General features: G+C 45.9%; 3 protein-coding genes across 9 annotated transcripts; 2 read left to right on the forward strand and 1 right to left on the reverse strand.

Moving 5' to 3' along the window:
• The first annotated feature begins 24,315 nt into the window (after positions 1–24,315).
• LOC119960247 (zinc finger protein 229-like) lies at positions 24,316–28,464 on the forward strand. Its single transcript, XM_038787999.1, has 3 exons — positions 24,316–24,401; positions 25,546–26,810; positions 28,457–28,464. Exons 2-3 carry the CDS (start codon positions 25,664–25,666, stop codon positions 28,462–28,464), a joined length of 1,155 nt encoding a protein of 384 aa, XP_038643927.1. The 5' UTR covers positions 24,316–24,401; positions 25,546–25,663.
• LOC119960241 (zinc finger protein 239-like) lies at positions 24,685–37,133 on the forward strand. Of its 5 annotated transcripts, none has more exons than XM_038787995.1 (2): positions 24,685–24,906; positions 35,895–37,133. In XM_038787995.1, exon 2 carries the CDS (start codon positions 35,964–35,966, stop codon positions 36,990–36,992), a length of 1,029 nt encoding a protein of 342 aa, XP_038643923.1. In that variant the 5' UTR covers positions 24,685–24,906; positions 35,895–35,963; the 3' UTR covers positions 36,993–37,133. The 5 variants fall into 5 exon arrangements, with proteins under 5 accessions (XP_038643923.1, XP_038643924.1, XP_038643920.1 ...); XM_038787996.1 differs by lacking the exon at positions 24,685–24,906 and adding an exon at positions 27,349–27,889; XM_038787992.1 differs by lacking the exon at positions 24,685–24,906 and adding an exon at positions 33,063–33,417.
• Positions 37,134–47,829: 10,696 nt separating this feature from the next.
• Positions 47,830–50,609, reverse strand: LOC119960252 (gastrula zinc finger protein XlCGF7.1-like). 3 transcript variants are annotated; one of them, XM_038788003.1, is made up of 2 exons: positions 50,146–50,609; positions 47,830–49,320 (listed from the first exon to the last, which is right to left on the reverse strand). In XM_038788003.1, exon 2 carries the CDS (start codon positions 49,024–49,026, stop codon positions 48,268–48,270), a length of 759 nt encoding a protein of 252 aa, XP_038643931.1. In that variant the 5' UTR covers positions 49,027–49,320; positions 50,146–50,609; the 3' UTR covers positions 47,830–48,267. The 3 variants fall into 3 exon arrangements, with proteins under 3 accessions (XP_038643931.1, XP_038643929.1, XP_038643930.1); XM_038788001.1 differs by having other exon boundaries at positions 50,010–50,609; XM_038788002.1 differs by having other exon boundaries at positions 49,931–50,609.
• Between the last annotated feature and the right edge of the window lie 21,480 nt (positions 50,610–72,089).

Below are 72,089 nucleotides of genomic sequence, written 5' to 3' on the forward strand. Positions count from 1 at the left end.
AAAATCGCCTATTGTTACAAGTAGGCTTCAAATTAAGTTACTGTGAAACGCCCTAGTCGCCACATTCCGGTGCCTGTTCGGGGAGGCTGGTACAGGAATTGAACCGTGCTGTTGGCCTGCCTTGGTCTGCTTTCAAAGCCAGCGATTCAGCCCTGTGCTAAACCAGCCCCTGGTCCAGCTGTGTCCAGAGAGTTACAGGAAGGCTGTTGACTATATTCAGCCATGCAAGACTTCAATGTTTAAAATACACAGAGTGAAGACATTGTTATATCATCACTCAGAGCGAACAAGAAACCCTTCTCTTAAAATATATATAGATAAGAACTGGGAGCAGGAATAGGCCATCTGGCCCCTCGAGCCTGCTCCGCCATTCAATGAGATCATGGCTGATCTTTTGTGGACTCAGCTCCACTTTCCTGCCCGAACACCATGACCCTTTATTCTTCAACAACTATATCTTTATCTTGAAAACATTTAATGAAGGAGCCTCAACTGCTTCACTGGGCAGGTAATTCCATAGATAGAGGGTGGAGGCTGCAATTAAACCTGTCCCTCTTAACCTACACAAAAGCAGGAGGCTCAGACTCACCATCATCCCCTGTTATCTCTCTGAAAGGACTCTCTGATTCAGCCAACTGCTCTGCTCTTCCCCCACAGCCCTGCAAATTCTTCCATTTCAAGTATTTACCCTTTGGAAAGATACTATTGAATCTGCTTTCAGGCAGATCAGAACAACTCACTGTGAAAAAAAAATAAATCTCTTCTACCCCTCTGGCTCAATTGTCAATGACCTTTGAGGGACTGACTTTCTGTTTAAGAGCCTGCCAACCCCTCTCACAAACTTTCCCTAAATGCATAAATCTAATCATGAAAAGTCCACCAAAACCAAATATATTTTAATGTCATTAATTAAATGTTTGAATTTATTATTATAATCAATGGAGAAAGATTGGTCAGAGTACGGCCAACTCTTGGAACGACAGGACACCTGTAGTGGTAGAAAAAGACTATTTTCCTGTGTTACAGATACCGGACCAGCCCCCAATTTATGTTAGGAAACCAGAGGAGACCCCAAGAATTTCTCAGTTTGTAAAACTGTGAGGAAAGGATACTTCACCCCAGGAGTGATTCCACTGACTAACAGCGATCTTTTTATTAAAACAAACTTTATTAGGAACACAGTACCAACTATACTGACATTGCAGAAAATAATTTACAATTAACAGTTAAACAATTTGTAATTACTACCTTATATCTTCTTATTCGCCAACTAAGCAAAGCCCATGACAGGTGAAAAGCCACTTGTAAATAAAGTTAGCAAACACAGGGATAATTGCTGTCCTCTGTGTAAAGAGTTGTTTCACCAAAGGCGAGAGACCCCTTCAGGCACAACCTGCAAGTCCTTCTGTCTTTGGCAGACTTAAAGCTAAACTGCTTGGCTCCAACCATTAATTACATCATCTCACCCCCACTAACTGTCTTATGACCATCTTACTGAGGCTAAACACCCTCAGTTATCTAAACCCCAGGGAACCTTCTTTCTACAAACAAAATTCCATTTGCCCTCTATAGGGAGACAATAAATGGTTGGAATCAATGATTCTCCCACTTACACAACATCCTAATCGCAACTTTTGCAGACACACCTGCCTGTAAAACCAGGAATTTTAAAATATTACTAACTGCAACAGATAAATTATCAGGGCCAAGTGCAAATTGGCATAGAAATGAGAAAATTAGGGAAGTAAACACGTGGCTAAAGGAGGGGTGTGGGAATGAGGGGTTCCATTTCATGGTCAATATAGTTACAAAAACAAGTAGCAGGGCAGAGATGAAAAGAAATAGTCAGGAAGCAACTTCATGAGCTGTAGCTTAACGGCAAAACTACAAGAAGTATATTGGTTAAACCAGAAGAGATAAATATAAACAAATAAAGCATCAGTGCTGAGAGACAGGTTGGGGAAAAGCCCAAGTCAGAGTTTATAAACTAATGCACGGAGTGTGAGGAATAAACTAGATGAGATGAAGGCACGAATGCAAATAGACCAGAAGACCTAAAGACAGAGGAGCAGAATTAGGCCATTCAGCCCATCGAGTCTGCTCCACCATTCAATCATGGCTGATATGATTCTCATCCCCATTCTCCTGCCTTCTCCCCATAACGCTGATCCTCTTACTACTGTATTCATGAACCTATCTTTTTTTTTTTTTAGAGTACCCAATTATTTTTTTTTCCAATTAAGGGGCAATTTAGCGTGGCCAATCCACCTAATCAGCACATCTTTGGGTTGTGGGGGCGAAACCCATGCAAACACGGGGAGAATGTGCGAACTCCACACAGACAGTGACCCAGAGCCGAGATTGAATCTGGGACCTCGGCGCCGTGAGGCAGCAATGCTAACCATTGTGCCACCGTGCTGCCCAGTTCTAACTCTGTCTTAAAGACACTCAGTGATTTGACCTCCACAGCAGTAGCTATTATGGAGACATGGCTTCCGGGTGGTCAGGACTGGGAACTAAATACACCTGGTCATAAAGTTTACAGGAGGGACAGGGAAGATGGCCAAGGGTGTGTAGTAGCCTTACTGAATAGAAATCCTATCACCTCAGCACGGTGGCACAGTGGTTAGCACTGCTGCCTCACACGTTGATGACACAGGTTCAATCCCGGCTGTGGGTTACTGTCCATGTTTGCGAATTCTACCCGTGTTTGCATGGGTTTTGTCCCCACAACCCAAAGATGTGCTGGGTAGGTGGATTGGCCATGCTAAATTGCCCCTTAATTGGAAAAAAAAATTGGGTTCTCTTAATTTAAAAAAAAAAGAAATACTACCATGTCAATGATGAGGGCGGATAAAATGAGGGGAAAATATAATGTGGAGACCATATGGGTGGAACTGAGGAACAGAAAATGTTCGAAAACTGTAATGGGTGTTGTGTATCGACACCCAGATAGCAGTCCTGAGGTGTTGGATTATATAAATGCAGAAATTAGGCATTTTGTAACAAAGGCAGAGTCGTATTAATTGGGGATTTTAACCGACACATAGATTGGGAGAGGCAGACAAGCAGCTGTCAGAAAGGTAGGGAATTTCTGGAATGTGTCCAGGATAGTTTCCTACAGCAATATGTTCCAGATGTAACAAGGGGACAGGAAATATTAGATTTAGATCTGATTAATGAATCAAATTTAATTAGTAGACTTAAGTGTGCGCGAGCATTTATCAAATAGTGATCATAACATGACTGAATTCAATGTAGCGTTTGAAAGTGAAAAGCATGATTCAGATACGAGAATTTTAGACTTGGGTGAGGCTGACTTTAACGGAATGAAACAGAGACCATCCACGGTAAACTGGGAACATCTCATTAACAACTGAAGATCAGTGGAGAATATTTTAAAAAACATTTCATGAGATATAGAGTGAGTATATATCCCTCAGAGGAAAAGGCTCCTCTTCACACAAAGAAAATAGTCCCGAACAACTAAAGATGTTAGGGGCAGCATAAAACTAAAAGTGAGGGCGTACAAAAATGCACAACATGATGCAAAACACACAGATCAGGACAAATGGGATAGATACAAAACCAGTAAAGCAGCTTATAAGAGCTTCTAAACAGGATTATGAAAGGAGGCACAATAAAAGCTGAAAATGGGGATATTGTCAGTGATAATGGGGAAATGGCAGACATGTTGAACAATTACTTTGCCTCAGTGTTTACAGTTGAAAAGAGCGATAACTTGCCGGAAGTCCCGAAAAAGTTAATAGTCGATAGAGGACAGGGACTGAATACAATTAACACAAGTATAGCATCAGTAACTAGGAAATTAATGGCACTAAAGAGTGACAAATCCCCAGGACCTGACGGGTTCCATCCGAGGGTGTTAAAGGAAGTCGGGAGGCACATAGTAGATGCCCGAACTATAAACTTTCAGAGTTCCCTAGATTCAAAGGGGGAAACCAGGGAATTACAGACTGGTTAGCCTAACATCTATGGTGGGAAATCTCCGGATTCTATACTCAGGGAGAGGGGTAACTAAACAGCTCGAAGGATTTTGATCGATCAGGGAGAGTCAACATGGATTGGTGAAGGGAAGGTTATGCTGACAAATCTCAGTGAATATTTTGAAGAGGTGAATGAGCCAGTGGACAGGAGAATGTCTATTGATGTTATTAACTTGGACTGCCAGAGGCATTTGACCAAGTCCCACATAAGAGTCTGTTAACTGAAGTGAAAGCCCATGGAGTTGTGGGAAAATTATTAACATGGTTAGGAATTGGTTGAGTGGCAGGTGACAGAGGGGGATAATGGGAAGTACTCTAATTGGTAGGATGTGACGAGTGGTGTATCACAGGGATATGTGTTGGGACCTCAATTAGTCACATTATTCATGAACGACTTGGATGATGGCATAGAAAGTCATATATCGAAATCTGCAGATGATACAAAGTTAGGTGGCATTGTAGACAGTCTAGACCAGCAGTTCTCAACCTTTTTTAACCCATGGACCCCTTTTCCTCTTAATCTTTTTTTGTGGAGCCCCATAGCCATTCCACAGAAAGAAAAGCTTCTTATATGCGTGGTAAACTAATCCTAAAGTCCATCTACCTTACCGTGAGGGTTGGAAACGGATTAGCGGTATTTTCGCACGTTGCCAAACTTATTCTAATATGAAAAATAATGAAAAAATCTTTTAACTTACTAAATTGAATTAAATTACTCTTAAAATAACCAATTCATATCAAATATACACAGTTTCTAGTGATTACTGTGTTAAGAGAGAGAGAGAGAGAGAAAGGTGAATATTCATCATGAAAACAAACATTTTTTTCATCTACTTGATTCTCAGTAATAACAATTGTTTGAAGTAGAATTGCTCCATGGACCACTAAAATATCACCGTGGACCCCCAATTCGGTATTTTTTTTGTGGACCCCCAGTAATGTTACATGGACCCCACATGTTCCATGTGGACCCCGGTTGAGAACCACTGGTCTAGACGATAGCATAAAATTGCAAGAAGATTTTGACAGACTAGGAGAATGGGCAAAATTGTGGCAGATGGAATTCAATGTTAGCAAGTGGGAGGTTGTTCATTTTGAACCAAAAAAAGGTTCGAATCATAGGATCCCTACAGTGCAGAAGGAAGCCATTCAGTCTATCGAGTCTGCACCATCCCCACTCCCCTGTCCCAATAACTCCTTACCTAACCTACACATCTTGGTACATCGAGTATGCACCGAACCTCCAAAAAGCAGCCCACCGAGGCCCACTCCCCCACCCGATTCCCATAACCCTACCTAACTGTTGGACAGGAAGGGGTAATTTAGAATGGCAAATCCACCTAACCTGCACCTCTGCCGACTGGTAGGAAATCAGAGCACCCGGAGGAAACCCACGCAGTCATGGGGCGAGCGTACAAAATCCACATAATCTGTCACCCAAGATCGGAATCAAATCCGGGTCCCTGGCGCTGTGATGCAGCAGTGCTAACCACTGTGCCGCCCCGAGCAGGGTACTTTCTGAATGGGAAGAGGCTAAGTACAGTGGATGTCCAAAGGGACTTTGGAGCTCAGGTGCACAATCTGTGAAATACCACAAACAAGTGCAGAAAATAATCAAAAAGGCTAACGGAGGGCAGCACGGTGGCCTAGTGGTTAGCACAACCGCCTCACGGCGCTGAGGTCCCAGGTTCGATCCCGGCTCTGGGTCACTGTCCGTGTGGAGTTTGCACATTCTCCCCGTGTCTGCGTGGGTTTCGCCCCCACAACCCAAAAACGTGCAGAGTAGGTGGATTGGCCACGCTAAATTGCCCCTTAATTGGAAAAATGATTGGGTACACTAAATTTATTTAAAAAAAGGCTAACGGAATGCTAGCATTCATATCTCGAGGATTATATCATAACGACACAGAGGTTATGCTGCAGCTATACAATACGCTGGTTTAAAAACCCTGGTTAGACCCCACTTGGATTCACTATGAGCGGTTCTGGGCCTCACACTTTAGAAAGGATATATGGACCTTGGAGGGAGTGCAACAGGGATTTACAAAAATGATACCTTGACTATAAGGGTTAAGGTGCAAAGAGGGATTACACAAATTAAACCTGTTTTCACTGAAATTTAGAAGGTTAAGGGATGATCTGATCAAAGTCTCGCAGGTATTAACAGAAGATAAGGTTGATAAAGGTTAACTATTTTCATTGGTTGGAGACTCTAAAACTAGGGGCATACTCTGAAAATTAAGGCCAGACCTTTCAGGAGAGACGTTAGGAAGCACTTCTTCATAAAAAGGAAGGACTTCTTCATAAAAAGGATGGGAGAGGTTTGGAACTCTCCCACAGACTGAAGTTGAAGCTAGAACAGTTGTTCATTTTAAATCAGAGATAGATAGATTTGTGTTAAGCAAAGGTATTCAGGGACATGGGCCAAAGGCAGGTACATGAGGATAGGCCACAGATCAGCCATGATCTCATTGAATGGCGGGAAAGGTTTGAGGGGCTGAATGGCCTACTCCGGTTCCTATGTCCCTACAATACAATATATTTAATATAATAAACATTCATCACAACTGTGCAAGATAAAATTACATTACATCTGCTTCTGTGAACCATTTCAGTGAAAATGTGCCCTCACTCAGAGATTCAGTCACTGGAATGAAAATTCAGACACCAGCCAGTGCAACAGAAACAAACCCTCCGACTCTAACAGCACTAACTGTCAGAATGAACATGGGTCAGTCTGGATGTGATTAACAGCAGCAACAACAGCAGAATCCAACTCCTGTAATGACTTGTGAACTCGCTGGTTGTATCTGAAGGTGGGCTGTACGTTTAAATCCTTTCCCACACATGGAGCAGATAAACGGCTTCTCATCAGTGTGAAGTCGCTGGTGTGTTAGCAAGTTGGATGAATTGGTAAATCTCTTCCCAACAACAGAGCAGATGAATGGTCTTTCCCCAGTGTGAACTCGCTGGTGTTTTTGCAGGTTGGATAACTGAATGAATCCCTTCCCACACAAGGAGCAGGTGAATGGCTTCTCCCCAGTGTGGACTCGCCAGTGTCTGACTAGACTGGATGGATCTCCAAATCCCTTCCCACACACAGTGCAGGTGAATGGTCTCTCCCCAGTGTGAACTCGCTGGTGTCTCTGCAGGCTGGATAACTGAGTGAATCCCTTCCCACAGTCAGAACAGGGTGAATGGCCTCTCCCCAGTGTGAACACGCAAGTGTGCAAGCAGGCTGGATGAGTCAACGAATCGCTTCCCACACACGGAGCAAGTGAATGGTCTCTCCCCAGTGTGAACTTGCTGGTGTCTCTGCAGGTTGTATTGACATCGAATGCCTTCAAACACATGGAGCAGGTAAACGGTTTCTCCCCAGTGTGAACTTGCTGGTGTTTGCGTAGGCCGGGTGAAGTAGTAAATCCTTTCCACACTCGGAGCAGATGAACGGTGTCACCTCGCTGTGAACTCGCTGGTGTGTCCGCAGGTTGGATAAAGTTCTAAATCCCTTCTCGCACTGAGAACAGATGAACGGTCTCTCCCCGGTGTGAGTGCGTCGATGGGTTTCCAGCCGAGATGGGAAAGTGAATTCCTTCCCACAATCCCACATTTCCACGGATTCCCCATGGTGCGGGTCACACTGATGGTAAATGGCCGATGGTTTTCCTGTCCTAACGAATCGATTGACTGTCAGATCTTGATGTGAAGTTTGGTTTGAGATTTCATTGCAGCAAATCGTCTCCTTTTGATATCCTGTTGAAGAGTTTATAAATGTCATCACTTAGTACAGCTCAGAAATTCAGAACAGAGAATTTAGTTTCTGTGGAACTTGCTTTCTCATTCGCCCAAACCTCTGAATTTCCCATCCCCTGCTCCCTCCCTACCTCACCCCACCCTCGCCCCCCACACACTGGCTCCCTCCATACACACTCCCCACCCCCACACATACACTCACTCCGCCACCCCCCAAACACACACTCACTCCCCACCCCACACATATACTCACTCCCCCACCCCCACACATATACTCACTCCCCCACCCCCCACACATATACTCACTCCCCCACCCCCACACATATACTCACTCCCCCACCCCCACACATATACTCACTCCCTCCATTCTCACTCTGCTGCATCGAAGATACACCCTCCCTATTCTCCTGAAGGAGCTAACTCATGCTGATGGACAGATCTGCACAGCATTTCCTGTTCTCGACGGAGAGATCTTAAGAACATCAGGAGCAGGAGTCGGCCATTCGGCCCATCAATCCTGCTCTTCTATTTAATAAGATCATGGCTGATCGGATTGTGACCTTAAACTTCATTTTCTTCCTGTCACCCATAACCCTCAACTCCCTTTTGTATCTAACTGAGCCTTGAATATATTAATGAAGCAGCTTCCACTGCTGTCTGGGAATTTCCTTCCTTGCCAGAGATCAGAGTCCTCATTGATCTGAGCTCCGCAGCTGCAACCAGGGAGCTGACAATGATGGTGAAGGGTTTGCGGATCCACAAAGTGTTTCCAAATCCTCCCACCCACCGCCTGACGCTGACTCCGCTTCTCCGGCTCCTTCCGCCAAAGGCCTCGGCCCCGCACATGCGCAATAATGTTCAGCCCTAGCAGCTGCACCACGCATGCTCCAGCTCCCTGGGAATGATTGACGGCGGATCGCGACCAATAGAAAGTGAGGGACGGGGCTGGAGGACCGTGTGGACAAGGCCGGTCCTCCAGCAATCAGAGACAATGAGACAAGAGGACAATCAGAGAGAGCTGAGCTGTCTCGGGTCCGCGGTCGGTGCCGGGGGAGTTGGCGGTGCTCCGGGAGGACAGATCTGCCAGGTTGGTGGAAAGGCATCAAACATGCTTTTCAGCTGAAACCATGAGAATAACTTCTCAGTCCCCATATTTGCACCGAACAGAGCCACAACTTCTCGTGATAGGCTCTTAGTTGACGCCCACCTTTCTGGTGGGTGGAGATGCCGCCTCTGGGCTGGGGTGAGCCCAGGGTGAAGTCTCACAAACCCAGGGTAAAGTCCAACAGGTTTATTGGAAATCACAAGCTTTCGGAGCGCTGCTCCTTCCTCAGGTGAAGTGGAGGCAGGTTCACAGGCACAGCGTAGATAGGCAGAGACACAATTGCCAGATAATTACAGCTGGAATGTGAGTCTATACTATAGGAACGCAGTGAGTGGAGTGAGGGATAATCACAGTAATCGAGGTGGTGAATTGTCTCAAACCAGGACAGTGAGTAGATTATGTAAACCCAGGCAGTATGGTAGGGGTTACATGTAATGTGATATGAACCCGAGATCCGGTTCAGGCAGGCCTCACGCGAGCAGAGTTTGACGACCAGTTTCTGCTTGGCAATTCTGGGTTGTCTGTGTCTTTTAAAAAGAAATTTAGAGTATCCAATTTTTTTTTTCAATTAAGGGGCAATTTAGTGTGGCCAATCCACCTAACCTGCACATCTTTGGGTTGTGGGGGGAACCCACGCAAACTGCACACCGACAGTGACTCAGCGCCAGGATTCAAACCCGGGTCCTCAGCGCCAAGGTCCCAGTGCTAACCACTGTGCCACATGCGTCCTTGTTGTCGTGTGTTTTGAAGGCCGCCTTGGAGAATGTTTACCCGAAGACTGGAAGCTCAATCTTTCTGGTGGGCAAGATGCAGCAAGGCGCATTTCCGGCCCGCCATCAGTGTAAGGGGCAAAATTTGAATGACTGGGAGGAGGTTGTTCCCTATTGTTCAGAATGGAGACAACATGTCCATCAAACAGCATTAGCCTTTGATCTGGGGAATTTGACCCTCCATTTCCCTTGTTTGCAGGGACCCAGATGATAAGTAGAGAAGTAAAGGAAAATAAGTGAATTCTGCTCTCTGGATCTCTCTCCCTCCTGGGACAGCGTGCTCCAAGCCTCCAAAGATTTGTGGGTCTGTTCTTTACTCTGGGCCTGAATCCATCTCCATCTGCTTCACCCCTGCTCTCCCTGATCACCTTCCACCATTGTTCTCTGTCTCCAGTAATGAATGAGTTTAACATTTTAAATATATTTAGCATGGTTCCATTGATCAGAAACTGAACTGGACTAGCCACATTAATACTGTGGCTACCAGGGCAGGTCAAAGGCTAGGAATCCTACAGTGAGTAACTCACCACCTGACTCCCCTAAAAGCCTGTCCATCACCTGTCGGGCACAAGTCAGGACTGTAATAGAACATAGAACATAGAACGATACAGCGCAGTACAGGCCCTTCGGCCCTCAATGTTGCACCGACATGGAAAAAAACTAAAGGCCATCTAACCTACACTATGCCCTTATCATCCATATGCTTATCCAATAAACTTTTAAATGCCCTCAATGTTGGCGAGTTCACTACTGTTGCAGGTAGGGCATTCCACGGCCTCACCACTCTTTGCGTAAAAAACCCACCTCTGACCTCTGTCCTATATCTATTACCCTTCAATTTAAGGCTATGTCCCCTCGTGATAGCCACCTCCATCCGCGGGAGAAGGCTCTCGCTGTCCACCCTATCTAACCCTCTGATCATTTTGTATGCCTCTATTAGGTCACCTCTTAACCTTCTTCTCTCTAACGAAAACAACCTCAAGTCCATCAGCCTTTCCTCATAAGATTTCCCTCCATACCAGGCAACATCCTGGTAAATCTCCTCTGCACCCGTTCCAAAGCTTCTACGTCCTTCCTATAATGGGGCGACCAGAACTGTACGCAATACTCCAAATGCGGCCGTACTAGAGTTTTGTACAACTGCAACATGACCTCATGGCTCCGGAACTCAATCCCTCTACCAATAAAGGCCATCACACCATAGGCCTTCTTCACAACCCTATCAACCTGGGTGGCAACTTTCAGGGATCTATGTACATGGACACCGAGATCCCTCTGCTCATTCACACTACCAAGAATTTTACCATTAGCCAAATATTCCGCATTCCTGTTATTCTTTCCAAAGTGAATCACCTCACACTTCTCCACATTAAACTCCATTTGCCACCTCTCAGCCCAGCTCTGCAGCTTATCTATGTCCCTCTGTAACCTGCAACATCCTTCCGCACTGTCTACAACTCCACCGACTTTAGTGTCGTCTGCAAATTTACTTACCCATCCTTCTGCTCCCTCCTCTAGGTCATTTATAAAAATGACAAACAGCAACGGCCCCAGAACAGATCCTTGTGGTACGCCACTCGTAACTGAACTCCATTCTGAACATTTCCCATCAACCACCACTCTCTGTCTTCTTTCAACTAGCCAATTTCTGATCCACATCTCTAAATCACCCTCAATCCCCAGCCTCCGTATTTTCTGCAATAGCCGACCGTGGGGAACCTTATCAAACGCTTTACTGAAATCCATATACACCACATCAACTGCTTTACCCTCGTCCACCTGTTCAGTCACCTTCTCAAAGAACTCGATAAGATTTGTGAGGCATGACCTACCCTTCACAAACCATGCTGACTATCCCTAATCATATTATTCCTATCTAGATGATTATAAATCGTATCTTTTATAATCCTCTCCAAGACTTTACCCACCACAGATGTTAGGCTCACCGGCCTATAGTTACCGGGGTTATCTCTACTCCCCTTCTTGAACAAAGGGACCACATTTGCTATCCTCCAGTCCTCTGGCACTATTCCTGTAGCCAATGATGACCTAAAAATCAAAGCCAAAGGCTCAGCAATCTCTTCCCTGGCTTCCCAGAGAATCCTAGGATAAATCCCATCAGGCCCCGGGGACTTATCTATTTTCACCTTGTCCAGAATTGCCAACACTTCTTCCTACTCACCTCAATGCCATCTATTCTAATAGCCTGGGTCTCAGCATTCTCCTCCACAATATTATCTTTTTCCTGAGTGAATACTGACAAAAAGTATTCATTTAGTATCTCGCTTATCTCCTCAGCCTCCACACACAACTTCCCACCACTGTCCTTGACTGGCCCTACTCTTACCCTAGTCATTCTTTTATTCCTGACATACCTATAGAAAGCTTTTGGGTTTTCCTTGATCCTACCTGCCAAAGACTTCTCATGTCCCCTCCTTGCTCGTCTTAGCTCTCTCTTTAGATCCTTCCTCGCTTCCCTGTAACTATCAAGCGCCCCCAACTGAAACTTCACGCCTCATATTCACATAGGCCTCCTTTTTCCTCTTAACAAGAGATTCCACTTCTTTGGTAAACCACGGTTCCCTCGCTCTACCCTTTCCTCCCTGTCTGACTGGTACGTACTGATCAAGAACACGCAATAGCTGTCCCTTGAACAAGCTCCACATATCCAGTGTGCCCAACCCTTGCAGCCTGCTTCTCCAACCTACACATCCTAAGTCATGTCTAATGGCATCATAATTGCCCTTCCCCCAGCTATAACTCTTGCCCTGCGGGGTATACTTATCCCTTTCCATCACTAATGTAAAGGTCACCGAATTGTGGTCACTGTCTCCAAAGTGTTCACTTACCTCCAGATCTAACACCTGGCCTGGTTCATTACCCAAAACCAAATCCAAAGTGGCCTCACCTCTTGTTGGCCTGTCAACATATTGTGTCAGAAAACCCTCCTGCACACATTGTACAAAGAACGACCCATCCAATGTACTCGAACTATATCTTTTCCAGTCAATATTAGGAAAGTTAAAGTCTCCCATAACAACTACCCTGTTACTTTCGCTCTTTTCCAGAATCATCTTCGCCATCCTTTCCTCTACATCTCTAGAACTATTAGGTGGCCTATAGAAAACTCCCAGCAGGGTGACCTCTCCTTTCCTGTTTCTAACCTCAGCCCATACTACCTCGGAAGAAGAGTCCCCATCTTGCACCCTTTCTGCCACCGTAATACTGTCCTTGACTAGCAGCGCCACACCTCCCCCTCTTTTGCCCCCTTCTCTGACTTTACTAAAGCACCTAAACCCCGGAACCTGCAACAACCATTCCTGTCCCTGCTCTATCCATGTCTCTGAAATGGCCACAACATCGAAGTCCCAGGTACCAACCCATGCTGCCAGTTCCCCTACCTTATTTCGTATACTCCTGGCATTGAAATAGACACACTTCAAACCACCTACCTGAACACTGCCGCTTTCCTGCGAAGTCAAATCTGTGCTCCTGACCTCTCTACTCTCAATCTCTCGCACCCCAAAACTACAATCCAGGTTCCCATGCCCCTGCTGAATTAGTTTAAACCCCCCCAAAGAGTACTAACAAATCTCCCCCCCAGGATATTGGTGCCCCTTGGGTTCAGATGTAGACCATCCTGTCTATAGAGGTCCCACCTTCCCCAGAAAGAGCCCCAGTTATCCAGAAATCTGAATCCCTCCCGCCTGCACCATCCCTGTAGCCACGTGTTTAATTGCTCTCTCTCCCTATTCCTCGTCTCACTATCACGTGGCACGGGCAACAACCCAGAGATAACAACTCTGTTTGTTCTCGCTCTGAGCTTCCATCCTAGCTCCCTAAAGGCCTGCCTGACATCCTTGTCCCCTTTCCTACCTATGTCGTTAGTGCCAATGTGGACTACGACTTGGGGCTGCTCCCCCTCCCCCTTAAGGACCCGAAAAACACGATCCGAGACATCACTTACCCTTGCACCTGGGAGGCAACATACCAAACGTGAGTCTCTCTCGCTCCCACAAAATCTCCTATCTGTGCCCCTGACTATTGAGTCCCCAATTACTAATGCTCTGCTCCTCTCCCCCCTTCCCTTCTGAGCAACAGGGACAGACTCCGTGCTAGAGTTCCGCACCCCATGGAATACTCTCCACTTGCCTGGCTGAGTGCAGTTCTAAAAACACTAAAGAAGGTCTACACCATCCAGGACAAAGCAGCCCCGCTTGATTCCCCCCCCCCCCCCTTCCACAAACATTGAAACCCTCCACCACCGACTAACAGTGGCAGCCATGTGTACCATCTACAAGATGCACTGCAGTAACTCACCAAGGTTCTTTAGACAACACATTCCAAACCCACGACCGCTACCATCTAGAAGGACAAGAGTAGCAGTTACCTGGGAACCTCACCACCTGGGGGCTTCCCTCCAAGTCACTCACCACCCTGAGCTGGAAATATAACGCCGCTCCTCCTGTCGCTGGGGCAACATCCTGGAACCACCTCCCTAACAGCACAGTGAATGTACCTACATGCCCGACCTGCAACGGTTCAAGAAGGCAACTCAGCACCATCTTCTGAAGGGCATCTTAGGATGGACAATAAATGCTGGCCTAACCAGCATCCTGTAAATTATTACTTTTTTTAATGTTATTGTACTTCCACTGACCAATCCTAATTGAGGTTTCCATCACTGCTTATCCTCCGACCATCTCACTGCACCTTTCAGAGTCAGGAATTGTTTTTTCCTGAGGCGTAATGCATTTCTCTTCCACTTCTGAGCTTATATTGACGATTTTTATTACCTGGAGTTCATTCTGCACAAAATGAAAATGTGAAATCTGTTTCCCTCCCCACAGATCCTGCTGAGTGTTTCCAGCATTTCCTCTTTTTATTTCAGCTTTCCAGCAGCTGCAGTATTTTGATTTTTTATTGCAAACGTTGCTCATGGAAACACAGACAGACCAATTAAGAGCCAGTTTATAGCAGGGTGGGTCTGGAGGCAGAATCTGGTCCATGGCCTCCAGTGTAAGTCTTTTTTCATTGTATCATTGAGTGATTACAATACAGACAGGGGCCGGGGCCATTCAGGCTGTCTTGCCTGTGCTAGCTCTCTACAAGAGCAAGACAAGAGCAGGGAGGAGACAAGAGAGAGAGAGTGAATCAAGGGCAGGGAGGAGATGAGAGAGAGAGAGTAAGTCAAGGGCAGGGAGGAGATGAGAGAGAGAGAGTAAGTCAAGGGCAGGGAGGAGATGAGAGTGAGTCAAGGGCAGGGAGGAGATTACACAGCGAGAGAGAGACAACCACTGAGGTGGAAATAAACGGTCTTGGTTATGATGTGGTTGGAAACCCATATTTAGGTGAAAGATGACACTGAGGTTGTGAACCGTCTGATTCAGACAGTTCCCAGGGAGAGGGATGGAGCCACTGGTGAGGGAGTGGAGTTTATAGCTGGGACTGAAGACAAGGCTTCAGTTTTGTCAATAATTAAATTGAGAGGAAATTTCTGCTTATCTAGTGCTGGATATCTGATTAGTCAGGACGGTATGTTACTTGGAGGGGAACCAGAAGATGATGATGTTCAACATGGAAGATTATTATTATTAATATATACCTGCTATCCCAGTCCTTTTGGTGGTACATGTTGAGGGTTGGCAGACTTTTGTCGAGTTGTAGCTATATAAACTTCATCCCCTTCAACCCTGCTGCTCCACGTCGCTCTCTCTCTTTGTGTTTTTGTGGGTTCTCTCTCACTCCCTTTTTTCTGTTTTAAATCAGTTACACAGGACATTGGAAAAGTCGGCAATTTATCATCACCTGAATATCATCAGATTTTGAACATGGAAGAGAAAAGCACTGTTCACAGTGAGGAGAAACCGTTCACATGTTCTGTGTGTGGACGAGGATTCAGACAATCATCTGACCTGTTAAAACATCAGCGCAGTCACACTGGGGAGAGACCGTTCACCTGCTCTCAGTGTGGGAAAGGATTCATTCAGTCATCCAACCTGCTGAGACACCAGCGGATTCACACTGATGAGAGACCGTTTCAATGCCCAGAGTGCGGGAAGTGCTATAAAAGTTCTGGGGATCTCAAGTCCCATCAACGTGTTCACACTGACGAGAGACCGTTCAGATGCTCTCACTGCGGGACTGGGTTCAGGCGATCATTTAACCTCACTCAACACCAGCGAGTTCACACCGGGGAGAGACCATTCACCTGCTCTAACTGTATGAAAGGATTTATTACCCCATCCCAACTGCGGATACACCAACGCATTCACACTGGGGAGAGGCCATTCACTTGCTCCAAGTGTGGGAAGGGGTTCACTTGTGCATCAGCTATGCTGGTTCACCAGAGAATTCACACCAGAGAGAAGCCATTCACCTGCCCTCATTGTGGGAAAGGATTCACTCAGTCATCCAACCTGCTGAGACACCAGCGGATTCACACTGATGAGAGACCGTTAAATGCCTGGGCTGTGAGAAGTACTGTTGAAGCTCCTGGGAACTGAAGTCCCGTCAATGTATTCACACTGATGAAGGATCATTCAGCTGCTCTCCCATTGGGACTGGCTTCAAACGATCATCTGACCTTACTGTACATCAGGGCACTCACACTGAGAGAGGCCGTTCACCTGCTCTGAGTGTGGGAAGGGATTCATTTGTTCATCACACTTGCTGACACACCAGAAGGTTCACACTGATGAGACCTTTTAAATGTCCAGATTGTGGGAATTCTTTAATAATCCTTATTGTCACAAGTGGGCTTACATTAACACTGCAATGAAGTTACTGTGTAAAGCCCCTAGTCGCTACATTCCAGCGCCTGGTCGGGTATAATGAGGGAAAATTCAGACAGTCCAAAGTACCTAATGGGACTTGTGGGAGGAAACCGGAGCACCCTGAGGAAACCCACGCAGACACGGAGAGAACGTGCAGACGCCGCACAGACAGTGACCCGAGCTGGGAATCGAACCTGGGATCCTGGCGCTGTGAAGCTGTAGTGGTAGCCATTATGCTACTGTGCTGCCCACTGGAGCCCTGATATCCCACCAACTTGTTCACACTGCTGAGAGACGGTTCAAGTGCTCTCACTGTGACAGTAGGTTTAGGCATTCATCTGACCTCACTGTACATCACAGTCACACTGCCGAGAGTCCATTCACTTACTCTGAATGTGGGAAAGGATTCAGTATCGCATCGTGCCTTCAGACACCAGAGAATTCTGACTGGGCAGAGGCCATTCACCTGCTCTGAATGTGGGAAAGGATTCAGTATTGCATCCCGCCTTCAGACACCAGAGAATTCAGACTGGGGAGACGCCATTCACCTGCTCTGAATGTGGGAAGAGATTTAGTCAGTCATCCCAACTGCGGATACATCGGTGCATTCACACTGCGGAGAGGCCATTCTCTTGCCCGGAGTGTGGGAAGGGATTTATTCAGTCATTCCAACTGTGGATACACCAGCGAGTTCACACTGGGGAGAAACCAGTCAGTTGATCTGTGTGTGGAAAACAATTCACTCATTCATCCTACCTACTGATCCACCAGCGACTTCACACTGGGGAGAGGCCATTCACCTGTTCCAAGTGTAGGATGGGATTTACTCACTTGTCCAACCTGGTGAGACATCAGGCAGTTCACACTGATGAGTGACCTATTAAATGCCCAGACTGCGGGAAGTGCTGTAAACTTTACGAGGACCTTTATCTCCCATTGACGTGTTCACTGATGTGAGTGAGTTCAGGCGCTCTCACTGTGGGACTGGATTCAGGCAAACATCTCACCTCACAGTTCACCATTGCACTCACTCTGGGAAGAGGCCATCTCATGCTCAGAGTGTGGGAGGAGAGTCAATTAGACATACACCCTTCTGAGACAGCAGTGTATTCATACTGGGGAGAGGCCAACCATCTGCTCTCTGTGTGTGTGTGTGTCGGGAGTATCACAGTCACACAGTCTGCTGTTGGACAGTCATTCACTTGCTGTGTGTGTGTGTGTAGGGATTCACTGTCACACAGTCTGCTGTTGGACAGTCATTTACTTTCTCCATGTGTGGAAATGTTTCAACTGACCTGATGAAAGTTTGCACTGGGCTGAGACTGTTCACTGCTCTGAGTGGGAAGGGATTCACTCAGTCGTTTAAACCTTTAACTCATCAGTAAGTTCACACTGCACAGAGGGTGTGTGTGTGCTGCCTGGAAACACTGTTTCTGATAATGGAATTCATATTGATCAGAGATCCTGGAATTCATTACAAATTGGTAGTGTTGCTCCCTAAAAACTAAATATACCATGTGTTTTTTTTTCTTTTTTATAAATTTAGATTAGCCAATTATTTTTTCCAATTAAGGGGCAATTTAGTGTGGCCAATCCGCCTACTCTGCACATTTTTGGTCGTGGGGACGAAACCCACGCAAACACGGGGAGAATGTGCAAACTCCACACGGACAGTGACCCAGAGCCGGGATCGAACCTGGGACCTCAGCGCCATGAGGCGGTTGTGCTAACCACTAGGCCACCGTGCTGCCCTACCATGTGTTTTTACCGAATTATCCATATCACTTAATACAAGCTCGGAAAATAAGAAACAATGAGCCATTGGTTTAATGTTTTTATTTCTATCACATAACCCATTCCAGAGACCGTGAGATTACTGGATACTGACGGGAGGTCTCATCAGAAAGATCAGTGAGCACGTTATTCTATTCTGATCAATCTGCTCGAAGGTAGATCTGGTCAGGAACACCGAGCTTTTGTGTATTGATTCTTTTTGACTTTAGTAACGTGTTCTTAACTTATCAACAGATTCTGGTTATTTATTTATCAAAGTGGAACACATGAACCCATTAATTCATTTGGTAAATGATGTCATGCTCTTTAGTCAGTCTGTGTGATATGGTCACCGTGTTTCTCATGGTTTATAACTGAATATCTCATCTCTTCCTTAAAAACTTAATGTCTTTGTATTAAGTCCATCTTAATAGCCTTAGGGGCTGGTTAGCTCACTGGGCTAAATCGCTGGCTTTTAAAGCAGACCAAGCAGGCCAGCAGCACGGTTCAATTCCCGTAACAGCCTCCCCGGACAGGTGCCGGAATGTGGCGACTAGGGGCTTTTCACAGTAACTTCATTGAAGCCTACTCGTGACAATGAGCGATTTTCATTTTTCATTTCATCTCCTGACCCTCTGGCTCAGTGTTGAGAATATACACGGTCTGTCCTTTCAGATTATTTATCTCTCCATGTCTAATCTTATCCTCAGTCTGACCTCTGAGAACCTGTTTGTATTGTAGGTCCTTCGTTTTAATGTAAGTGTCATTACTGTTGAATAAAGTTTATTAATGTTATTCAGATCTTCTCTGTGTTGCCTCCATCTGTCTACATTCCCCATCATGAGAATCAAGAACGTTCTTACTTTTGTAGCCTTAGAGTTTTCTCTTGCTCAGTGCAAACATTTCCATTATATTCTTTCCCCTTGTAACCTGTTTACTTGAATTTCTGTAACATTGTGACCTTTACACACACTTCCCCGAGGGGCACTCCGGGATTTTCTATATGTAAACCGTGATCTCCAAAACCCCCCATTAGTTGGAGATCCATTTCCCAGTCAGGCCTCCAGCATCTTCCCCTCTCTATTCGTGCACAGGTTCCTTTACTCTCAGCTAAATTCAGCCCTCAGCTCCATCACCTGGCTGTCAGTGACACAGACAATAGAGACAGAAAGGTGCACATTGGAAGCAATTTGTGGCTTAGGACCTCCATAAAGGTCAGCAAATTATTTTTTTAAAATTGAATTCCCAGTCAAAAAATTAAAGAATCACACGGCGGGACTTCACGTGTTATGACTTTTAATACAACAAACAAACTAAAAGGTACTTTAACCTACACATAGAACTTTGCTCTTTTTTAATAATAATAATCTTTATTATTGTCACAAGTAGGCTGACATTAACACTGCAATGAAGATACTGTGAAAAGCCCCTAGTTGCCACAGTACGGCACCTGTTTGAGTACACAGAGGGAGAATTCCGGATGCCAAATTCATCTAACAAGGACACTTTTCGGGACTTGTGGGAGGAAACCGGAGCATCCGGAGGAAACCCACACAGACACAGGGAGAACGTGCAGACTCTGTAGAACAGTGGCTCAACTGGGAATTTAACCTGGCGCTATGAAGCACCAGTGCTAACCACTGTGCTACCATAACCACAGTTACGCAATCTAAATTCGAACTGCACGATTATAGTTACTCTGCCCAGCAAGTCAAACTGAATTTCAGAACCAGTCCGAAGTAGTGAGTCATTCCCCAGGATTTACTTGCGTTCTTTTCACAGTCAGGCAGCCGTGAATCCCAGAACTGTCTTTCACAGTGAAAGATTAGCCAGCTGCCAGAAAAAAATGAAGAGTAGGCACAAATAGGCCATTTTCTGGTGGGCAAGATGTAATGAGTGATGTGTCACAGGGGTCAGTGCTGGAGCCTCAGTGCTTTACAATTTATATCAATGACTTTGATGACAGTACCAAAGGTATGCTCACTTAGTTTGCTGATGATTTAGTTTGGGGCCTCACGGTAGCATGGTGGTTAGCATCAATGCTTCACAGCTCCAGGGTCCCAGGTTCGATTCCCGGCTGGGTCACTGTCTGTGTGGAGTCTGCACGTCCTCCCTGTGTGTGCGTGGGTTTCCTCCGGGTGCTCCGGTTTCCTCCCACAGTCCAAAGATGTGCGGGTTAGGTGGATTGGCCATGCTAAATTGCCCGTAGTGTAAGGTTAATGGGGGGATTGTTGGGATACGGGTTACGGGGGTTTAAGTGGGGTGATCATTGCTCGGCACAACATCGAGGGCCGAAGGGCCTGTTCTGTGCTGTACTGTTCTATGTTCTATGATGCAGGCAAAAAGGAAAGGGAGGTGGTGTTGCTTGGATAATAAGGGACGACATCAGAACATCAGTAAGGGTGGATCTCAGATCAGGAATACAAAACGTGGAATATGTTTGGGTGGAGGCAAGAAGCAGCATGGGTCAGGAAACATTGGTAAGTGCTGTTATAGGCCACCAAACAGTAGGGGCTGTGTGGGACATGGTATTAATCGGAGATTAGAGAAGCATGTAGCATGGGTAAAACAGGAATGGGTGACTTCAATCTGCATATAGACTGGGTTAACCTAATGGGCACTGATGCTGTGGAGGACAAGTTTTTGGAGTGTGTTAGGGACAGTTATCTACAGCAGTAAGTTGAGGAACTGACTCGAGAACAGGCTTTGTAGATCTAATATTATGCAATGATAAAGGGCTAATTGATAATCGCGCTGAAAACAACCTTTAGGATGAGTGACCAGAATATTGAATCTGAGGTATTCCAATCTGAAGCCAGGGTATTAAGTTTGAAGGAAATTATGAAGGTTGAAGGGACAAATTAGCTGAGGTGGATTGGGGTAAATACATTAAAATGTATGACAGTCCACATCCAATGGATAGACTTTCAATAACTATTACACAGTTTACATTCCTTCAGAGCACAAGAACCCCAAAAGGTCAGAGAACTAACTACCAGAGGAAGTGAAGTTTTGTAAAAGATTGAAAGAAAAGGCCGATAAAGTTATCAGAAATAGGAATAAACCTGAGGATTGGGACAATTTTATAATAGAGCAAAGGACCAAGACACTGAGAAAGCGAGGGAGAATAGAATATGAATGTGAAACAGCAAATTACATAAAAATGGACGGTGGTAAAGGTTTCTATAGGTACGTAAAAAGGAAACGTTTGTCCGTTCCAGATAGAGTCAGGAGAATTTAGAATGCGGAATAGAGATCTCTGCAGCCACCTCGTTCAACACTCTAGGATGTAGATCATCAGCATTTGGGGATTTATTCACTTTCAACCCCATGTCTCCAGGACTACTTTTTCACCAATACAAATCTCTGCTAGTCCCTTGGTTCTCTGGTGTTTTGGGGACAATTTCTGTATCTTCCTCTGTGAAGACAGACACACATTGTTCAGTTTCTCTGCCATTTCCTTACTCCCCATTATAAACTCTCCCGTCTCTGTCTGGAATAGACCCACATTGGTCTTTGCTAATCTTTTCCTTTTCACATTCCTGTAGAGCTTTTCCAGTTGGTTTTCATGTTTCTCGCCAGTTTGCTCTCATCAGTTTCTTGATCCTCCTTTGCTGAATTCTAATGGCTCTCATGAATCTTTAACTTTTCTTGTTAGCCAAGGTTGGATCACTTTTCCTGTTGGATTTTTATTCTTTAAAGGAATCTATATTTGTTGTATTTATGTGAAATAAAAGTTGCAAAAATCCCAGAGGACCATAGGATGCTCTCCCCTTTGACAGAGAGAGAGCTGACTGGAGGTGATTTAACCCGAGGGTCAGTACACCTCAGGCGAGGGGCCTGGTTGAGAAGTTTATTCATGAATAAACTCAGCCAGTACGGGAGTTGAATCCTCACTGTTGGCCTTGCTGTGCATCACCAACCAGCCATCCAGCCAACTGAGCTAACCGACACCCTGATAAATATGAAATAATTCCTTAAATATTAGGTATTCCCTGTGCCAATCAGTTTCCCAGTTCACCTCAGACAACTTGCCCCTCATACCCTGATAGTTTTCTTCTGTGAGCAACACCCAGATAAATTATACAAAAGAACCATGTAACCACCAGGGCCCATCTCCATGGCAACGTGGCAGGCTTTGGGGGTTCCAAACAGAAATGGAAACGAAATATCTTCAAACTTCCAAACACCCTTTCACTCTGTGATCCTTGTGCAATTTGAAGCCAGTTATTAGCAACAAGGCTCAAAGAGCATCAACCCACTGGAGGCAAAGTGGTGAGACCGGTCAGTCCAGCAGAAAGAAACCCTCCAACTATCCCCACTGACCACCAGTCAGTAGAGCAGAAACAATAACAGCAGAATCCAACCCCTGTAATCGATTGTGAAATTGTTGATGTCACAGGAGGTGCGATGAAACATGTAATCCTGTCTCACATGGAGAGGTGGACGGCGTCTCCCCAGTGTGAACTCGCTGGTGTCTCCGCAGGGTGAATAAACGAGTAAATCCTTTCCCCCACTGAGAGCAGATCAATGGCCTCTCCCCAGTGTGAACTCGCTGGTGTGTGCGCAGGTTGGATAATTGTCATATTATTGTCTGTATTTCAGAATTACAGAAATACACATAGGGACAGGAGTAGGCCATTCAGCCCCTCAAGTCTGTCCTGCCATTTAGTGAGATCATGGCTGATCTGTGATCTAACTCCATATCCATTAATATCTTTGCTTAACAAAACTCTACCTCAGATTTAAACTTAACAACTGATGCAACTTCACCTGCTGTTTGTGGGAAAGAGTTTCAAACTTCTCCCACCCTGTGTGTGAAGAAGTTCTTCCGAACATCTCTCCTGAACGGTCAAGCCCTAATTTTTAGACAATGATCCCTACTTTTGGAATCTCCAACCAGTGGAAATAGTTTATCTTTATCTACCCTGTCTTTCCCTGTTAATATCTTAAATACTTCAATCAGATCACACCTTAACCTTCTAAATTCTATGGATCACAGGCCGAATTTATGGTTAAATCTTTGGGTAAGAGCCACTGCAATCTCTCCCTCACCTCCCACAGCATCCTGGGACACAATTCATCCAGAATTAGTAATCTAATAATCTTCTGGACGGCACGGTAGCATAGTGGTTAGCACTGTTGCTTCACAGCAACAGGGACTTGGGGTCGATTCCCGGCTTCGGCGTCTGCACTTTCTCCCCATGTCTGCGTGGGTTTCCTCCAAGTGCTCCGATTTCTTCCAACAAGTCCGGAAAGATGAGCTTGTTAGATGAATTGGACATTTTGAATTCTTCCTCTGCGTACCTGAACAGGCGAGTGGGGGATTTTCACAGCAACTTCATTGCAGTGTTAATGTCAGCCTACTTGTGACACTAATATTAAAGATTATTATGAATGGGCCAAAGGGCCTCTATCTGTGCTGTAAAGAGAGGGAATGAATGAGAAGGACTTTACAGAGAAACTGGCAAAGCCACAACATTCACCAGCTCTAAGGACACACCTTAGGTCCCTTTCCGATCTGAAAGCAGACTGAGCTGGATTTTCATTCCCCTTAATTCATCATTGCTGGGTGATAATCCTGTACTTCCTTACCTCACACCACTGTGACAGCACCTTCACTACACAGACTGCAGCAACTGACCAAACATCACCTTCCCAGTTATTCCTGAAGGCACCGCCTTCCCAACCTGGCCCCTTGCCTGAGGTGTGGTGATCCTCAGGTCACATGACCGCCGGTCAGCTCTCTCTCCCGGGACCAGGCCCTGCGTCACAGCCGCCATCTTGGATCACCGGGGAAGCAGAGCGCATGCGCTGGCGTCTTGGTGAAGCAGCAGCTGGTGGGCGGGGCCTGAAGGTTTCTGTTCCCATCCGGGTCCTAGTGCCCGGGGTAAATACAGGCCAACAGATTTTTAAGATCTTTCACCCACTCCCAGGCTGCAGCTGATGTTTGTAGCCTGGGCCCCTGGACAAATATTCTGCCCCATAAATAGGAATTTGTAACTCAGAGTGAAGCAGTTTGCTGGACACTCTGTCATGAAGAAACGTTTCAAAAATGTTGCCCCAACAATGACGACGACTGAGCATGCGCTCTGCTGTTCGCGCCCCCAATAAAGATGTTGGGTACGCATGCGCACCGCTGCCACAACTAAAGATGGCGGCCGCATAGTCTCGTCTGTAACAAAGCTGCGGCCTCCGCTCAGATCCCCAAGCACCGGTAGGTTATTTTTCCGGATTTTCGGTGCAAATAACATGTTCACGAAGTGTGTCTAACTTGTCTAAGTGTGCCTGATTCATCTCTCCCTCCTTCCCGCCATTCCCACCTTCACGAATTGTGGATCCGAGAACGAACGTCGCCATTAATCACACTGCGCATGCTTCACTCAGCCCAGTCCCGCCCCGTCGTTCACGCTGATTGGTTGGAGGACCAGTCACTCACGACCGGTCCCCCGGACCAGCCCCCTCTCGTCCGATTGGTCCGGCGCTGCCGTCAATCATTGCCCGGGCATTGTGAGGTGTCAGGTGAGAGGTCAGTGTCGGGGTTTAGAATCCCCAGAGCCGAATGTGAAACATTGAACATTCTCCCCGGATTGGCACTAACCTCCCTGCCGACTAGGCCGTGAATCCCCGGGATGAGTTATTTATACTGACTGTCCCGAAGCTGCTCTTCCCTGGATTCGCGCCAACTCCGCTCCCTGCCGACTAGGCCGTGAATCTCCGAGGTAAGTTATTTATACTGACTGTCCCGAAGCGCTTCCTCCCCGGATTCGCACCAACTCTCCTCCCTGCCGACTAGACTTTCAGTGAATTAAAATTTTACCTTTTGCGTTGATGAGATTCATACCTCGGTCTCTGGAAAATTGTTAAGACTTAATCATTAAATCATTAAGCGAGGCTATTTAGCACAGGGCTAAATTGCTGGCTTTGAAAGCAGGCCAGCAGCACGATTCAATTCCTGTACCAGTCTCCCTGAACAGGCGCCGGAATGTGGTGACTAGGGGCTTTTCACAGTAACTTAATTTGAAGCCTACTCGTGACAATAAGCAATTTTCATGTCAAGACAGTAAACAAGATTGTTTTGAACATTTATCTTCAGCAGATAGAAAAATATTGAAAATGGGATAAGGGTTGTTTGGCTGACAGTCAATCACTGTCCTGTAGGGTAAGGAGTTCTTTTGCTTCCCAATTGGCCGAGGAAGGCAGTGTGTCACAAGGATGGATTTGTTGACCGATTAATGGCTGGAGGATGGGGCCAGGTCATGTGATCAAACCTCCAGGAATACATTTGATCAAAGTTGGCGAGGAGAGAATGTTGTGAATTTATATCCTAAACTGACAGTGAGGTTTCTGTAAATTTACAGGATACTGGAAGTGGAGGTTTAACAGACGGGAAACACAAACCAAACGTCACATCGCGATCTGACAGAGTCACTCGATTCATCAGAACCTATCGTTGCTGAATATCATGAGATTTTGAACATGGAAGGAAAAAACGTCATTCACAGTGGGGAGAAACTATACACGTGTTGTGTGTGTGGACGAGGATTCGGTCGACCATCAGGCCTCACAAGACACAAATGCAATCTCACTGAGGAGAAACCGTGGAAATGTGCGGACTGTGGGAAAGGATTCACTTATCCATCCAAGCTGGAAACTCATCGACGCAGTCACACTGGGGAGAAACCATTCACCTGCTCCGAGTGTGGGAAGGGATTCACTCAGCCATCTGGTCTGTCCACACACCAGCGATTTCACTCCAGGGAAAGGCCATTCACCTGCTCAGAGTGTGGGAAGGGATTTACTCTTTCAGCCCACTTGCTGAGCCACCAACGAGTACACACAGATGAGAAACCGTTTCAATGTCCAGACTGCGGGAAGTGCTATAAAAGATCTGGAGAACTGATGTGCCATCAACGTGTTCACACTGACGAGAGACCATTTAGGTGCTCTCACTGTGGGACTGGGTTCAGACGATCATCTCACCTCACTGTACATCAGCGAATTCACACAGTTGAGAGGCCATTCGTCTGTGCCAAGTGTGGGAAGGGATTCACTCAGGCATCTGACCTGCAGAAGCACCAGCGAATTCACACTGGAGAGAGACCCTTTCAATGTCCAGACTGTGAGAAGTGCTATAAACGTTTTGGGGAACTGTTGCAACATCAACGTGTTCACACTGACGAGAGACCATTCAGGTGCTCTCACTGCGGGACTGGGTTCAGACGATCATCTCACCTCAATGTACATCAGCGAATTCACACCGGGGAGAGACCATTCATCTGCTCCGAGTGTGGGAAAGGATTCATTCAGTCATCCGAACTTCTGAATCACCAGCGAATTCACAGTGACGAGAGGCCGTTTCAATGTCCAGACTGTGGGAACTCCTATAAACGTTCTGGGGAACTGGTGCGTCATCAACGTGTTCACACTGACAAGAGACCGTTTACGTGCTCTCACTGTGGGACTGGGTTCAGACAATCGTCTCACCTCACTGCACATCGGCGAATTCACACTGGGGAGAGACCATTCGCCTGTTCCAAGTGTGGAAAGGGATTCACTCAGGCATCCACCCTACAGAAGCACCAGCGAATTCACACTGGGGAGAGGCCATTCACCTGCTCCCAGTGTGGGAAGGGATTCACCACTTCATCCTACCTGCTGAGACACCAACGAGGCCACAAGTAACAACAGTGATTGGGTTTTGCTGTTCCTCACATTCAGGACTGAACCATGTTCATTTGGGTCTCTTTCTGCTGATAACAAACTCCAGCCCATTTACAGGGGCTAATATTCTGGCTAAAAGTCAAATAAATTAGATTTGTGTGAAATACGCAGTGTGTTGAAACATTTAATATCTCTGACACAAGTTAGTTCCTTTTGAAGTTCTCTCGCTCTCCCCTGTCTCTTCCATCCTGACCTCCAACAAGAAGTGTGGGGAGTTTGTGGAGCTTCTTTGTGACTGAGATTGAGTAAATCGATCAGCTGCCTCTGCTGCTTCCCTCCCTTCCACGAGCCCACCGGACCAAACTGTCTCTAAATTTCATCCTTTCCCGAGCCCTGAACCCACATCATTCTCTAGTTTCTCTCCCATCTCCCCTCATGCCCTCTCAGAGCTCATCTTGTCCATGAGACTCAGCTCCTGCTCCATCGACCCTATTCCCACTGGACTACTGATCAGCCAACTACCCTGTGTCCACGGATATTGTCAACATTTCTCACTCTTCAGGTACTGTCTCTCTGTCCTTCAAATCTGCCATCATCACCCCCTCTTCAATAAAACCCCCTGCCATCCTTCCAAATTTGTGCCCCATCTTCAACCTCCTTCTCCTCTCCAAACTCCTTGAACATGTTGTCACCTCCCAAATCCTTGACTATCTTTCCTAGAATTCCCATGTTTGAATCCTTCAATCAGGTCTCCGCCCTGTCACAGTGAAATACAAGAGACAAACAGAACCTCAATCGGAGAGAAAGACAGACAATCCGGGAGCTTGGATCCAACACGGATATGTCCACAAGACGAGAAGACAAGGGTAGCAGCACAGTCATTATTGAGGGACAACAATACCTGCTGGAGACAGACAGACAACTAAACAGCATGAATCACAACACCAAGCCACCTGGACCCATATACCCGAGACAGGAAGGAGCATTGGAGACAGACTGGAAGAACTCAAAGACTCCAGACACATTAACCAAAGACAACAGGTAGAGCCAAGGAAGTTCTACCTGCTCCCTAAAATACCCAAACATTCAAATACATGGACAGTACCAGGGATATACCACCAGACAGACCCACCAGGTCAGACTGTGGGAAAGAAATTCCAACAGAATCGTAGAATGTACAGTGCAGAAGGAGGCCATTAGGCCCATCAAGCCTGCACAGGCCCTCAGAAACAGTACCCTACTTAAGCCCATCCCTGTAACCCAGTAACCTCACCTAACCTTTGTTTGGACACAAAGGGACAATTTACCATGGTCAATCGAGCCCCCCACCCAGGTGCATTTCCCCCAACCTCTCCCCATACACCCACTTCATCTTTGAACACTAAGGGGCTATTTAGCATAGCCAATCCACCAATCCTGCACATTCTCGTGAGAGAAAACTGGAGCACCCGTAGGGACCCACGCAGACACGAGAAGAATGTGCAAACTCAATACAGTCATCCAAGGCCAGAATTGAACCCTGGTTGCTGGCGCTGTGAGGCAGTAGTGCTAACTACCGTGCCATCTGTGGCGAGAGAAACAGTAAACATTTGTTGTTCCTTGTAACAGTTCTGTAGAAGGGTCAATGGATTCTAAAAAAAGTCAATTGAAGTGGAAAGAAAATGTTTTAATCAGATGTTTGACACAGGAAGATGTTTCAGTCTGTGTGAAGTTTCATTTTCATTCACACAAAGCCGGCAGGTCTGATTGCCTGGAGGACCAGACTGCGTCCGGTCCTCCAATTCCTCCCATTGGTCAACATCTCTCAGACAGGAAATGTGGTTTTGGAACCTGCGCCCACATGGCTAATGGGAAGAACTCAAAATGATGCAGAGTCTCAACCAATCAGGGAGATCTGAGAGCAGCCACGCCCCTCATTCTCTCCGATTAGTTGGAGGACCAGCTGCTGTCATTCGGTCCTGCAGTCCCACCTCCTCTTCCTATTGGTGCAAAACTGCCGTCAATCACTCGCTGGGCATTGTGATGTGGAGCATGCGCAGTGCGGCTCATGCCCAGGGACAGATGCTTTTTTGTCTCATCTTCCGGCCATGATGTGGAGATGCCGGCGTTGGACCGGGGTGAGCACAGTAAGCAATCTTACAACACCAGGTTAAAGTCCAACAGGTTTATTTTGAATCAGTAGCTTTTGGAGCACAGCTGAGGAAGGAGCTATGCTCTGAAAGCTCGTCATTCAAAACAAATCTGTTGGACTTTAACCTGGTGTTGTAAGACTTCTCACTCTGCCTGCCCCCCCCCCCAGTGTAACGCCGGCATCTCCACATCCTGGTATTTAGTAAATTACAGTGTGGTTTAATCAAAGACGGAGAGGAATGATTTCTGCTGACTGGGGAGTAAGGACTTGGGACATTGCCTAAAAATTGTAGCCAGGTCACAGAAGTCAGTGTGAAATGAGGAAACACTTGTTGACACAAAATCTGGGACACATTTGGAATTCTCTCTCCCACAAATGACAATTCCTGTGGTAATCACTGGTGAATCCACCATTTGTTGCCGATCCCGAATTGCCCTTGATCTGAATGGCTTGCTGGGCCATTTCAGAGGGCAGATTTACTGCCGTGGCTCTGGAGTTACATGTAGGCCAGACCAGGTAAGGTTGGCAGATTTCCTAAAGGCCATTAGTGAATCAGATCAGTTTATACACAACCAGTGATAGCTGCATGGTCACCATTACTGACACCAGTTTTCACTATGTTTTATGAATTGAGTTTAGTTGTTTGGTAATCAAGAATATTCCACTCGGTCCTCAGACCATTACCCTGGAGGACTCACTAATACCCACCCAGGGACATTCCCACTCCACCAACATCTCATCCCTGGTGCCCAACTTCCCGCTTTGTTCTAAATATTCTCCCCCCGGATACACTTCTCACCCTTTGTGACCTCAACCCGACCGCCGCCTTCCGGCTCTGGGGCTCGTACTGCGCATGCTTCAGTCAGTGCTGTGACCCCACCCCCATTCACTCTGATTAGTGGGAGGACCAGCCGCTGCCTCTCGGTCCTCCAGCCCAATCCCCTCTTGCTATTGGTCCGGAGCTGCCGTCAATCACTCACCGGGCATTGTGACGTTGAGCATGCGCAGTGCGGGCGGTGTCCAGGGACAGAAGCTTGTTTGGCAGATCAACAGGGGGTGAGGGGAATGGAGGGATAGGCAGAGCCGGGGGGGGGGGGGGGGGGGGGGGGTCCATGAGTCCCCGGATGCGGCTCTGAACCCGGAATAACAGTAAGAAGTCTTACAACACTAGGTTAAAGTCCAACAGGTTTGTTTCAAACATGCAAAAAAGCAGACAAGATCCCGAAAGGGCTACCGATCACAAACCCACTCAAGTCGACCTACAACACAGACTACGCTGAAAGACTCTGCCGCCGCACCTCTGTCACACGCCTCAAACACCTCGTACACCAGCTCTACAGCAGTCGACGCAACCTGGAAACCAAGATAGAGGCCATATTCTCAAATTGTGCTCAGGACACAGCAGACCAGCTGCGTAACAGTGCCAAACAGATGAGACAACGATACTATGCCACCTATATACACACCAAGAACAGGAAACTTGAGAAACTCGGCATCACCACCAGCAGCAACCAAGCCTCCCCCAGTATCACAGTCGAAAACAATACAGGGAAATCTATTGTCAACTTGTCAGACTACACCCTTCAACCAGATGAAATCGATGAAATCGAAGTCCTCAGCAGAGGGCTCAATTTCTGCACCACCACCAAAATGGACCCCATCAGTCTCGTGGCAGACACGGAGGAATTCATCAGGCGAATGAGGCTCCGGGAATTCTTCCACAGACCCCAAGAGGCCGACAGCGAACCCAAGGGGACGACCAATGAACCGGAACAGCAGACCGCGAGATCTGCGGTGCAGCAAACGAAAAGGAAAGAGTCGAATTGGACCCCTCCGGAAGGCCGCTGCCCGAGACTCAACATGTATGCTCAAGCCGTCCGAAGTCGTGTCAATGCCAGATTCACCAGTCGCATTCACAAGGCAGCCCCGAACGTCACCCAAGTACAACGCAACGCCATCTACGCTCTCAAAACCAACCGCACCATCGTCATCAAACCAGCAGACAAAGGAGGGGCCACCGTCATACTGAACAGAACCGACTACTGCAAAGACGTTTACTGACAACTCAACAACCAGGAACACTACAGACAGTTACCCGCAGATCCAACCAAGGAACACATCCGCCAACTCAACAGACTGATCAGGACCTTGGATCCAGACCTTCAGAGCACCCTACGTGCTCTCATCCCACGTAATCTCCGCATTGGAGATCTCTACTGCCTCCCGAAAATAAACAAGGCCAACACACCAGGCCGTCCTATCGTTTCAGGCAATGGGACCCTGTGTGAGAACCTCTCTGGCCACATCGAGGGTACCTTGAAACCCATCGTACAAGGTACACCCAGCTTCTGTCGCGACACGACGGACTTCCGACGGACTCAGCACCCATGGACCAGTTGAACCAGGAACATTCCTCGTCACAGTGGATGTCTCGGCACTCTACACCAGCATTCCCCATGACGACAGCACTGCTGCAACAGCCTCAGTACTCAACACCGACAACTGCCAATCTCCAGACGCAATTCTGCAACTCATCCGCTTCATTCTAGATCACAACGTCTTCACCTTCGACAACAAATTCTTCATCCAGATGCATGGAACAGCCATGGGGACCAAATTTGCACCTCAATATGCCAACATCTTCATGCACAAGTTTGAACAAGACTTCCTCACCTCACAGGACCTGCAACCGATGTTATACACCAGATACATCGATGACATTTTTTTCCTTTGGACCCACAGCGAAGAATCACTGAAACGACTACACGATGAGATCAATAAATTCCATCCCACCATCAGACTCACCATGGACTATTCGCCAAATTCTGTTGCATTCTTGGACACACTCATCTCCATCAAGGACGGTCACCTTAGCACTTCGCTTTACCGTAAGCCCACAGACAACCTCACGATGCTCCACTTCTCCAGCTTTCACCCGAAACACATTAAAGAAGCCATCCCCTATGGACAAGCCCTCCGTATACACAGGATCTGCTCAGATGAGGAGGAGCATAACAGACACCTACAGATGCTGAAAGATGCTCTCGTACGAATGGGATATGGCGCTCGACTCATCAATGGACAGTTCCAACGCGCCACAGCAAAAAACCGCACCGACCTCCTCAGAAGACAGACACGGGACACCACTGACAGAGTACCCTTCGTCGTCCAGTACTTTCCTGGGGCGGAGAAACTACGACATCTTCTTCGCAGCCTTCAACACATCATCAATAAAGATGAACATCTTGCCAAGGTCATCCCCACACCCCCACTACTGGCCTTCAAACAACCGCGCAACCTCAAACAAACCAATGTTTGCAGCAAATTACCCAGCCTTCAGAACAGCGACCACGACACCACACAACCCTGCCAGAGCAATCTCTGCAAGACATGCCAGATCATTGACTTGGATACCACCATTACACGTGGAAACACCACCCACCAGGTACGCGGCACATACTCGTGCGACTCGACCAATGTAGTCTACCTCATACGCTGCAGGAAAGGATGTCCCGAAGCGTGGTACATTGGCGAGACCATGCAGACACTGCGACAACGAATGACCGGGCATCGTGCGACAATCACCAGGCAGGAATGTTCCCTTCCAGTCGGGGAACACTTCAGCAGTCAAGGGCATTCAGCCTCTGATCTCCGGGTAAGCGTTCTCCAAGGCGGTCTTCAGGACACGCGACAACGCAGAATTGCCGAGCAAAAACTTATAGCTATGTTCCGCACGTATGAGTGTGGCCTCAACAGGGATCTTGGATTTATGTCGCATTACATCCACCCCCCACCATCTGGCCTGGACTTGCAAAATCCCACCAACTGTTCTGGTTTGAGACAATTCACACCTCTTTAACCTGTGATTATCCCTCTCCCTGGATCTGTAATGATTTGATTATCTGTAAATGCTCACGTTCCAAGCATTGTCCAGCATCTCTGACTTTGTCTATATAAATGTTTCTGGAACATACCTCTCCATTCACCTGAGGAAGGAGCAGCGCTCCGAAAGCTTGTGGTTGAAACAAACCTGTTGGACTTTAACCTGGTGTTGTAAGACTTCTTACTGTGCTCACCCCAGTCCAACACCGGCATCTCCACATCCTGATAATAAGTGACAGTGTAACACACACCAGAAATGGATTATATTATGTTGTCAACAAACCATGTCTAACTCACTATTATATGAAAACAAAATGTAGTTATGGTTCTCCAGATACTGACTGTGGCAGCTCTCACTATCTGAGACTGTCACAATGTCCGGGTGATTGACAGCGGCACCGGACCAATAGGATCAGGTGGGTCGGGAGTGGAGGAGCGACCGGGAGCGGCTGGTCCTCCAACCAATCGGAGTGAAAGGGAGGCGGGGCCTGCTATGATTGAAGCATGCGCAGTATGCGTAATGGCGACGGAGAGCAGCTGCTTTCTTACGTCCGTAGTAAGTCAGCTGTGGTGAACAATATGTAGAGAGCGAGAGATCGCGGGGAAGGGCGGAAACGCTGCGTAAGCACCTTGTGTGAGTCAGTAACCTTGGAAAAGAGTTAGCCGGACCCAGATTGTACCGAGCAAGACTGCAGCTCCTCATTTTCGGCTTGGATTAATGGCCTCCATCTTTAGTGGAAACAGTGTGCACCATGGCGCATGCGTGACCGCCATCTGTGTCGGGGCGATGTTTCAATGAGTGGGAGGAGCTTGTTCCCCATTGTTCAGAATGGAGACAACTTGTCCATCAAACTGGATTAGTCTTTCAGTCCCAATGTCTGAATGATGGGGCGGTGGATCGATGGAAAGAAAGGGAAATACATCCTGCTCTCCTGATTCCAATATCTCATGGTCTCAAGATCTGTGGTTCTGTCCACCCATGGCAGAAACGCAAGACTCTGAGTAGATGTCATCCTCAAATTGAGGGACTGCTGATGACGATGAGGGGCAAAGTATAGCTGGGGGCAAAGTACAGCAGGGAGCATGATCGGTCATTCTGGATGAGGGAGCCAGAGAAGAAATGTTTGGCATTTCTATCCTAGACTGACATTCATAGAATCCTGACAGTGCACAAGGAGGCCATTCGGCCCCTCAAGTCTGCACAATCTTCAGACTCAGGCAGTTTCTGAGGAGATGGACGGATTGAATGGTTAGGAAGTGGAATTTGTAGCAGTGAGTGAAGCCAATAGCTTCAGTCTTCCCAAGAATAAAATGGGGGAACTTTCTAACCCAGAGATGGAGAGATGTTTCAGGGAATCAAAGGATTTGAGGAGGACGGGAAGTTGGAGATTAAACCAAGATCAGCCATGATCATCGTGAATGTTGACGCAGCTCAATGGGGTTTATAAGAACTAGGAGCAGGAGTAGGCCATCTGGCCCCTTGAGCCTGCTCCGCCATTCAATGAGATCATGGCTGATCTTTTGTGGACTCAGCTCCACTTCCGGCCCGAACACCATAACTCTTAATCCCTTTTTTCTTCAAAAAACTATCTATCTTTACCTTAAAAACATTTAATGAAGGAGCCTCAACTGCTTCACTGGGCAAGGAATTCCATAGATTCACAACCCTTTGGGTGAAGAAGTTTCTCCGAAATTCAGTCCTAAATCTACTTCCCCTTATTTTGAGGCTATGCCCCCTACTTCTGCTTTCACCCGCCAGTGGAAACAACGTGCCCGCATCTATACTATCTATTCCCTTCATAATTTTAAATGTTTCGATAAGATCCCCCCTCATCCTTCTAAATTCCAACGAGTACAGTCCCAGTCTACTCAACCTCTCCTCGTAATCCAACCCCTTCAGCTCTGGGATTAACCTCGGGAATCTCCTCTGCACACCCTCCAGTGCCAGTACGTCCTTTCTCAAGTAAGGAGACCAAAACTGAACACAATACTCCAGGTGTGGCCTCACTAACACTTTATAGAATTGCAGCATAACCTCCCTAGTCTTAAACTCCATCCCTCTAGCAATGAAGGACAAAATTCCATTTGCCTTCTTAATCACCTGTAAACCAACTTTCTGTGACTCATGCACTAGCACACCCAGGTCTCTGCACAGCAGCATGCTTTAATATTTTATTGTTTAAATAATCCCGTTTGCTGTTATTCCTACCAAAATGGATAACCTCACATTTGTCAACATTGTATTCCATTTGCCAGACACTAGCCCATTCACTTAACCTATCCAAATCCCTCTGCAAACTTCCAGTATCCTCTGCACTTTTTGCTTTACCACTCATCTTAGTGTCATCTGCAAACTTGGACACATTGCCCTCGGTCCCCAACTCCAAATCATCTATGTAGATTGTGAACAATTGTGGGCCCAACACGGATCCCTGAGGGACACCACTAGCTACTGATTGCCAACCAGAGAAGCACCCATTAATCCCCACTCTTTGCTTTCTATTAATTAACCAATCCTCTATCCATGCTACTACTTTACCCTTAATGCCATGCATCTTTATCTTATGCAGCAGCCTTTTGTGTGGCACCTTGTCAAAAGCTTTCTGGAAATCCAGATATACCACACCCATTGGCTCCCCGTTATCTACTGCACTGGTAATGTCCTCAAAAAATTCCACTAAATTGGTTAGGCACGACCTGCCCTTCATGAACCCATGCTGAGTCTGCCCAATCGGACAATTTCTATCCAGATGCCTCGCTATTTCTTCCTGATGATAGGTTTACTCCTGCTCCTATTTCATATGTTCGTATAGAGGCCAGAATCCTGTGTAGGCCCAGACCGGATGGTAGGTTCCCTTCCCTGAGGACATTACTGAAACAGTTGTTTTTTCGTGGCAACCCAGCAATTTCCATGGTCACTTTTTTCCAGTGCCGGCCCCACAAATGACAAGATTCATTCAGCTCAGTTTCACAACCTGTGTTTTTTGGGTTCTCTCTCACTCCCTATTTTTCTGTTTTAAATCAATTTCACAGGATGTTAGAAGGGGCGGATTTGCAGTTGGAAAACAGACATCAGGATCTGAATATCATCGGATTTTAAACATGCAAGAAAATAGCAATGCTGGCAGTGCGGAGAAATGTGGGGACTGTGAGCAGGGATTCAGATCCCTGTCTGAGCTGGAAGCCCATCAGCCCAGTCACACTGGAGAGAGACTGTTCACCTGCCCAGAGTGTGGGAAGGGATTTACCTGGTCATTCAACCTGCTGAGACACCAGCGAGTTCATAGTGGGGAGACACCATTCACCTGCCCAGAGTGTGGGAAGGGGTTCACTCGATCATCAGGGCTGCAACAACACCAGCGAGTTCACACTGGGGAGAGGCCATTCACCTGCTCCAAGTGTGGAAAGGGATTTACTGATTCTTCCACTCTGTTGAAACACCAGCAGGTTCACACGGACGAGAGACCTTTTAAATGTGTAGACTGTGAGAGGTGCTATAAAAGTTCCCTCAACCTAATGCGTCATCAGCGAGCTCACACTGATGAGAGACCGTTCAGGTGCTCGGACTGTGGAACTGGGTTCAGGCAGTCATCTGAACTCATTGTACACCAGCGAATTCACACTGGGGAGAGGCCGTTCACCTGCCCCGAATGTGGTAAGGGATTCACTCAATCATCAGGACTGCTACAACACCAGCGAGTTCACACCGGGGAGAGGCCATTCACCTGCTCCAAATGTGGAAAGGGATTCAGCGATTCATCCACCCTGCTGAAACACAAGCAGGTTCACACTGAAGCGCGACCATTTGAATGCACTGACTGTGAGAAGTGCTATAAAAGTCCTGTGGACCTGATGCGCCATCAGCTTGTTCACACTGATGAGAGACCATTCAGGTGCTCTCACTGTGGGACAGGGTTCAGGCAATCATCTCAACTGACTGTACATCAGCGAATTCACACTAGAGAGAGGCCATTCATCTGCGCCAAGTGTGGGAAGGGATTCACTCAGTCATCCACTCTGCAAAGACACCAGAGAGTTCACACTGGGGAGAGACCGTTCCCCTGCTTCGTGTGTGGGAAGAGATTCACTCGGATGTCCATCCTGACAAGTCACCAGCGTGTTTGCAAATAATTAGTGATTATATTTTACTGTTAATCACACCCAGGAATGAACCTTGTTCATAAATTTCTACTGATGTTTTATCAAGAAAATTTGTCAGAAGAATCTAAGAAATTGAACTATTTTCTATGTGTAATACATTTTTTGTAACTAGTGAAGTGTGAGAGTGGTCCTTACAGTGGGAGAAAGAGTAACTGTGTGAATTTAAACTGTGAGTTTGATGTGTTAATGAGCCCAGCTCGACTTCAAACCAGATATTTACCGAAAAAATCTAGTTAAGTTGGGTAGAGAACAGAAACAGATGTGAATGGGTGTTGCGATTCAAAAGATGCAAGGTGTGAAAGAAAGGTGTCATGAATGAAGTATGGATAAAGTAAATTCAATTTTTAAAATTATGAATGTTAAAGTAAAGAGATTATTTTAAGCAATTCTGGGAGAGATTAGTTCGAACGAAATTGGGTAAAATGATGGAGAGATCAAAGGGAAAGAACGTAGTTAAGGGGATAGTGAAACTTGTGAAGATACTGTTTAAATCGCAGCCCAGAAAGCTGTGTGAAGGAAGCCAGATTTGAAAAGCCAGTTAACTGCTGGTTAACCTCAGGAGCAAATTGGAGCAAAGGCACAGTTTGGGACAAGGTTTCTGCATTTTATAGATCTTAAAATCTAAAAGGCATTGCTGGACAGATTGGGGAAGGTTAGCTCTGAGGTAGTTAAATTAAGATTGTTTGGAACTGTTTCAAGTATTGGGATGTGTGAAGCCATTGCCTTATTTTAAGTGTCCTTCTATTTCATTTTATTTATTTTCCGATTCCATCATGAACATTTACTTAAGAAACCATCACAAATAGTTGGGGACATCATTTCTGGAGCTCACAACCTCTCCTTCTCCTATACAAATTGCAAAGGCAAACTGTGGGGACAAATGTCTCAAATTTCCTTTCTGGCTGTGCCCTTAACAATAAATATACTCCAGCTCAGTTATAGGGGTTAATATTCCAGGTAAAGGTCAAATAAATCAGCATTGCGTGAAACAATGTGCGTTAAGTATTTTAAAATATTTCTAACAAAAGGTCTTCTTTTTGAAATGTTCTTCGCCCCCCCCCCCCCCCCTTTCATCTATCCTCACCTCTGACAACAAGTGTGTGGAGTTCATGGGGTTCCTTTGTCACTGAGATTGAGACAATCCGATCAGCTACCTCTGCTGCTTCCCTCCCTTCCACTAACCCACCAGGCCAAACTGTGTCTGAAGTTCCTCCTCGTCTGAGCCCTGAACTCGGATCTTTCTCCAGTTTCTCTCCTATCTTCTCTCTCCCTCTGAGCTTATATTGTCCATCAGACCCAACTTCTGTTCCCTTGACTCCATTCTCACAAAACAATTGACCATCCAACTTCTCTGCGTTAGTTGATATGTTTCCAGTTCTACCACATTTGGTTCTGTCCCTCTCACTTTAATGCAACATCATCACCCATCCTAAATAGAACACTTGGCCCCACCATCTTTACAAATTTCCAAGACATCTCCAATCTCCCTTTCCTCTCCAAATTCCTTGTACTCGGTGTTCTATCCCCAGCACCTCCCCGACCCCACTAGGTGACATCATCCAAAAGCACCGTGTTAGATTTTACATGTTCACTGACAACACCCAGCTCTACCTCACCCCTATCCCCATCCCTCTCCATTCCTCCTCTGTCACTAAATTATCAAACTGCTTATCCCACACCCAGTAATGGATCAGCAGAAACTTCCTCCAATTAAAATTTGGGAAGACCAAAGTCATTATCTTCAGTCACCACTACAAATTCCCTTTCCTTTTTAAAAAATAAACTTAGAGTAGAGTACCCAATTATATTTTTTCCAATTATGGGGCAATTTAACGTGGCCAATCCACCTAACCTGCACATCTTTGGGTTGTGGGGATGAAACCCAAGCAGACATGGGGACAATGTACAAACTCCACACGGACAGTGACCCAGGACCGGGATGCAAATTCCCTTTCCTAACTCCCGAGTCCATCCCTCTCCCTGGGAACTGTCTGAGGCTGAACCACACACTGCACAATCTCCATGTCAGATTTGACCCCTAGATGAGTTTCTGACCACATTTCCACACCATCACTAATACCAGCTATTTCACTCTCCATAATGTCACCTGTCTCCACCCCCACCCCAGCACATCTGCTGCTGAAACCTCATCCATGCCCCTTTTACCTTTAGACTTGATGACTCCTCTAATAATAATCTTTATTATTGTCACAGTAGGCTTACATTAACACTGCAATGAGGTTGTTGTGAAAACCCCCTAGTTGCCACACTCCAGCAGCTGTTCGGGTACACGGGGAGAATTCAGAATGTCCAATTCACCCAACGAGCATGTCTTTCAGGACTTGTGGGAGGAAAGCGGAGCACTGTTCTAGATTCTCCTTGGCTGTGACCTCTGTTTGTCTCTGGCATTGTTCTAGATTCTCCTTGGCTGTGACCTCTGTTTATTCTTATTGACTTCTCACAACTGATTTCTACACTGGAGCTGGTTTGCCTAATTTCTTGATTACACATTGTAGTAAGATACTAAAACTAGGGGAGTACGTTGCTGCAGTGGGTTAGCCCTGTTGCCTCATGGTGCCGAGGTCCCAGGTTCGATCCCGACCCTGGGTCACTGACTGTGTGGAGTTTGCACATTCTCCTCGTGTCTGCACGCATCTCACCCCCACAACCTAAAGATGTGCAGGGCAGATGAATGTGTCATGCTAAATTGCCTCTTAATTGGAACAAAAAGAATTGGGTACTTAAAAATTTTTTTTAATTGAAGGCTTCCGATTCCTGCGGTAATTTACAACATTCATACATTCTCTGTGATGCAGTGTTAATGTAAGCCTACTTGTGACACTAATAAAGATTATTATTATTACCCATCCAGACAAGTGGAGTATTCCATTACACTCCTGATTTGTGTCTTGTAGATGGTGCACATGCTTTAGGGAGTCAGGAGATGAGTTACACACCTTTGATCTGCTCTTGTAGCCACAATATTTATGGCTAGTCCAGTTTGGTTTCTGGTCAATGGCAATCCCTAGGGTGTTGCCAGTGAGGGATTTAGTGATAGTAATGCTATTAAATGTCAAGGTTAGATCCTCTCTTGTTGGAGATGACACAGTCTGCCACTTGAGAGACACAAATGTTACTTACCACTTGTCAGTACAAGCCTAGATATTATCTTGCTGCATTTGGCCATGGACTGCTTCAGTAACTGAGGAGTCGCAAATGGTGAACATTGTGCAGTCATCAGCGAGCATCCCCATTTCTGACCTTATCATGGGAGTACGGCCATTGATAAAGCATCAACTGAAACTAGTTTGGCCTAGGACACAGTTCTTCAGTGAATTTCACAAAACATTTCTTCATGAGTTATTTTACATTTGACAAATCACATCGGGGGCTGGTTTAGCTCACTGGGCTAAATCGCTGGCTTTTAAAGCAGGCCAGCAGCACGGTTCGATTCCCGTACCAGCCTCCCCGGACAGGCACCGGAATTTGGCGGCTAGGGGCTTTTCACAGTAACTTCATTGAAGCCTACTCGTGACAAGCGATTTTCATTTCATTTCATCTGCACACTCACACCGATATCCTCACATGAGGCTGCAAGGGCTCCATCCAATGCAGACAATTCAGACTTTCAGGTGATCTCATATTAAAACGTATATTTGTCGTCTACATAAACGATTTGGAGGAAAATGTAGCCGGTCTGACAAGTAAGTTTGCGGATGACACCAAGATTGGCGGAGTGGCAGATCATGTTAAGGATCGTCAGAAAATCCAGCAGGACATAGATAGGGTGGAGACTTGGGCAGAGAAATGGAGTTTAAACCGGCCAAATGTGAGGTAATACTGTAAATGACAAAACTCTTAGGAATATAGAAAGTCAGAGAGATCTGAGCGTGCAGGTCCACAGATCTTTGAAGGTGGCAACACAAGTGGGCAAGTTAGTCAAGAAAGCATACGGAATGCTGACCTTCATTGGATGGGGCATCGAGTATAAAAACTGGCAAGTCATGCTATAGTTAGCACTTGGAATATTGCGCACAATTCTGGTCACCACACTACCAGAAGGATGTGGAGACTTTGGAGAGGGTGCATAGGAGGTTTACCAGGATGCTGCCTGGTCTGGAGGGTGTTAGCCATGTGGAGAGGCTGAATAGACACGGACTTTCATTAGAAAGAGGGAGGTTGAGGGATGACCTGATCGAGGTCTACAAGATTACGAGGAGCATGGATAGAGTGGATGGGCAGGCACTCTCTCCCAGGGTGGAGGGGTCAGTGACCAGGGGGCATATATTTAAGGTCCATGGGGCAAAGTTTAGAGATGTGAGAGGCAGGTTTTTTTATGCAGAGGGTGGTGAGTGCCTGGAATGCATTGCCAGGGGAGGTTGTGGAAGCAGCTACATTAACGGCGTTCAAAAGGCATCTTGAGAAACACATGGATAGGATGGGTATGGAGGGATATGGCACAACGAAGTGCTGAGGGTTCTGGCAAATGTTAGTATAATGACCGGTACAGGCTTGGAGGGCCGAAGGGCCTGTTCCTGTGCTGTATTGTTCTTATTTCAACCAACCAATCCACCAGTGTTTGTAAATAGTTTACTCAATTGTTTTAGTTTGAACAAGACTTTTAATGATTAGGAAGGACAGGAATTTCAGATGTTAAATTGAAATAAATTTATTTAAAATAAAGATACATATCAATACAGAAGGAAAACGGGAAACTGATCGATACAGAAGGAAAAGGGGAAACTCATCGATAGGGAAGGAAAAGGGAAAACTGATCGATACAGAAGGAAAAGGGGAAACTGATCGATAGGGAAGGAAAAGGGTAAACTGATCGATACAGAAGGAAAAGGGGAAACTGATCGATACGGAAGGAAAAGGGGAAACTGATCGATACGGAAGGAAAAAGGTAAACTGATCGATACGGAAGGAAAAGGGTAAACTGATCGATAGGGAAGGAAAAGGGGAAACTGATCGATACGGAAGGAAAAGGGTAAACTGATCGATACGGAAGGAAAAGGGTAAACTGATCGATACGGAAGGAAAAGTGGAAACTGATCGATACAGAAGGAAAAGGGTAAACTGATCGATACGGAAGGAAAAGGGTAAACTGATCGATACGGAAGGAAAAGGGTAAACTGATCGATACGGAAGGAAAAGGGTAAACTGATCGATACAGAAGGAAAAGGGGAAACTGATCGATATGGAAGGCAAAGGGTAAACTGATCGATACAGAAGGAAAAGGGTAAACTGATCGATACAGAAGGAAAAGGGTAAACTGACCGATACAGAAGGAAAAGGGGAAACTGATCAACACAGAAGGAAAAGGGTCAACTTGTCGATACAAAACAGACTGTTTCCATTTCTCTTGGCTGATCAGGCTGTATAAACATAATCCCTCTTGTATCATTTCCTGACAACAATTATTTAAAAAATTTTTTTTTAATTTTTTTTAAAAGAGTATCCAATTCATTTTTTTCCAATTAAGGGGCAACTTAGCGTGGCCAATCCACTTAGCCTGCACCTCTCTGGGTTGTGGGAGCAAAACAGGGCAGAAGGTGCAAACTCCACATGGTCAGTGACCCAGAGCTGGGATCGAACCTAGGACCTCAGCGCCGTGAGGCAGCAATGTTAACCAATGCCCCACCGTGCTGCCTTTTTGACAACAATTCTGATGGGAATCTTGCTTTGGGGATTCCAGTACTTGGCTGACAATGGACCTTCTCCTCGGGTTTTAAATCCTTAAGTAGCTCCTCCCTCAGTTTGAATAAACTGGTTAGAACTCAATGGTTGGTCAATTTCATTACTGAATCATTTTTAAAAAAAAAAATTTCTATTGAAATTTTTACAAAATATAAACATCTTAACTCTTAACAAACAACCGCGGTAACACCCCAAGAACAATACCCTCCCAACTTCAAACAAAAGGAAAAAAAACCCAAACAACAAAAGGGAAAGAGATAGCACCCACCACATCCCACAGACCCATGTACACAGTTCTCCCTCCCCCCGATCCAAACCCCCCCCCGGGTTGCTGCTGCTGTCGGTCTATTTTCTTACCGTTCCGCCAGGGAGTCCAGGAAAGGCTGCCACCGCCTGAAAAACCCTTGTACTGATCCCCTCAGGGCAAATTTCACCTTCTCCAATTTAATGAACCCTGCCATATCATTGATCCAGGCCTCCACGCTTGGGGGCCTCACATCCTTCTATTGGAGCAAGATCCTCTGGGCTACTAGGGACGCAAAGGCCAGGACACCGGCCTCTATCGCCTCCTGCACTCCCGGCTCCACTGCAACCACAAAAATTGCGAGTCCCCAGCCTGGCTCGACGCTGGATCCCACCACCCTCGACACCGTCCTTGCTACCCCCTTCCAAAACTCCCCCAACTCTGAACACGCCCAAAACATATGGGCGTGGTTCGCTGGGCTCCCCGACCACATAGCACACCTGTCCTCGCCCCCGAAAAACCTACTCAACCTCGTCCCAGTCACGTGGGCACTATGCAGCACCTTGAACTGTCTGAGGCTAAGCCTCGCACAGGAAGAGGAGGAATTCACTCTCTCCAGGGCATCCGCCCACGTCCCCTCCTCAATCTCCTCACTCAGCTCCTCTTCCCATTTACCCTTCAGTTCCTCCACCGAGGCCTCGTCTACCTCCTGCATTACCCGGTATATGTCTGAAATCCTCCATCCCACACCCCTGAGAGCAACCGATCCCGCACCCCTCGTGGGGGCAGCAGGGGGAACCCCTCCACCTGCTGTCTGGCAAACGCCCTCACCTGCATGTACCTAAACATGTTCCCCGGGGGGAGCCCAAACTTCCCCTCTAACTCCCCCAAGCTCGCGAACCTCCCCTCCACAAACAGGTCCCTCAACCTCCTAACCCCTGCCCTGTGCCAGCCCAGAAATCCGCCATCAATGCTCCCTGGGACAAACCGATGGCTTCTCCGTATCGGGGCCTCCATCGAGCCCCCCACTTCTCCCCTGTGCCGTCTCCATTGCCCCCAAATTTTGAGTGTAGCCGCCACCACCGGGCTCGTGGTATACCTCATTGGAGGGAGCGGCAACGGCGCCATTACCAGCGCCTCCAGGCTCGTGCCCACACAAGATGCCGCCTCCATCCTCTTCCAAGCTGCCCCTTCCTCATCCATTACCCACTTACTCACCATCGCTGCGTTGACAGCCCAATAGTACCCACAGAGGTTGGGCAACGCCAGCCCCCCCCCCCCCCCCCCCCAATCCCTGCCTCGTTCCAGGAACACTCACTCTTCTCACCCTCGGAGTCCCATGCGCCCACACAAATCCCGTGATACTCCTGTTGACACTCCTAAAAAAGGCCTTCAGGATAAGGATGGGAAGGCACTGGAACAGGAACAAAAACCTCGGGAGCACCGTCATCTTAACGGACTGCACCCTCCCCGCCAGTGACAGCGGTAACATATCCACCTCTTAAACTCCTCCTCCATCTGCTCCACCAACCTTGTGAGGTTGAGCTTATGCAGGGCCCCCCAGCTCCCCGCCACCTGGACCCCTAGGTACCTGAAGCTCTTCCCTGTCTGCTTCAATGGGAGCCTACCAATCCCCTCCTCTTGATCCCCCGGATGCACCACAAACACCTCACTCTTGCACAAGTTCAACTTATACCCAGAGAAACCCCCGAATTCACTAAGAATCCTCATCACCTCCGGCATCCCCCCCACCGGGTCCGCCACATACAGCAACAGGTCGTCCGCGTACAGCGACACTCGATGCTCCTCCCCACCCCTCACCAGGCCCCTCCAGTTCCCTGACTCCCTCAATGCCATGGCCAGGGGCTCAATCGCAAACGCGAAGAGCAAGGGGGACAGGGGGCACCCCTGTCTCGTCCCCCTGTACAGCCGAAAGTACTCCGACCTCCTCCTATTTGTGGCTACACTCGCCATCGGGGCCTCGTAGAGCAGCCTCACCCACCGGATAAACCCCTCCCCAAACCCAAACCTCTCCAACACCTCCCACAAATACTCTCACTCAACCCTATCGAAGGCCTTCTCCGCATCTAATGCCACCACTATCTCCGCCTCCCCTTCCACAGCCGGCATCATAATAACATTGAGGAGCCTTCGTATGTTTGTATTCAACTGCCTTCCCTTCACAAACCCCGTCTGGTCCTCATGAATGACCCCGGACACGCAATCCTCTATTGTAGTGGCCAGGATCTTTGCCAGCAGCTTAGCATCGACGTTCAGCAGCGAAATCGGCCTATATGATCCGCACTGCAGAGGGTCCTTGTCCCGCTTCAGGATCAAGGAAATCAGCGCCCGTGACATAGTTGGGGGCAAAGCCCCCCCTCCCTTGCCTCGTTAAAGGTCCGGACCAACAGGGGGCCCAACAGGTCCAAATACCTTTTATAAAATTCCGCCGGAAACCCGTCTGGCCCCGGCGCCTTCCCCGACTGCATGCTCCCTATCCCTTTGACCACCTCCTCCAGCTCGATCGGCGCCCCTAGTCCCTCCACCTGCTCCTCCTCCACCCTCGGGAATCGCAGCTTGTCCAAGAAGCGCCCCATTCCACCCCCTCCACCGGGGGCTCCGACCGGTACAGTTCCCCATAGAAGTCACTGAAGACCGCATTAACATCTACTCCCCTCCGCACCACCTTCCCAGCCCCATCCGTCACTCCCCCAATCTCCCTGGCCGCATCTCGCTTCCAGAGCTGGTGTGCCAGCATCCTGCTCGCTTTCTCCCCGTATTCATACGCCACCCCCTGTGCTTTCCTCCACTGAGCTTCCGCCTTTCTGGTAGTCAATAGGTCGAATCTGGCCTGAAGGCTATGCCTCTCCCCCAGCAATCCCTCCTCTGGGGCCTCTGCATATCTCCTATCCACCCGCACCATCTCCCCTATCACTCTCTCCCTCTGCTCCCCCCTCTCCCTATGGGTTCGGATGGAGATCAATTCCCCCCTCATCACCGCCTTCAATGCCTCCCAGACCGTCCCCACCCAAACCTCCCCGTTATCATTGGCCTCAAGGTACCTCTCGATACATCCCCGAACCCTCTCGGCCATCTCCTCATCTGCCATCAGCCCCACCTCCAAGCGCCAGAGCGGACGTTGGTCCCTCTCTTCCCCCAGCCCGAGGTCCATCCAGTGCGGGGCATGATCCGAAATGGCAATGGCAGAGTATTCCACCTCCTCCACCCTCGACACCAACCCCCTGCTCAGGACAAAAAAAATCAATCCTCGAGTAGGCCGTATGTACATGGGAGAAAAACGAGTACTCCCTGGCCCTTGGCCTCGCAAACCTCCAGGGATCCACCCCTCCATCTGGTCCATAAATCCCCTCAACACCTTAGCCGCCGCCGGCCTCCATTACTGAATCATTTTAATTGTTTTTTAACCATTTGGGTGAATGTCTCAGATCGAGATATAATGGGATTGTTTAATGTATCCCTCCTATCTGATCCTGCACAAGTCTTCAATTCATTGTATGACCTTCCATCTCAAAAAGGTTACCAAGAGCATGAAGCCTCACTGCTAACCATCTTATCAAATCATACATTTCTTCTTACAGAAGCTGGAGTACAGAATTTAAAACAGGCTGACATTAGTTTCAGGTATAACCCAGTCTTTTAACACATACTACAAACTGATTATTAAATCTTCAATTAAAATCAATTGACGATCACTATTTGTTTCTGATTGGTGAGTAATGCATACACTTCATTGATTAATACAATTGGTTAATAGCTGGATACTAAATGCCCCATTCAGGTAAATATTAGTCTCAAAATGGCTTCCTCGATCGTGTTCGCTTATAAAATGGAACTTGTCTGGAAATGAATAATTTCTACTGAAATTTACTACCTACTCCCACTTCTAGGTGTCTGTAAAGACTATTGTTCATCCCCCCCTGCATGATTCAATGGGTTAATGTATTCAGGAGAACAACCAAAGATGTGAGAACGGAAATAAACTCGAGTTAATGATGAGGGGTTATCGTTCAGTGGTTACATTCCCATCTCTGAGTCAGGAGGATGTGGGTTTAACTTCGCCTCCAGAAACCCAACCATAAAGCCCAGCTGGTATTGCGATGCTGTACTGAGGGAGTACAGCACTGTACTGAGGGAGTACAGCGCTGTACTGAGGGAATACAGCACTGTACTGAGGGAATACAGCACTGTACTGAGGGAATACAGCACGGTACTGAGGGAGCACAGCACTGTACTGAGGGAATACAGCGCTGTACTGAGGGAATACAGCGCTGTACTGAGGGAATACAGCACTGTACTGAGGGAGTACAGCACTGTACTGAGGGAATACTGCACTGTACTGAGGGAATACAGCACTGAGGGAGTACAGCCCTGTACTGAGGGAATACAGCACCGTACTGAGGGAATACAGCACTGTCCTGAGGGAATACAGCACCGTACTGAGGGAATACAGCACCGTACTGAGGGAATACAGCACCGTACCGAGGGAATACAGCACCGTACCGAGGGAATACAGCACCGTACCGAGGGAATACAGCACTGTACTGAGGGAATACTGCACTGTACTGAGGGAATACAGCACTGAGGGAGTACAGCAGTGTACTGAGGGAATACAGCACTGTCCTGAGGGAATACAGCGCTGTACTGAGGGAATACTGCACTGTCTTTCAGAGGAAACCTTCCAATCTCACCCCATCTGCTCTTGCAGCTCGACATAAAGGTTCTGCTGATGATATTTTGAAGGAGGAAGTTCTCTCGGGTGAACTGCTCACTATAAAGCCCTCGGTGATGAACACTGAACAGATAATCTGGTCATAATCATAGTTCTGTTTTGAACTCACTTTCTTGCTTCACAGATGCTGCCTGACCTGCTGAGTATTTCCAGCATCTTATTTGTGTTTGTTGGAGCCTGTTGTACACAATCTGGCTGCTGCATTTCCTACATCACAACAGTGACTACAATTCAAAAGAACTTGACTGTAAAGCACTTTGGGCCATCCTGAAGTTGTGAGAGGCGCTATATAAATACAAGTCTTCCATTAACAAAAGAGAAAAGACCCAACAATGGAACAGTCGGTAATAGGACATCAATCAGTCTTCTCTTATCTTAGAGAAATCAAGGACTCCCAATACTGGGTGTTTAATACAATTCACGTCCAATATAATTCATGTCCATTCTATTAATTCCTTTCACTGGGCTGGAGTTTAACATCAATGGAAATAAATCTGAACTGTCAGAATGAACATTGTTCATTCCTGGGTGTAGGAATCAAATCCCTGTAATCACAAGTGAACTCTCTGGTGTTTCAGACGAGCGGATGGCTGAGTGAATCCTCTATTGCACACAGGGCAGGTGAATGGCTTCTCCCCAGAATGGATTCGCTGGTGTTTTGTCAAATCACTTCCACTTTTAAAGCTCTTCTCACAGTCAGAACATTGAAATGGTCTCTCATTAGTGTGAACAAGTGTATGTGACCGAAGCTGCGATTTCAAAGCAAATCCCTTCCCACATTCAGCGCAGGTAAAGGGTTTCTCCCCAGTGTGAACTCGCTGGTGATCCCGAAGACTAGATGAACGAGTGAAACTCTTCCCACACTCAGTGCAGGTGAATGCTTTCTCTTCAGTGTGAGTACGCTGGTGTCCAAGAAGGTTCGCTGATTTAATAAATCCCTTCCCACACACGGAGCAGATGAACGGCCTCTCACCAGTATGGACACGCTTGTGATCAGTGAGGTGGGAAGAACAAGTGAATCTCTGCCCGCAGTCAGAGCAGTGGAATGGTCTCTCCCCAGTGTGAACCCGTAGATGTTCAGTGAGGTTAGATAAAGACCGGAAGCTCTTCCCACACTGTGAGCAAATGTACGGTTTCTCTCCAGTGTGAATTCGCTGGTGTGACACCAGTCTAAATGAATCAGCAAATCCATTCCCACACACACAGCAAATGAATGGTTTCTCCCCAGTATGACTGCGTTGATGAATTTCTAGTCCTGATGGGGATCTGAATCCCTTCCCACAGTCCTCACATTTCCAAGGTTTCACCATGATGCCACTGTCCTTATGTTACGTAGTTAGATAATCAGTTGAAGCCTTGTCCTCACACAGAACACGTGTATGGTTTCTCCCCACGTAAATGGTGCAATGTTTTTTCAGGCTGGGTAATTGGTTAAAGCTCTTTCTACAGTCAGTTCACTGGAACACTCTCACTCGGGTATGTGTTTATGTCTCGGTGCTTTGCCAGTCACACTGATGTTTCAGATCCTTTCCCACAAATAAACATTTCTCCTTCCATATTCAAAGGCTGATGATGAATGTCTCAAATCGTCTCTGTCCAATGCCCTGTAAAAGGAGTTGACAGTGTCAGTATCGCTGTCAGTCCATGATAGAAATTCAGAACAAATAATTCTAATCTCTATGGAATATTCTTCCATCTCTTGGTTCCCCAAATATGCTGCTCAATCAAAGTAAAAGAGAGCAAAATCCCAACAAAAACAAAGCAAAACTGGTTAAACTAAACCAGAATGTTGTTTTCTGTGGCCTCTGCATCCTGAGGTAACAACAGTTGTGGAAGGTATCAAGTGTGCTGGGAGACAACTCTTGGTCCTGCTCCAGGGCCACCTGAGCATGGGCAAGACCACAGAAGAGAGGCCAGCAGCCACAAGAAGCCCTACATTCTCCCCCATAGGGCTCCCCCATCTGGATCTACAAATTGGTGTTTTAAACAGATCAGGAGCAGACCCCTCTGTGCAACAAAGCTGGGAATGTGGAATTAACGTATCACAAAGCATTTAGGAGCAGCCCCTTCCGGTAAGTATACAGGGACTGTAACCTCCCCATTAGCATCTTCACAGTGCTGGAGGCCATTCAGCCCATCGAGTCTGCACTGACTTCTGAAAGAGCATCCTGCCTCGGCCCACTCCCCCACCCTAGCCCCAAAACCCCAACTAACCTGCACATCTTTGGTCTGTGGGAGGAAACCCACGCAGACACAGGAAGAAAGTGAAAACTTCACAAAGACAAATGCTCACCCAAACTCGGATTCGAATTTGTGTCCCTGTCGCTGAGGCAGCAGTGCTAAACACCTGTTGCCGTCATGCAGATTCCCAGTGGCACTAGGACCCAGCTGGAAAAGTGACCCCGAAAGTCCTGCCCATTCTCTCTTACGTCATCCAGAAGCCACGCATGCGTGTTTCTCCTCGCTGAACCAACATGGCGGCCGTTCACCCGGGCCTGATACCAGGCACAGGACCCAAAGCCATAAACTATGTACCGCAGGGTCTTATTTAGGGTTTGCAGCCTTCACTCAGGAGTTGAGAAACTCTCCCCGTCCAGAGCTGGCTCCATCGCTCCCCCTGGGATTCCATATCCTGACCAGTTTACTGCAGCCTATCTGCGCCACCACTTCCCGGTTCCCTCCGACTCGGAACAGAGAAGCTACCCAGAATGCCCAACGGCTGGCTGGCCCTGGAGCATGCGCACTCAGCGCCTAAGCAATGAGCGAGTTGGATAGAGCGGTTTCCGGACCGCGGGTGGTTGTGGGAAATAAGTCCACCATTCATCATCAACAGGAAGTCAAGTATTTATTGGAGACTAACCGCAGATCAGAATTGAAGTTGTAATTCTGTTTCTTTCTCTCCACTGATACGGTCTAACTTGATTAGCATGTCCAGCATTGGCTCTTTATATTTTGATACTGGAACATCTGCAGTGTTTTTGCATTTAAAAATTTAATTCATATGATGTTGGCGTCGCTGGCGAGGCCAGTATTTATTGCCCACCCATAACTGCCTTGAGCAGGTGGTGGCGAGCTGCCTTGGTGAACTGCTGCACTCCATGTAGCCACAGTGCTATCAGGGAGAGAGTTCCAGGATTTTGACCCAGTGACAGTGAAGGAACAGTGACATATTTCCAATTCAGGATGGTGAGTAGCTTGGAGGTGAACTTGCAGCTGATGGGATTTCTATGTGTCTGTTGCCGTTACCCCTTTGTGGATGTGGGTTTGGAAAGTGCTGCAGAAGGAGCCTTGTTGAGTTTCTGCAATGAATTTTGTAGATGGTACACACTGCTGCCACTGTTCTGGACGGAGTGGATGTTTGTGGATTAGGGTTTGTGGATTAGGTGCCAAGCAAATGGACTGCTTTGCCCTGGATAGTGTCAAGCTTCTTGAGTTGGAGCTGCACTCATCCAGGAAAGTGGAGAGTATTCCATTACATTCCTGACTAATTTGTACGTGCTGAATTCTCCCTCTGTGTACCCGAACAGGCACCGGAGTGTGGCGACTAGGGGCTTTTCACAGTAATTTCATTGCAGTGTCAATGTAAGCCTACTTGTGACAATAAACATTATTAATTAATATGTGATCATACAAATGCTGTCCCATCGGGGAGAAACCGTGCCAATGTGGAGGCTGTGGGAAGGGATTCAATTACCCGTCAGAACTGCATGTTCATCACTGCAGTCTCACCTGCGAGAGACCATTCACCTTTTCGGTGTGTGGGAAAGGCTTCACAACCTCATCCCACCTCCTGTCACACCATCGTATTCACAGTGAGGAGAGATCTTTTCAATGTTCTGACTATGAAAAAAACTACAAAAGGAGACGTGATCTGTTGAACCATAAACTCACTCGCACCGGGGAGAGGCCGTTCACCTGCTCCATGTGTGGGAAAGGATACACCCGTTCATTCAAAATGCTGACACACCAACTTGTTCATACTGATCAGAGGCCGTTTAAATGTCCTGACTGCGAGAAGTGCTTTGAAAGCCAGAAGGATCTACTGACACATGAACACACTCACACCAGGGAGAGACCTTTCATATGCTCTTTCTGTGGGAAAGGTTTCACTTGGGTGTCCAACCCATTTAATCACTAGCGTGTTCACACTGGGGAGAGGCCATTCTCCTGCGCCATGTGTGGAAAGAGATTCATCGTTCAGCCACACTGCTGAGGCACCTGCAAGGTCACAAGTGACTGCAGGGATTGGATTTGGATTTTGCTGTTAATCACATCCAGACTGAGCCATCTTCACTCTGACAGCTGGAGTTTGTTGTTGCTGATATTAATAAGCCTGAAAGCTGGGGTGTGCATTGATGTTTTGTATAAACATTGATTAAATCAGCTTTGATTCAGGCACTGTTTTGAATATATTATTTCTCCAGTGACAAGAGGAAACCGATTGATCTCCTGTTACTGACTGGGACATTTTTGGGGCCTTTTCTTACTCTGGGTTATTTCTGTTTTTTAAAATAAATTTAGAGTATCCAATTCATTTTTGTTTTCCAATTAAGGGGCAATTTAGCGTGGCTAATCCACCTACCCTGCACATCTTTAGGGAACACGCAAACACGGGGAGAATGTGAAAACTCCACACGAACAGTGACCCAGAACGGGGATAGAACCTGGGACCTCGGCGCCGTGAGGCAGGAGTGCTAACCATTGCACCACCGTGCTGCCCTAAATGATTAGCATTTTTAAACGTTTCTGCCCTGTTCCGAACCGGGACTGTGGGTTATTTCTGTTTTTCCCTGGTTCACCTTCTCCCAGATTAAACTCCAAGCTTTCATCAATCCTATTAATCTGTTGAAGGCATTGGGCGGTTGGTGAAATCCACCTAATGTTGGTGTCTATCGGAGGATTTCCCAGTTTTCTGATATTCCATTGTGGTTCTGGTGTTGATGTAATGATCGGAATTTCAATTCCAATGCTGATGATGGAGGGCCTGTGCTGTCAGAACTACAGAATCGTTACAGTTCAGGAAGAGCCCATTCGGCCCATCGAGTCTGTGCTGACTCTTTGAAAGAACATTCTACCTAGCCCCACTCCAGTGCCTTATCCCCGTAACCTTGCACATTCTTTCTTTTCAGATAGAAATCTAATTTTCTTTGAATACTTCGATCGAACTTGCCATGTTAAAATCTATTTATCTTCAAAATAAGAATCACAGGTCCGGTTGATTGGAGGTTTCCAAAAAAATACAACTTTATTGCAAATTATTCACCTTGATTCTCTTACATAAAAATAAATCAAAATTCAGGTCAAATAATAAATCAAAACATAATGAAGAGTGTTAAACGGAAACATCAAAAATCAATAGATGGTTCAGAATTTCTTAAGAGCATAGATTCAGAACAAAAAAATTAATCATGACTCCTTATTCTTAAAGAAATTCTTAGCAATGGTCTAACCCCTTATTTACTCTCATTGGTTCTAATTCTCAGCTGAGGCTCTCTGATTTATTCAAACTGTCTGTCACAGAACATGATTTGTTATCCAGGCATTGGTCATTACTTAAGATTCATTAAGATCTATCAAATTAATTAAATGTCTACATCCGCATGCCATGTGAACCAATTCTACAAAGATAAGGTGTTCTGCATTAACCTTGCTTGTTTCTAAGACTCATGTACATTCGTTTTCTGTTGCTAAGACTACAATGCTTTCTTATTACTAAATGTATTGTGGAACAATGGTCTCTACATTACTAAGGCTTTTATGCAATTTTTCTTGAAAGAATGTGAGCTTTGTACAGTAATTCTCATTTTTTTATCTGAAACCATGTTTCAGAGCAGCACGGTAGCACAGTGGTTAGCACTATTGCTTCACAGCACCAGTAACCCGGATCCAATTCCCGGCTTGGGTCATTGACTGTGCTTAGTCTGCATGATCTCCCTGTGTCTGCGTGGGTTTCTTCCGGGTGCTGCGGTTTCCTCCCACAAGTCCCAAAAGGCGGGCTTGTTAGGTGAATTGGACACTTTGAATTCTCGCTCTGTGTACCCAAACAGGAGCCGGACTGTGACGACTCGGGATTTTCACAGTAACCTCATTGCAGTGTTAATGTAAGCCTACTTGTGACAATAATAAACATTATTATTATTATGTCATTGGCTTTTTGAACATTCCATTTTATGTCTCAGTACTGAATTTAAAATGATACTGTATCAATTCATCAAGGTACCAACTAAATAAATGTGATTCAATAAATCTATCATTTCCCCCCTTTTGATTATTCAAAATAAAAATAGAATAAATCAATCACAAGAGTACAAAGTAAAGCAAAGAGACAAATGCCATAAAAATCAACACATTTGCAGTCTTTGATGAGAAAGTAATAGTAAGCGCCCTTCATATCTGACTGTTTCAGCGCTTTTTGATGTTTGTGACAATCTTTTACAGATACATTTGATTATCACAAATACAAGATGTATCACAAAAATAGCTACAAAGAACATAACCAGGCCTTGTACCACTGAAACCCCTAAAGATCCCAACTACTCCACATCCCAACTCCAAGAGTGCAGGGTTCGGGTTGTTTGAGATTTTCAACCTCACTTTTAATTTGTTTTGCCAAATTAGTGATCTCTTTGGAGCGATCTGGAATGTAAGTACAACATTCCGATCCGATCAGGGCACATGTCCACCTTTCTTGGCGAGAATATAACCAAGAGCTATTCGAATTTGCAAGGCCACAGTACGGATAGCTCGCATTTCAGAGGAAATCCTGAACAGGGCTGTCGAGGTGTCATTCGCTACCTTTTCTATGATGACAGCCAGTTTATTAACTCTTTGGCTGTCTTTGCATCACCATTAAAAAAACAAAGCGAAAAACTTGTCATGTGCAGTAATGGCACGTTTACTTCTTTGGACTGATAGTTTGTATCAGTAATTGTTCACCCTTGATGTCTCACATCACTGTCTTAAGGCCATATGTTCTTTTTTCCGTGTCAATTTTGAGCGTGATGCTAAGACAGGGTCATGGGATGAGTTTTTAAATCCAAAATTGACTATAAAATCATATCGAGTTGCCATATATAGATTATGTGTTAACTAAACTAAAATAAATGTAATTTCAACTTGTGAGTAATGTATAATACGGTCCCAGTTGTCACAGGATGAGATCTTACTCTTCCAGCCCGTATCTCATTATTGTTCTTGGTCACTTCTTTCTCTAGCCCTTCAGTGGGATGATCTGTTTAGGGAGAAAATTCACTTTGTTTTTCTTTTCGAATCTGATTTTTTCTTCTCATAACTTGTGTTAAATTCCAGCTTGTTCCATAATTCCATATTGTTACTTGAATGTGATCTCTGAATAATTGGATTGATACCCCTTTCTCTCTGACACTCCCCATTTGCAAATCATCTCACTCAAATATCATTCAAAATAACATCATCCATGGACTTAAAATATTCTCCAGCTCTCCAAATTGTCTGTATCCATCTTCTGGATATTCCTCATCGGGTTTACTTGCTACCAGGCCCTTACTTGTTCTTATCCAAATAATTTGCCCTGTCACTCATTTCGACAGGTAACTGTGTTTGATTCTATCCCAATTATTTTAAAGTCAGTTTCTCTGTGGAATATGTGTCAGTGCCTTGATCACTTAATGATGTTGTTTCACTCTGTTGGCCCCATTGACCATTTCCGGCCATGCGGTTTGTCAAGTAGTGTGCATGCATGGGGCCTGCTCTTCAATGCAGAATGGCAAGCCAGCCAATTAGTTTCTTCACACGTAACTCATCTGCACACGTACGCAGTGCCCCCAATGTCATACCACACATTCTTGAACCTTTTGTGATCTTATCAAAAGATCTCAAAGTTGTTGCTGATCTCTCCACGTATGATCCAGATGCCTTGGGTGGTGGCCAGAGTATCACATTTTTGTTCTCTTAAATAAAAGCCTAGACAAGGACACAAGCATTACCAAGAGAAAATGTATCAATGTAATAGCCTCCTCTAAACTTTCCCCTTCATATTAATGCCAGATTGAAATATTCCATTGAATTGCCCCCAATATTCCAATTCCCATTCCCTGTTTTGATTTCCTGTCTCATTCGTCTATCCTCAATTACTGAATCCTATCACAACCATGAGCCCTGGAGTTATCTTGCAGTCCAATATCTTCATGTTTAAAACAGAAATCAACATTTCCATTTGGTTCCAAGCAGTAACACTGTGATTGTTATTTGTCTTAAATTACACATTTGTTTTACGGTAATTTGCTCAATTACATTGTCTTTTCACATCACAGAAGTGTTTCAAATTCGAACAACAGTGTTGTTGGCTTTCAGATTCTTATTAATGTCCAGTTCAGACCTTCTTTGTCTGAAGTTGTAGGATCTCTTCTTCAAAATAGGCTTTGTCCTTATGTCCATGGACAGCAGCTAAACTGTATGTTTTTTTTTTACATCATCGTTGTTCTTGTTACTCATCAAATAGATTTCACTAGATTTCCGGTTGCGGTGACGTGGAGCTAAGCCGCATGTTCGGTGGCTCCCGCTATTTTCGGTCTTTTGGGCACCTTTAAGGGCCCGGAGCGGTGCTGGCTGGACTTTTCCCGGTGGGGGAACACATCTGCTGCGTTTATCTGCCGGTGGATGGACTGGACCAGGAGTGGGGCAGTCAAAAACTTGGCTTTGGAGCAGAGAAAGGTGCGAGGCAGGAAGATCAAGATGGCAGCGGGCAGGGAACCGGCAGCAGTGGGCGCAGGAGCTGCTTCAGGGAGCTGAAAGCTGAGCTGCTGGAACCGCTTAAGGCCTCACTGGATAAGCTCATGGCGACTCAGACGGCTCAGGGTGCAGAGATCCGAGAGCTATGGCAAAAGGCCTCGGAGAATGAGGATGAAATCCTAGGCCTAGCAGTGAAGGTGGAATCGCACGAGGTGCTCCACAAAAAATGGCAGGCGAGGATGGAGGAAATGGAGAACCGCTCGCGGCGGAAGAACTTGCGGATCCTGGGCCTCCCGGAGGGGCTGGAGGGATCTCACCTGGGGGTCTATGTGGCCTTGATGCTGAACTCGCTAATGGGTGCGGGGTCCTTCCAAGGGCCCTTGGAGCTGGAGGGTGCCCATCGAGGGTTGGTGAGAAATCCCAGGCCGTAAGAGCCGCCAAGGGTGGTGCTGGTCTGCTTTCACCACTTCGTCGACCGTGAGTGTGTGCTGAGATGGGCGAAGAAGGAGAGGAGCAGCAGGCAGGAGAACGGAGAGATTTGGATTTATCAGGACTGGAACGCAGAGGTGGCGAAGGGAAGAACTGGTTTTAACCGGTCGAAGGCAGTTCTGCACGAGAGAGGGGTGAAGTTTGGCCAGCTACAGCCGGCACGCCTCTGGGTCACTTATAAAGACCGCCAGCTCTATTTTGACTCCCCGGAAGATGCCTGGTCCTTCGTCCAGGCAGAGAAGCTGGACTCAAACTGAGGACTGATGGGGGGGTGGGGACTGATGTATACTGTCCGGAAGCTCTATTCTCCCTTGTACTTCTTTGTTGGTCCTTTTTTGTTTGTTCTCTTTTTGGGGCTTTTCAACTATTTATTTTGGTGCCTTTTTCACTGGTGGATGGTTGGGGAGCTGTATCGCGGGTGGAGGGTTGGGGAGCTGTATCACTGGTGGAGGGTTGGGGAGCTGTATCGCGGGTGGAGGGTTAGGGAGCTGTATCGCTGGTGGATGGTTGGGGAGCTGTATCACTGGTGGAGGGTTAGGGAGCTGTATCACTGGTGGAGGGTTGGGGAGCTGTATCGTGGGCCCGTTGGGTCGCGCGCCCTTTTCTTTCCCGTGGTTTAGGCCGGGGGCGGGGTTTCAGATGGAAGCGCGGGCTTTTTTCACATGGAATGTAAGGGGGCTGAACAGGCCGGTCAAGCGGGCATGGGTGATTGCGCACTTGAAGGGGCTAGGGACGGACGTGGCTAAGCTCCAGGAAATGCATCTCTTAGGGTGGCGGATAAGGTTAGGCTGAGAAGAGGGTGGGTTGGACAATCGTTCCATTCAGGGTTAGATGCGAGGAACCGGGGGGTGGTGATTTTGGTGGGAAAGAGCTTGTCGTTTGTGGCGTTGAGCGTGGTGGCGGATACGTAATGGTGAGCTGTAGACTCCAAGGGGAGCGGGTGTTGCTGGTCAATGTGTACGCCCCAAATTGGGACGATGCAGGCTTCATGCGGTGCATGCTGAGCCGGATTCCAGACCTGGAGACGGGGGGGGCTTGATATTGGGAAGAGATTTTAATACAGTGCTGGACCCAGCCCTGGATCGTTAGAGGTCCAGGACCGGTAAGAGGCTGGCGGCGGCCACAGTGCTGAGGGGGTTCATGGACCAGATGGGAGGGGTGGAGCCTTGGAGGTTTATGAGGCCGGGAGGTAGGGAGTTCTCGTTTTTCTCCCATATCCATAAGGCATACTCCCTGATCGACTTTTTTGTCTGCAGCAGGGCGCTGATTCCGAGGGTGGTAGGGGCAGAGTATTCGGCGATAGCCATATCAGACCACGCTCCGCATTGGGAGGACCTGGAGATGGGGGAGGGGAAGGATCAACGTCTGCAAGGTACCTTGCCCCCCTGCAAGGTACTCTTCGAGTCCGGTAGTGGTGGCTACCCTCAAATTCTGGGGGCAGTGGAGGAGGCATAGGGGGGAAGTGAAGGCCTCGGTTTGGTCCCCGATACGGGGGAACCAGCGGTTTGTACCAGGGAGGATAGATGAAGGGTTTTTGAGTTGGCACAGGGGAGGTATCAGGCGGATGGGGGACCTCTTCCGAGACAGGAAGTTTACGACCTTAGAGGAGTTGGAGGGGAAGTGGGGTCTACCCCCAGGGAATTCCTTTAGGTACATGCAGATTAGGGCGTTTGTTAGGTGGCAGGTAGCGGAGCTTCCGCTATTGTCGCCAAGGGATAGGGTGCTCTCGGGGACGTGGGTCGGCAAGGGTAGGATCTCTGCAATTTATCAGGTGATGCAGGAGTAAGAGGAGGCCTCGGTGGAGGAGCTGAAAGCGAAATGGGAGGAGGAGTTGGGGGAGGAGATTGACGAGGGGACGTGGGCGGACGCCCTGGGGAGGGTGAATTCCTCCTCTTCTTACGCACAGCTTAGTCTAATCCAGCTAAAGGTGCATAGGGCGCATATGACTGGGACCAGGCTGAGCCGGTTCTTTGGGGGTGAGGACAGGTGTGGCAGGTGTTCGGGGAGCCTAGCGAATCATACGCACATGTTCTGGGCGTGTCCGGCATTGGAGGGTTTCTGGAAGGGGGTGGCGGTGACCTTATCTAAGGTGGTTGGCTCCAGGGTGGGACCGGGCTGGGGTCTCGCTATTTTTGGGGTAGCATCGGAGCCGGGAGTGCAGGAGGCGAGAGAGGCCGGTATTCTGGCCTTTGCATCCCTAGTAGCCTGGTGTAGGATCCATTTGCAGTGGAAGGATGCGAAGCCCCCAAGCCCGGAATCTTGGATCAACAACATGGCCGGGATCATTAAACTGGAAAGGGTCAAGTTTGCCCTGAGGGGGTCGGTGTAAGGGTTCTTCCGGCGGTGGCAGCCTTTTCTTGATTTCCTGGCGGAGCATTAGAGGGTGGTCAACTTCAGCAGCAACCTGGTTGGGGGGGGGGGGGGGGGGGGGGGGCTACGGGTTCATTACGGGGGTTTGTTCTCATGGCTCTATGTTTATTACTCTTTCTTGTTGGTTATTTATTGTTTTTGTATGGGGGGGGGGGGCGGTTATTGTTTTTCTCTTTTCGTTGCTGGGATAACATTTGTTTTTGGAAAATTTGAATCAAAATTATTTTAAAAAAAAATAGATTTCACGTTCAATTTCATCCCGCCTTGTTCACCTATCGCCCATCCTGTTCTCGGCTCTTCATTCACTCCGTGTATCCCGTCATCACAATGGCTTCCTCTAATCGCTCTTCCCCAACCCTACTCACTCCCTCAACTCCAATCTGCCTCAATGTTCATATATCCCACTTGGTTGTTCCTCTCGTCCTGAACTACTGCAACCCGCCCATTTGAGTAACAGACACTCCCCTTGAGCCCTTCTAGCATCTGAGATCATTTTCAATCTTCCCATGTTCAGAATCTGCTCCATGGAGTGTTCTAAATGGATTTCCTATATCCAGCAGCAACTGCTGATTGCCTGTTGGAATAACAGATTACAGGCAGGTCACTTATAATCTCCATATTGTTGGCTCAGTGCAGCAATGTAACTATTCCCATTATTGTGGCCATGTATGTGGAAGGGGGCCAGTAAAATCTGGCAAACCTAATGCTGACACTGTTGCTGGGATTTGTCTGAGACTGGCGAATGTGACCCCGCGCTTCTCCATCAATTCTGTCTGTTATAACTTCTCACTGAATGCCCACCCAACCTTTGACTGGATTTTAAATCAGGCCGACTATTCCTGCAAAACTGAAAGTCTTACAAAGGAGGTGGCACGGTGTTTAACACAGCGCGAGGGTCTCGGGCTCCACTCCAGCCTTGGGGAGCTTGCACTTTCTCCCTGTGCCTGTGTAGGTTTCCTCCCACAGCCCAAACACGTGCAGGGTAGGTGTGTTGGCCATGATCCAAGGATGTGTAGGTTAGGTGGGTATATGGAGATAGAGCGGGGAGTGCACCTGGGCAGGGCGCTCACAGAGAGGGTCAGTGCAGACTGATAGGCAAATGGCCCCTGTCTGCACTGTTGTGATTCTGTGATGCTATGATTCTGTCAAATAAATTCTCAAATTCCCGAAGCGACTGCGAATCTTGTTCCACTTGCAGTTACCTGTAAATTAAAACACAAAAGATCCATTCTGCTTGGGGCAAAATGGGTTAATTAATCGGAACATATCTGACAATTCAAACTTAAAATTTGTAATTCCCAATTCCTGTAAAAATAGAAATACATCTTCAGCTGTTAACAGGCAAGAGTTAATTCTCTGCTCCTTTGAAAACATTGCTTTGTAGTCACTGGCTTTTTGCGAGTCTTTTATTCAACTACATTGTAAAGTTGAGCCCAACAAAAGATGTGTTTTGTGAAAAATCAGTTTTGTGTCTTCAACCGCAACTTGAGTCTGGGAGAAATGTTACTACTTAACTCTATTCTATTCTACTTTTTAAACAAACACGACTTTAATAAGCAGCAAACAATGTCCCTCTGAATCTTCTGCAATGCGTATTAAACAGCATTAATTACCGAGAACAGCTTCTTGGGAAACACTGGGCTGTGATTTTGGACAATCCAGAGAACCACTATGGAACCGGTCAGTTGATGTGAACTGGATGTGATGTAATGGGGATTCTCTTTACCTGCTTCTTACTGGATTTATCATCCCCTTTTAAAGGTGTTTATTGTAGAGTTAAATTGGTAGTTTTCCAGTGTTCAATTTATTTAAGCGGGGACATAAGTTGATTAATTTTCTAACTAGCTTTGAACATCCTGATATCTTATGAGGGGATAGGTACTAAATGTCTCAGGGTAGCAAAAAAACAGGGAAGACTTGTATAAAATGATGGAAGATTGTGCAATGCCCAACCAGAGTAAATGAATGAAACTGAGCCCGTGCCAATATTTATAAATCATTGATTAAAGGATATGGAAGCAAGATAGACACATGCAATTCGGGCTATTGCTCATGTGGACGGTAAACACCAACATGACTGCTTCGACCGTTGGACCTGTTTCTGTTCTTTGCTGCTGTCCCTCAGAGAAATGGTGAGTTTCTGGGGATCCCTTGGAATACTTCAGGCTGCCGGTCTTGGGACTGTTTCTTTAAAAATGGGGATGGGAGGAGGTATGAGAATGGTTGGTCATATATTCCTCAAAGGAAAGGTTGCCAGGGGAGTATGGAAATAGAATAAGTTGGGGCCTGAAACCCTTTTGAACTCCCAAGAAGGAACCCCTGAGAAAAGTTCTTATTATATTGAAGAATTAAACCACAAAAAATTATAGTTATTGTGCAATAGATACAAATATACAAAAACAAACTTTAAAAATATTTCTATGTTTTAGTGTAATAAAATTCGGTTATTCAGCAAATACTTCCAAGTTTTACCTTTGTTTTGCTATCTGTAATGGGAATACCCACTCTCGCCCTACCCCTGGCCTCTGCTCTTCTCCAAACCCAGGACTAAACCAAGTTTAGGATGATTTAATCAATCACGACACATGTTTTTCTAAATAAATTTAGAGTACCCAATTTTATTTTCCAATTAAGGGGCAATTTAGCGTGGCCAATCCACCTACCCAGCACATCTTTGGGTTGTGGGGGTGAAACCCACGCAGACATGGTGAGAATGTGCAAGCTCCACACGGACAGTGACCCAGGACCGGGATTCGAACTTGGGTCCTCAGCGTGGCAGTCACAGTGCTAACCACTGCGCTACGTAGCACCAATCATGACTAATGTTCAGGACTACACCATTACAGTGATGGTTTGAGCTTCCTGCCCTACGTATGCACCAAGACTGCGACTGAAATCCAAATTTATGCCTTTGCTACCTCCTAAACTTAGTTTTTCCAGCACATCTCCCACATTCTACCTTCCCCAAACTGGAGATCATTCACAATTGGTGCCTATGACTTGCAGCAAGTCACTGTGACCCACCTTCCATCTTCCATTATCTAAATTGGCTTCTGGACTAGAAACAGCTTTTTAAAAAAATGTCACCTTTGATTTTTAAACCCTGTGTGGCCTTTCTCCTCCCCATCTCCTTCAATCCTACAATGCTGCACACTTGCTCCACTACCCCGTCATTTCCCTGGATTTATCTACTTTGCCAATTCCAGCCTGTTGAACATTCCTGACTTTAATCACTCCATTGCCAACTGTACCTTCAGCTTCCTGACTCCAAGTTCTGGAAATCTTTGCCTTGATTGCGCTGCCTCTCCATCGCCCTTCTCTTACGATGCTTCTTAAATTCTTGCTCTTTGAGCGAGCTATTATTTGCCTGGCCTAATCACCTTACGTGACATGGGTTGTGATTTTTGTTCCATAATGCATTTGTAAATTGCCCTGGAATGTTCAATTGCAATAAAGGCACGACATAAATGCAAGTTGGGGGGTTTTAACCAGGTCTTTTCAGTTTTGTAACCAGGCCAGAAACGTGTCGGGAGGAATACAGATCTAGAATTGAGAGATAGTCGGGCACAGATTTGCAAAGCAACAAAAATATTCAAGGACGGTGGCACAGTGGTTAGCACTGATACCTCGCAGCTCCAGGTTCCATTTCAACTTCGGGTGACTGTCTGTGCAGAGTCTGCAGTTTCTCCCCGTGCCTGCGTGGGTTTCCTCCCACTTTCCAAAGTTGTGCAGGTTTGGTGGACTGGCCGTGCTAAATTGCCCCTTAGCATCCCAAAAGTTAGGTGAGGTTATGGATTTGCGGGGATAGGGTGGAGGCGTGGGCTTAGGTGGGGTGCTCTTTCCAAGGACTGGTGCAGACTCGATGGGCTGAATGGGCTCCTTCTGCACTGTAAATTCTACGATTCTGTGTGTGAAAGTTTTCAACTGGACGTCATTACGTCATCACCTCTTTGTTTCAAACGAGAAACTCCACTTTGCACACTTTTTATTTCTTTTGATCTCAGAATTTTGTCCGTCTTTTTTTGGTGTTAGTTGTGTCAGGAATAATTCTTTTTTGAACCTGACAAGAATTTTTAACACAAGATCAATCCAACACAGGATCGGCCACATTCATTTCAGATATCCCAAATTCCAATAAATTCTATTAAATTAAAATGATCTTACCCTTAAGTGTGTGAATTTGTATCCGGATTAAAATTCCTACAGGTTGATCACAACTATCCTGGAATCATGCCTCTGGCCAGAAAAACATGACTCCAGGTTTCGTTAGCTGTTTGCTCAAAGATTACAATTTTGACAGAAAAGATCAACACTTGAAACAGACTCAGACGAATATCATTCACACACAGGCAGCGAAACATATCAAATACTTCAAAACAACAAATGAATTATGTCAGTGTCCTTGTATTTCTGTTGTAAAGTTCCAAGAATGTCTGTAATAAAAACTCCAGACAAGGTTAATTCCTCAGAAAGATAAACCTTAACGATAACATGATTCTACGAACATCCACATATACAAATAAAACACACAGATTCCTCTGCTCGTAAAGTTCAAACAGTTAATCATCAGCCTTCTCTCGCTGCTACAGATGTTTAAAGAGACAAAGGACTGCAAGCTCACACTCTTGTAGAGGCACGGATAGTAAGTTTTCAGATGACACCAAGATTGGCTAAATAGTGGATAGGGAAGAAGGTTATATAAGATTGCAACAGGGTCTTGATCAAGTGGGCCAGTGGGCTGATGAAAGGCAGGTGGAGTTTAATTTGGATAAATGTGAGGTGATGTATTTTGGCAGATCAAATCATGGCAGGACCTACTCAATTAATGGTAGGGAGTTGAGGAGAGTTACAGAATAAAGAGATCTAGGGGTACAGGTTCATAGCTCCTTGAACGTGGAGACGCAGGTGGACAGGGTGGTGAAGAAGGCATTCAGCACGCTAGGTTTTATTGGTCAGAATATTGAATACAGGAGTTAGGATATCTTGCTGAAGTTGTACAAGAAATTGGTAAGTCCACACATGGAATATTGTGTTCAGTTCTGGTCACCCTATTATAGGAAGGATATTGTTAAACTATAAAAGTGTGCAAAAGAGATTTACTCGGATGCTACCAGGACGTGATGGTCTGAGTTATAAGGAGAGGCTGGATAGGCTGGGACGTTTTTCCCTGGAGCATAGAAGGCTTTGGGTGATCTTATAGAAGGCTATAAAAGAATGAGGAGCCGAGATAAGGTAGATAGTCGACACCTTTTCCCAACGGTAGAGGAGTCTAGAACTAGAGGGCATAGATTTAAGGTGAGAGGGGAGAGATACAAAAGAGCCCAGAGGGGACATTTCTTCACACAGATGGTGGTGAGCATCTGGAATGAGCTGCCAGACGCAGTGGTAAAGGTGGGTACAATTATGTCCTTTAAAAAACAGTTAGACAGTTACATGGGCAGGGTGGGTATAGAGGGCTTTTGAGTATAAGACACCGAACAAGGAACCATTCACACCCCAATCGAATTGGCTTCCACCCGAAAAGAAAATAGATCCAAAAATACTTAACTTTATCCAAACGATCGGTTTAGAAACTGGTAAGATTAAACAAATAAGGGACAAACAAAATCTCTCACGAGCGAAAAGACAGGCAATCAGATAATTAAAATCAAATTTGAATATCATAATAAAATCAGCGGATAAAGGCAACAATATTGTTCTAATGGATCGACAACAATATCTTTTTGAGACTTACCGATAATTGAACAATACTGAATATTATACAAAATTACTGGAACCGACATATTGCCAAAAAACACCTCCTCCACAACAGTCCTCAATACTGGGGCCCCGCAAGGCTGCGTACTTAGCCCCCTACTGTACACACATGACTGCATGGCAATATTTGGTTCCAAATCCATCTACAATTTGCTGACGACACGACCATAGTGGGTCGGATCTCGAATAATGACGAGTTAGAATACAGGAGGGAGATAGAGAACCTAGTGGAGTGGTGTAACAACAATCTATCCCTCAATGCCAGCAAAACTAAAGAGCTGGTCATTGACTTCAGAAAGCAAAGTACTGCACACACCCCTGTCTGCATCAACGGGGCCGAGGTGGAAATGGTTGACAGCTTCAAATTCATAGGTGTGCACGTCACCAACAATCTGTCCAGGTTCACCCACGTCGACGGTACCACCAAGAAAGCACAACAGCGCCCATACTTCCTCGGGAAACTAAGGAAATTTGACATGTCCACACTAACTCTAACCAACTTTTACAGATGCACCATATAAAGCATCCTATCTGGCTGCATCACAGCCTGGTATGGCAACTGCTCGGCCCAAGGCCGCAAGAAATTTCAGAGAGTCGTGAACACAGCCCAGTCCAACACACAAACCTGGCTTCCATCCATTGACTCTGTCCACACCTTCCGCTGCCTGGGGAAAGCGGGCAGCATAATCAAAGACCCCTCCAACCCGGCTTACTCACTCTTCCAACTTCTTCCATTGTGCAGGATACACAAAAGTCTGAGAATACGTACAACAGACTCAAAAACAGTTTCTTCCCTGTTGTTACCAGACTCCTAAACAGCCCTTTTATGGACTGACCTGACTAACACTACACCCCTCTATGCTTCACCTGATGCTGGTGTCTATGTATTTACATTGTGGACCATGTGTTGCCCTTTTATGCATTTTGTTTTTATTTTATTTTATTTTCATGTACTAAATAATCTGTTTGAGCTGCTCGCAGAAAAATACTTTTCACTGTATCTCGGAACACGTGACAATAAACAAATCCAAATCATAGACCTATTAACACAACTTTAGAATTGCCACTATATCAGTGAAAAACAAATGAAAAATCGAATTGCAGAATACATAGATTCATTTTTAAACCCATTGGCTCAGAAATATTCAAGCTACATCAACGGTGCATTTCATTTCACAGAAACAGTTAATTCCCTTTAGTATCACTTCAGATGCTTTTCACAGTAACTTCATTGCAGTGTTAATGCAAGCCTACTGGTGACAATAAAGATTATTAAATTATTATTAAAGATGTGACGCTGTTCACAATGGAAATCGATGTCCTTCAAAAAGATTCACAATTCAATTAGTAATCCATTGGCACCATTACAAATAATGAACAAGATACAACCATCAACACATATAATTTCCAATTCAACCACACAAGTCGTCCAAAACCAACCAAAGATACAAACCAGACAGTTTCATCACCAATACCAGCTTGTTCGAACCAAATAGGTTTATTAAGAACCCCAACCCAGGCACTCACTTGGTCAAATAAAGTTCAGAGTCCTGATAATAACAAAAGGAATTAACACAAGTATCCCATACAGACTCACAGTCACCTGATAAATTAATCATAATAGTGCAGAAGGAGGCCCTTTGGCCCATCAAGTCTGCACTGGTCCTTGCAAAGAGAACCCCACTTAAGCACACACCTCCACCCTATGCCCGTAACCCCATCTACCTTGTATTTTGGATACTGAGGGTAATTTAGCATTGCTAGTCACAGAACCTGCACATCTTTGGACTGTGGGAGGAAACCCAAAGGAAATCCACGCAGACACAGGGAGAACGTGCAGACTCCGCACAGACAGTGACCCAAGCCAGGAATCGAACCTGGGACCCTGGAGCTGTGAAGCGACAGTGCTAACCACTGTGCTATCATGCCACCCTCGTGATGGACAAAATTCAAATGGAGATCCACTCTCCAGAATAAATACGGTGACACAACAGCCCAATAGAAGTCAGAAAAATAAAATTGGTCACATTTCCCCCCCAACCAAATCTATACTCATAATAGAAGATTCCAATCTTTCAAAAACTAAGAATTGCCCCAAACCAAAAATTCTATTTGACTGTTTCCCATAAGCAAATAGATTCACATCACTGCCATCTTAAATAAATTGCAATATCATCCAAATGTGGAGACGGTAAGATTCTCAATCGGAATAAATATTCGGACGCAAAAACCTTTTACTGCAATTAAACAACTTCAAATATTAAAAACAGCCAAATATAAATTCCCAAAGGCCCAACTTTGGGACACTGAACTAAGTTATGAAGAAACTCTTCGACAACAATTGAAGGAAACAATTGTGGCTTAAACTCATACATCAAACAACAGACTTTTATTCGGCAATACCAGACATATTTTTGCAAGTGGAACCAAACACGTCTTTAGGTTTTAGAAACAAAAACCTAAAAGATCATTTGGTCAAAAGCAAAGTGGCTTTGGGCGATAACTACAATCGCAGACGTACTAACTGCGCAACTTGCAAGTATTTAAAAACTACACCCACAATTCAAAGTCCCAGAACAGGAAAAGCAGCTTCCATAAAACAAAAAATAACATGCCAACAACAAAACTTGTTCCACACAATAAAATGTAAACAGTGTCACATCTAGTACATCGGTGAATCAGGTAATACCCTACGAACTAGACTCACGGGACTTCTAAGTGAGATCCATACCAGAAAGACACAAATTAATTAACAACACACTTTATAGAGCATGGTCTTGATGCATTGCAAATTATAGATTTTGAAGCAAACAGCAATTGGTCAATCCCACAAAGAAAAAGAATGAATAATAGTATAATAATAATAATCTTTACTGTCACAAGTAGGCTTACATACACACAGCAATGAAGTTACTGTGAAAGCCCCGAGTCGCCACATTCCGGCGCCAGAGAGAGAATTCCGAATGTCCAAATTCCCAAACAGCACGTCTTTCCGGACTTGTGGGAGGAAGCAGGAGCACATGAGAAGGTCCTGAGACGAACTGAAGTTTCCACAGTTGGAGGAAGAGAAGAGGCAGGCACTAGAGGAGCCCTGGGGCTGAGGGAGATATTCAACAGTATAAGGGGTATGAAGTCGGGGAGGGCCCCAGCAACTGATGGTTACCCGGCGGAATTCAATAAGGAATTTGCACCACAAAGGACCTGGCACCACATCTCTTGAGGGTGTTTAATGAAGCGGTGGAGAAGAGAGAGCTGCCGGAGACGATGACGCAGGCAACAATCACATTAATACCAGAAAAAGGGAAGGACCCATTGGAATATGGATCGTATAGGCCATATCGCTGTTAAATACAGATGCAAAAGTACTGGCTAAGTTAGTGGCGGAAAAGATGGAACTTGTGTCCTGAGGGTGGTAATGGAGGACCAAACAGGCTTTGTGAAGGGCAGGCAGCTTTCTAGTAATACAAGGCGATTGTTAAACATGATCATGACCCCATCGAGAGCCCAGGTGCTGGACGTAGTGGTGTCCATGGATGTGGAGAAGGCATTCGATTGTTAGAAGGTATTCTGAGGGACAGGATCTACAGGCAATTAGACAGGCAAAGGCTAATTAAAGGAAAGTCAGCAAGGCTTTTTGAGGAGAAAGTCATGTCTCATTAATTTGATTGAGTTTTTGAAGGGGTAACCAAGAAGGTAGAGGAGGGCAGTGCAGTTGGCGTTGTCTTCATGGACTTTAGCAAGGCCTTCAACAAGGTGCCGCATGGTAGGTTGTTGCAAAAGGTCAAATCTCACGGGATCCAGAGTGAGGTAACCAATTGGATACAAAATTGGCTTGGCGACCGAAGCCAAAGGGTGGTTGTGGAGGGTTGTTTTTCAAACTGGAGGCCTGTGACCAGCGGTGTGCCTCAGAGATCGGTGCTGGGTCCACTGTTATTTGTTATATATATTAATGATTTGGATGGGAATATGGGAGGCATGGTTAGTAAGTTTGCAGATAATGCCAAGATTGGTGGCATAGTGAATAGCGAAGAAGGTTATATAAGATTGCAACAGGATCTTGACCAACTGGGCCAGTGGGCCGATGAATGGCAAATGGAGTTTAATTTGGATAAATGTGAGGTGACACGTTTTGGTAGATCAAATCATGGCAGGACTTACTCAGTTAATGGTAGGGAGTTGGGGACTAGACAGGGAAGATGCAGGGAAGATGTTACCAATGATAGTAGTGTCCAGAACCAAGGGTCACAGTCTGAGGATTCAGGGTAAACCATTTCCAACAGATATAAGGAGACATTTCTTCACAAAGAGTGGTGAGCCTGTGGAATTTAATACCACAGGAAGTAGTTGATGCTAAAACTTAAGTATATTCAAGAGGCGGCTGGATATAGCACTTGGGGAGAATGGGATTGAAGGCTATGCGGAGAAAGCAGGATTAGGTTATTGAGTTGGATGATCAGCCATGATCGTGATGAATGGCGGAGCAGGCTCGAAGGGCCAAAAGGCCTTCTCCTGCTCCTGTCTTCTATGTATCTATGTATGTATGTATCTTTTCCCAAAGGTAGAGGAGTCTGGAACTGGAGGGCATAGGTTTAAGATGAGAGGGGAGAGACACAAAAGAGACCAGAGGAGAAATTCTTTCACATAGAGGGTGGTGAGCATCTGTATTAAGAAATGATCAAAGATATTAGTTGATTCAATTCGACCCATAGGGGTGACAATTGAAATAATTACAACATTATTAACGCAAACAATTGGGCCAAAAACACTAAAATGATTCGAATTGATCATTACACAACAAATTTAAAAATATTGCTCGATAAATTAGAAAAAATTGACAATAGGGACAAATTACAAGAAGCATTCTCCATTGCAAAAAACTGGTATAAAATAAACTTTAAAGAGAATTACAAATCCGAAATAATAAAAAATAAATAAATTACATTTTCAATTCAAAAATGAACCTACCACCTCAGGAGACAAACAAACACCATGACATCTCCTATGATGCAACAGAGTAGTTCCGATTTTGAGGATTTCACCACAATTCCTCAATATAAGACCTCAAAAAATATAATTCCTAAGAATTCATCAACATCATTGAAAACGGCGAACAAAACACCAAAACATTTAATACCGGCTTCGATCGCCTCACTTAATTCTTCAAATTCAATTACTGGTCACAGTCACATAGTTTCATCACCATCAGGTACACCAACCTGTCCCGCAGATATGAACCGACTGGCAGCCCCGATCCAGGCACAAACATGGTTCCACACAGCTGACAACCCAATGAAAATAAAAACAGTCCTGTACAAACACCCAAAATGGACGAATCTTCTACCACACAGAACAAAACCACATTGATGATGGCACAACACCCCCATACATACTACAAAAATAAAAAATGGTTATTTCTTCCAGAGAAATCCACACTGGCCATAGGGGACTCCAATCTCTCCAAAATTAATAGTTGTCCAGTCCCCAACATCCAATTTGACTGTTTCCCTAGAGCCAGATTTATCCATATTACATCCATTTTAAATAAACTGAAACATTATCCCAAAATACACAGGATAATATATTCAATTGGTATTTTTAACCGGACACAGAGAGGTACTACTGCGATTAAACAACTCCAAATACGATTCAAAGTAGCAAAACAGAAATTCCCAAAAACAAAATCTTCATCACTGAACTAAATTACAGCCAGAGTGTCCCCAAAACACAAATGGAGACAATTGTCGCCCAAATCAATTCATCAGGAGTAAAATGTTCATCCCAAATATACCAAATGAGCTTTTCAGAGTGTCACATAACAACATACATTGGACAAGTGACACAGCCATTGCAATCCTAACAATTGATAAAATAACATACAGCCCGAAAACAAACAACGATTAAATTATTTTTCACCCTAACCTGACCCAGGACTAGCCCTCAGTCCCTGATGGGTTTCAGTGGTTCCGACCCTATCCCAAACCTCAATGACTCGTACCTTTATCCTAATTTAGTTTAACCCCTCACTTAATATATGTCTATGGCTTAGTTGTCTCAATGCTAAATTATTTACAAATTTTAATTTTTTGTTTTGAATTTTTAACTTTTACTTTCCATGGGATATACATAGATTTTCAATGTGGCAGTACAGCACAGAAGTAAAGGAGGTTTTACGGTAACCATTGGCAAAGACAGTTGTAACAAACGGTTTTTCTGTAGCTGCTGGTGTTTGGCAGTTTGCCAGAAGGTTCCAGACACAATCCAGAGCCACTTGCTTTCTCAAGTTCTCCACAATTTGAGGCATTTCTCAGAACAGCTTTGCTATTTCTGATTTTGTTGAGGTAAAACCATTTCAATAATTGAATATTCTTTCATAGTTGTAAGATTTATCCACCTAATTTGATTTTTTTCTCAGGATTTTTTTCCAATTTGGAAATTGGTGCTGCACACTTTGTGAGAGGAAAGCTCTTAGTGGATGAAAAACAGTCCCCTGAGGAGCAGTATTGTCTGTGAAACATGTAGGGGACCGATGTTTGCCTAAAAAACGGGTTTTAGTAGCCCACATAAAGAACAGTACTCTCTACTTTGATGCAGGTAGCACATTTTTAAATGCTGTCGTTTTTTTAAATATAACAAAACTTGGAACATTTACAAAGGACGATTCCCATCACTAAACAATCGAGGGTTAGTCTACCATCCGATTTGAAATTTCAACAGGACAACTCTTCAGGTAGCATTTTTCAATTCAAATATTTTTAATAAAAATAAAGTCTAAAGCAAAAAACAATTCCTTCCGCTAGACAGTCGAATATTAGACTACCATCTGATCAAAAATTTCAACAGGACCACTTTCCAGGTACGCGCAATTTGTTAGAGAAAAACTCCTATTTGATTATCTTATATTTATTAATTTGTTTCTTAAAGTTCCTTTACAGTCTCATGTCTGATTGATCTCGGGCTCTCGATCTTATCACATTAAAATAGTTAAAGTGTAATAATAATTGAATTAATATTTTGCTAAATTTTTTTTAAAATTTCGTTTGTTTTTTAA

The sequence above is a fragment of the Scyliorhinus canicula genome, unplaced genomic scaffold, assembly GCF_902713615.1.
Source record: "Scyliorhinus canicula unplaced genomic scaffold, sScyCan1.1, whole genome shotgun sequence".
Classification (NCBI taxonomy): domain Eukaryota; kingdom Metazoa; phylum Chordata; class Chondrichthyes; order Carcharhiniformes; family Scyliorhinidae; genus Scyliorhinus; species Scyliorhinus canicula.

What these genes read in the sequence shown, in the direction of transcription:
- LOC119960247 (XM_038787999.1), top strand. Translation starts at nt 25,664, where the DNA reads ATGGAAGGAAAAAACGTCATTCACAGTGGGGAGAAACTATACACGTGT.
- LOC119960241 (XM_038787992.1), top strand. Translation starts at nt 33,355, where the DNA reads ATGATTGAAGCATGCGCAGTATGCGTAATGGCGACGGAGAGCAGCTGC. An exon ending in GCTGCTTTCTTACGTCCGTA is followed by an intron (nt 33,418 to 35,894) that starts GTAAGTCAGCTG and finishes TCAATTTCACAG; the next exon opens with GATGTTAGAAGGGGCGGATT.
- LOC119960252 (XM_038788003.1), bottom strand. Translation starts at nt 49,026, where the DNA reads ATGGTGAAACCTTGGAAATGTGAGGACTGTGGGAAGGGATTCAGATCC.